This window comes from Hyla sarda, chromosome 4 (assembly GCF_029499605.1).
Source record: "Hyla sarda isolate aHylSar1 chromosome 4, aHylSar1.hap1, whole genome shotgun sequence".
Taxonomy (NCBI): domain Eukaryota; kingdom Metazoa; phylum Chordata; class Amphibia; order Anura; family Hylidae; genus Hyla; species Hyla sarda.
In genome coordinates, this window is record NC_079192.1 from 163,166,150 (window position 1) to 163,238,238 (window position 72,089).

General features: G+C 43.4%; 1 long non-coding RNA gene across 1 annotated transcript; it reads left to right on the forward strand.

Annotated features, from left to right (window-relative positions):
* Positions 1–16,214: 16,214 nt before the first annotated feature.
* On the forward strand, positions 16,215–46,401 carry LOC130366935 (uncharacterized). Its single transcript, XR_008892005.1, has 3 exons — positions 16,215–16,233; positions 40,493–40,674; positions 46,303–46,401. It is a non-coding gene; the product is annotated as an uncharacterized LOC130366935 (long non-coding RNA).
* The last annotated feature ends 25,688 nt before the right edge of the window (positions 46,402–72,089 follow it).

A 72,089-nucleotide genomic window follows, 5' to 3' on the forward strand; every position in this document is an offset into this window, starting at 1 on the left:
GTGTACTTTTGCCTGGGCTTTCACAGTATCTAGGCCCTTAAGACTTTAACAGTAGAGATGTCGCGAATTGTTCGCCGGCGAACAGTTCCCAGCGAATTTCGCATGTTCGCGTTCGCATCGCTGGGCGAACATATGTGAAGTTCGATCCGCCCCCTATACTTTAACATTACAGTAAACTTTGACCCTGTGAGTCAGAGTCAGCAGACACATTACAGCCAATCAGCAGCAGTCCCTCCCTTCCAGACCCTCCTACCTCTTGCACGGATGCCATTTTAGCCTCATTCAGCATGCTTCAGGCTTAGGAAGTGGAGGGTTAGAGAAGCTGCTCCTGCTGTATAGGGAAAGCGATAGCTAGGTTGCTCCTAGGTGGTGAATTCAGGGTCCAGTACAGCACCCAAAAAAGCCCTTTTTAGGGCTGAAAGATATCAGTCCTGGTTGGGAGGAAACCGCTGGTTAAAAGGGGTACTCCAGAATCAAACTTAAGTTCCTTCAAGCAACTAACTACTATAGTATTCAAAGGTCTGAAAGATATCAGTCTGTGTGTTTTGCAACAGCTGTAGGCACCCTGGTTGGGGACCACTGCTTTAAAGGGGAACTCCGCTGGCAAGCTTTTTTTCTTTAAAGCACCTAACTACTACAGTATTCAAAGAGCTGAAATATATCAGTCCATGTGTTTTGCAACAGCTTGAGGCACCCTGGTTGGGGACCACTGCATAAAAGGGGAACTCCGCTGGCAAGTTTTTTTGCTCATTGTCACACTAGTGCAAATCACATTAGGTGTGACAGTTTTACTTGATCCATCAGAGGAGTTATTTACACATCAGATTGAAGTGAGTGATGCACAACCATTATTGCCAGATGATGTAGTTAACAGGGACATGTCTCAGTCAGGCAGCATTACACACACGGACGTACGGTGTGATGATGATGTTGTACCCGCTGCTGCTTCCTTTCTTGATGTGTCCGATAGCGGGGAAGGTGTTGATGATGACGATTTGTCCGTGGATGCCACGTGGGTGCCTGCTAGAAGAGAAGAAGAGGGGGAAAGTTCAGATGGGGAGACAGAGAGGAGGAGGAGACGAGTTGGGAGCTAGTGGCACAGTCAGACAGCATGCATCGGCACCCGGGGTCAGCCAGAGTGTAGGGGCAATGGTCCATCTGACCACTGATACCTGATCTGCAAAGCATGGTCAGGGCAGGTATATCACCTACACTGCACATTGGGTAAACCTGGTGACGGTTGCCAAGCATGGAATGCGTGGCTCTGCACAGGAGTTGGTGACACCGCCACGACTTGCAGGCAGGCCTGCTGCCACCTCCTCTACTCCTCCTACTCCATTCTCTTCCATAACATCCTCGGCCGAGTCCTCTTCCACTGCTGCATCTTGCTCCACATCACTGGCACCCCCCCAGCTCCTCAGGTGCTATTCCACATCCCGGATATGGCAGTGTCACGCCATCTTGGGGTTGACTTGCCTCAAAGCGGAGTGTTACACCGCACCAGCGCTCCTGTCGGCCCTGAATGCACAGGTGGACAAGTGGCTGACTCCGCACCAACTGGAGATCGGCAAGGGGGTTTGTGACAACGGAACAAATTTGTTGGCGGCATTGAAGTTGGGCAAGTTGACACATGTGCCGTGCATGGCACATGTGTGTAATCTGATTGTACAACGCTTTGTGCTCAAGTACCCAGGCTTACAGGATGTCCTGAAGCAGTCCAGGAAGGTGTGTGGCCATTTCAGGCGTTCCTACACTGCCATGGCGCACTTGTCAGATATCCAACGGCGAAACAACATGCCAGTGAGGCGCTTGATTTGTGACAGCCCGACACATTGGAATTCAACACTCCTAATGTTCGACCACCTGCTCCAACAAGAAAAAGCCATCAACGAATATTAGTATGACCGGGGTGCTAGGACATCATCTGCAGAGCTGGGAATTATTTTTGCCACGTTACTGGAGGCTCATGCGCAATGCCTGTAGGCTCATGTGTCCTTTTGAGGAGGTGACAAACCTGGTCAGTCGCACCGAAGGCACCATCAGCGACATCATACTGTTTGTTTTCTTCCTGGAGCGTGCTCTGCGAAGAGTGTTGTATCAGGCAGTAGATGAGCGTGAAGAGGAAGAGTTGTGGACACCATCACCATCAGAAACAGCCTTATCAGTATCGCTTGCTGGACCTGCGGCAACGCTGGAAGAGGATTGTGAGGAAGAGGAGTTAGAGGAGGAATGTGGCTTTGAAGAGGAGGAGAAAGACCAACCACAGCAGGCATCCCAGGGTACTCCTTGTCACCTATCTGGTTCCCGTGGTGTTGTACGTGGCTGGGGGGAAGAAGATTATACCTTCCCTGACATCACTGAGGACGAGGAACGGGACATGAGTAGCTCGGCATCTGTCCTTGTGCAAATGGGGTCTTTCATGCTGTCGTGCCTGTTGAAGGACCCTCGTATAAAAAGGATGAAGGAGAACGACCTGTACTGGGTGTCCACGCTACTAGACCCCCTGTATAAATATAAAGTGCCTGACATGTTACCGCATTACAGCAAGGCGGAAAGGATTCGGCAGGTCCAAAATAAATTAAGAAGTATGCTGTACACAGCGTATAAGGGTCATGTCACAGCACAACAGGGATCTAACAGGGGAAGAGATGAAAGTAATCCTCCTCCCATGAACACACCGACAAGGACAGGAAGCTGTACAGACATGCTGTTGATGGAGAACATGTAGAGATTTTTAAGTCCTACGCATCGCCACAGCCCTTCGGGGTCCACCATCAGAGAACGACTTGACCGACAGGTAGCAGACTACCTGGCCTTAACCGCAGATATCGACACTCTGAGGAGCGATGAGCCCCTTGACTACTGGGTGTGCCGGCTTGACCTGTGGCCTGAGTTATCCCAATTTGCGCTCGAACTTCTGGCCTGTCCCGCTTCAAGTGTCCTGTCAGAAAGGACCTTCAGTGCAGCAGGAGGTATTGTCACTGAGAAGAAGAGTCGTCTTGGTCAAAAAAGTCTGGACTACCTCACCTTTCTTAAGATGAAGGAGGGATGGATCCCGAAGGGACTGACACTGGGCGACACATTTGACTGAACAAGGCCTGATCAGATGAGCTACCTTGGCCTAAAAATGGTCCACACGCTGCTGTATTTGAACTATGAATGCCGGATGACTTGGGTGACTTATCTGCCACCAACTAGGGTTCAAGCCGCAATGTTTTAGGGCACTTTCTGCCTGGCAAAACAAACAGAAATTATTCAGGCCGCTGCTACAGCAGCGGCTGTGACAATACCAAATTTTTCAGCCAGGTGTACATGCCTAATTTTTCTAGCCTCTGCTGCTGCACTTGTTATGGTGCTGCAATTTTTATGGCCGCTGCTACAGCTGCAGCTGCGACAATACCCAATTTTTCATCCATGTGTACATGCCTAATTTTTCTGGCCTCTGATGCTGAACTTGTTATGGTGCTGCAATTTTTATGGCTGCTGCTACATGCGACAATACCCAATTTTTCATCCATGTGTACATGCCTAATTTTTCTGGCCTCTGCTGCTGCACATGTTATGGTGCTGCAATTTTTATGGTCGCTGCTACAGCTGCGACTATACCAAATTTTCCAGCCAGGTGTACATGCCTAATTTTTCTGGCCTCTGCTACTGCTCTTTTTCTGGTGCTGCAATTTTTCTGGCTGCTGCTACAGATGCGGCTGCGACAATACCCAATTTTTTATCCATGTGTACATGCCTAATTTTTCTGGCCTCTGCTGCTGCAATTGTTATGGTGCTGCAATTTTTATGGCCATTGCTACAGAAACGGCTGCAACAATACCAAATTTTTCAGGCATGTGTACATGCCTAATTTTTCTGGTACTCTCTGCTGACATCTCTGTCCATTTTTGCAACCGTGGATATTAGATGTATTCTAAGGGTAGCATGGTGGCTCAGAGGTTACCGTATATACTCGAGTATAAGCCGACCCGAATATAAGCCGAGGCCTCTAATTTCACCCCAAAATCCCAGGAAAAGTTATTGACTCGAGTATAAGCCTAGGGTGGGAAATACATCATCCCCCTGTCATCATCCAGACCCCCGTCATTAACACCCTCATCATCATCACCCTGTCATCATCACCGCCTGTCATCATCCCCCTTTCATCATCCCTTTGTCATCATCCCACACACCCCCTTCATCATCCCCTTGTCATCATCCCACACCCCCCTTCATCATCCCCTTGTCATCATCCCACACCCCCCTTTCATCATCCCCTTGTCATCATCCCACACCCCCTCTTCATCATCCCCTTGTCATCATCCCACACCCCCCCTTCATTATCCCCTTCGACATCATCCAGCCCCCCCCCCTCACCCCCTTTAGTTCTGTACTCACCTCCGCTCGGCAGGACGTTAGGGTGCACTGATCCGGTGCTGCAGGACTGTCCGGTGGGGAGGTCGTCCAGTGGGATAGTAGTTCCGGGCTGCCATCTTCACCGGGGGGCCTCTTCTCCGCGCTTCGGGCCCGGCCCCGGAATAGTCGCGCTTTGGGCCCGGAATAGAGGCGTTGCCTTGACAATGATGCAGAGGGACGTTGGTAATGCCTCTGAGTCGTCGCCAAGGCAACGTGACTATTCCGGGGCCGGGCCCGAAGCGCGGAGAAGAGGCCCCCCGGTGAAGATGGCAGCCCGGAACCACTATCCCACCGGACGACCTCCCCACCGGACAGTTCTGCAGCACCGGACCAGCGCACCCTAATGTCCCGCCGAGCGGAGGTGAGTACTGAACTAAAGGGGTGAGAGGGGGGGGCTGGATGATATTGAAGGCCGCAGTGGTCTTCAACCTGCGGACCTCCACAGGTTTCAAAGCTACAACTCCCTGGGAGTTGTAGTTTTGAAACATCTGGAGGTCCGCAGGTTGAAGACCACTGAGGGCGGAGAGTTCACTCAAGTATAAGCCGAGGGGGGTGTTTTCAGCACGAAAAATCGTGCTGAAAAACTTGGCTTATACTCGAGTATATACGGAGCACTGCTGCCTTGAAGCGCTGGGGCCTTGTGTTCAAATCCCACTATGTGCTGCCTCAAGGGGTCTCTAACTATGTGCTGCCTAATATGGAGGAATCTTATGTGCTGCCTAAAGGGGAACTCTAACTATGTGATGCCTAAAGGGGGGATCTTACTATGTGCTGCCTAAAGGGAGGCTCTAACTATGTGCTGCCTAATATGGGGGAATCTATGTGCTGTCTAAAGGAGGGGATCTAACTATGTGATGCCTAAAGGGGGGCTCTATGTGCTGCCTAAAGGGGCTAAAGCACGTTATTCCAAACCATTTAGGAATAATAGGTGATTTATGCCCTTTATGGATTAAAACCAGACCCTGAATCAACTATGTAATTTTCCATGGGAGTTTTGCCATGGATCCCACTCCGGCACGCCACAGTCCAGGTGTTAGTCCCCTTGAAACCACTTTTAAATCACTATTGTGGCCAGAAAGAGTTCCTGTGGGTTTTAAAATTCGCCTGCCCATTGAAGTCAATGGCGGTTCGCCCAGTTCGCGAACTTTTGCGCCTTCTAAAATCCATAACTCTTTTATTTTTCCATCTACAGACCCATATAAGGGCTTGTTCTTTGTGTGACCAATTGTACTTTGTAATGAAACCTCTCATTTTACCATAAAATGTACGGCGAACCCCCCCCAAAAAAATTTAGGGAGAAAATTTAAATGAAAACCAAAATTTTGCACATTTTGGAGGGTTTTGTTTTCACACTGTACACTTTACGGTAAAAATGACATGTGTTCTTTATTTTATGGGTCAATACGATAAAAATTATACCCATGGCCAGATACTTTTATATTTTTGCACAGCTTTAAAAAAATCGAAAACTTTTTGTACAAAGTCAGTAATCTAAAATTGCCCTATTTTTACCACCTATAACTTTTTCATTTTTCCGTATATAGGGCGGTATGAGGGCTCATTTTTTGCACCGTCATCTGTACTTTTTTTCGATACCACATTTGCATATATAAAACTTTTAGATCATTTTTTATTCATTTTTTTTATTATAAAATGTGACAAAAAAGCTGCATTTTTGGACTTTTTTTTTATTTTTTACGTTTACGCCATTCAACGTACGGGATCATTAACATTATATTTTGACATTTCGGACATTTACGCACACGGCAATACCAAATATGTTTATTAAAAAAAATGTTTACGCTTTTTGGGGCTAAAATGGGAAAAACGGACAATTTTCATTTTATTGGGGGAGGGGATTTTTTACTTTTTTTTTTAATTTTTCAACTTTTTTTTTTACACTTTTTATGTCCCCATAGGGGACTATCTATAGCAATCCTTTGATTGCTAATACTGTGCAGTGCTATGCATAGGACACAGCACTGCTCAGTATTATCAGTGATCTTCTGCTCTGGTCTGCTCGATCGCAGACCAGAGCAGAAGACCCCGGGAGACAGCCGGAGCTAGGTGAGGGGACCTTCCGCTGTCATGCTCGGATCGGATCCCCCTGGCAGCCCTGCGGGCGATCCGATCATCCAATCAAAGTGCCGCAACGCCACAGATGCCGTCATCTGCCAGCATTGGAGGGGTTAATGGTGGACATCCGCGGGACCGTGGATGTCAGCCATTACGGGCGGGTCCCCGGCTGCTGATAGCAGCCGGAACCTGCCGTGCATGACGCGAGCACCCTTCCAATGCTCGCGGTCATTCACAGGACGTAAATGTACGTCCTGGTGCGGGAAGTCTCGCCAACCCAGGACGTACATTTACGTCCGTGGTCGTTAAGGGGTTAAGGGTCACCCCGCCTATCTGCCTTCCCAGGATTCCTTGCCCTATGTCCTTACATGTGGATATGCCATTTTAAATGCCCTGTAACCTGGACCACACTAAATGGAGTTTAATGAAGTGTTTTGCACGATCAAATAACCCAGAATAACCCTTTAAATTATTGTATTTCCAAAGCAAAGATGTATTTACATTCCTTTGTTATATGTGAATTTTTTTTTTAGAAAAATTCTGCATATTACAACTAATCCCTTTTATTTATAGGAAAGGAGTTTAATGGATCTAAAGCATAATCACATATTTCCAGAAAGTGTAGTCATGATTGAATGTCTATTAGAGAAAACCATTCATACTGCAGTATAGCGTATTGGGCGATGAATACAGAAGAACATTGCAGCTGTGATGCACGAAAACACTGTTCTCCTTCAAGTCATTGGTTAAAAAAAATGCCTTATTTCAGTGGCTAAATCTAACATCAGTAAATCACCGCAAGTGACCTTGAGAAGAGTCTTATTTAATGTTTACAGATGGATGAAAATATGTTCAGAAATGTAGACGTGCAGAAGACCTTTTTGTACAGTGATTTCACTGACAAGATGGATTTTTGTAATCCTCACTACTGCATTCATTTTCTCAGTCTAAGAGTCCCCATAGGTTTAAATCAATCCCATTAAGGTAATTCAATAAGGATTGAGTGCAAGTCTGGATTTGCATTTATTTCATCAGCTAAGCACTGCTAGAAATAAGACATAGAAATGTTAGATGACCAATGCAAGACAGTGAAACATTTCAATTTGTTTCCACTGCATTATGTAGTTTCATGAGCAAAGAAAACTTCACTCCACTCTTAGTAAATCAGGGCCATAGTGTTCTACTATTTCATACCAGTGCTAGATTCCCAGCTGCCCAGCTCATTACGGTATACCAGTGTTTTTAACCTTTTACACCTTGTTGATTTTATACCTATAGAGTACAGTGCTGTCATATCCACTGACTAACTGGTGATGTCTTCTCTGATCACTTTCATTTTCTCACCTGTAGGGTCCAAAACAGTAATAATTTATCCATTTGTTGTCACACCCAGTAAAGTGTTTAGGTAAGTGGGTTGGTGTGAAGGGGTAGGTCAGTTGGGGAGGAGTAAATAGGTTACCCCCCATTAGATACATAGGTTGCTCCAGTATGTAGTAGGATTTCCCTGTATGTTGGTGCCACCAGAATGTAGTTTCCCTAAGTTTGCAACCCCCAGTAGATAGTTTTCCCCAGTATGCTGCTGTCTCTTGTAGGTAGTTTCACCAGTATGTAATTTCCTCCACTAGGTTGTTTTCCCCCTGTAGGTAGTTGTTTGCCCCTTGTAGGTTGTTTTTCTCTTGTAGGTAGAAAAACCTATAAGAAGTTTGCCCCCTGTAGGTAGGACCCTTATAAGTATTTTTATCCATTGTAAATACCCTCTCTACCCTCCCTAGCTAAAGGTATTTCTCCCCCTGTATGTTGGACCCCTGAAGGTAGTTACAATGGGTCAAAAAAAGTATTTAGTCAGTTACCAATTGTGCAAGTTTTCCCACTTAAAAAAGATGAGAGAGGCTTACCTCAACTATGAGAGATATAGCGAGAAAAAAAGTCCATAAAATCACATTGTCTGATTTTTAACCCCTTAAGGACGCAGGACATAAATGTACGTCCTGGTGAGGTGGTACTTAACGCACCAGGACGTACATTTACGTCCTAAGCATAACCGCGGGCATCGGAGCGATGCCCGTGTCATGCGCGGCTGATCCCGGCTGCTGATCGCAGCCAGGGACCCGCCGGCAATGGCCGACGCCGGCGATCTCGCGGGCGTCCGCCATTAACCCCTCAGGTGCCGGGATCGATACAGATCCCGGCATTTGCGTGAGTTCGCGATTTAAATGAACGATCGGATCGCCCGCAGCGCTGCTGCGGGGATCCGATCATTCATAACGCCGCACGGAGGTCCCCTCTCCTTCCTCCATGCGGCTCCCGGCGTCTCCTGCTCTAGTCTGTGATCGAGCAGACCAGAGCAGGAGATGACCGATAATACTGATCTGTTCTATGTCCTATACATAGAACAGATCAGTATTAGCAATCATGGTATTGCTATGAATAGTCCCCTATGGGGACTATTCAAGTGTAAAAAAAAATGTAAAAAAATGTAAAAGTAAAAGTAAAAAAAAAGTGAAAAATCCCCTCCCCCAATAAAAAAGTAAAACGTCCGTTTTTTCCTATTTTACCCCCAAAAAGCGTAAAAAACATTTTTTATAGACAAATTTGGTATCGCCGCGTGCGTAAATGTCCTAACTATTAAAATAAAATGTTAATGATCCCGTACGGTGAACGGCGTGAACGAAAAAAAAGTCCAAAATTCCTACTTTTTTTAATACATTTTATTTAAAAAAAATTATAAAAAGTGTATTAAAAGTTTTTTATATGCAAATGTGGTATCAAAAAAAAGTACAGATCATGGCGCAAAAAATGAGCCCCCATACCGCCACTTATACGGAAAAATAAAAAAGTTAGAGGTCATCAAAATAAAGGGATTATAAACGTACTAATTTGGTTAAAAAGTTTGTGATTTTTTTTAAGCGCAACAATAATATAAAAGTATATAATAATGGGTATCATTTTAATCGTATTGACCCTCAGAATAAAGAACACACGTCATTTTTACCATAAATTGTACGGCGTGAAAACAAAACCTTCCAAAATTAGCAAAATTGCGTTTTTCGTTTTCATTTCCCCACAAAAATAGTGTTTTTTGGTTGCGCCATACATTTTATGATATAATGAGTGATGTCATTACAAAGGACAACTGGTCACGCAAAAAATAAGCCTTCATACTAGTCTGTGGATGAAAATATAAAAGAGTCATGATTTTTAGAAGGCGAGGAGGAAAAAATTAAAACGTAAAAATTAAATTGTCTGAGTCCTTAAGGCCAAAATGTCTGAGTCCTTAAGGGGTTAAAGAAATTATTTGAAAATGATGGTGGAAAATAAGTATTTGGTCAATAACAAAAGTTAATCTCAATACTTTGTTATATACCCTTTGTTGGCAATGAGGTCAAACTTTTTCTGTAAGTTTTCACAAGGTTTTCACACACTGTTGCTGGTATTTTGGCCCATTCCTCCATGCAGATCTCCTCTAGAGCAGTGAAGTTTTGGGGCTGTCGCTGGGCAACACAGACTTTCAACTCCCACCAAAGGTTTTCTATGGGGTTGAGATCTGGAGACTTGCTAGGCCACTCCAGGACCTTGAAATGCTTCTTTTGAAGCCACTCCTTTGTTGCACGGGCAGTGTGTTTGGGATCATTGTCATGCTGAAAGACCCAGCCACATTTCATCTTCAATGCCCTTGCTGATTTAAGGAGGTTTTCACTCGAAATCTCGCGATACATGGCCCCATTCATTCTTTCCTTTACATGTATCAGTCATCCTGGTCCCTTTGCTGAAAAAAGCATGATGTTTCCCCCCCCCCCCCCCCATGCTTCACAGTTGGTATGGTGTTCTCTGGATGCAACTCAGCATTCTTGCTCCTCCAAGCACGACGAGTTGAGTTTTTACCAAAAAGTTCTACTTTGGTTCCATCTGACCATATGACATTCTCCCAATCCTCTTCTTGATCATCTAAATGCTCTCTAGCTACCTTCAGACAGGCCGAACATGTACTGGCTTAAGCAGGGGGACACGTCTGGCACTGCATGAGTTTGGAGTGTTACTGTTTGAGGTTGTGGACAGGTGTCTTTCATGCTGATAACAAGTTCAAACAGGTACCATTAATACAGGTAACAAGTGGAGGACAGAGGAGACTCTTAAAGAAGATGTTACAGGTCTGTGAGAGACAAAAATCTTTGCTTGTTTGTACAGTATGTGACCAAATACTTATTTTTCCACCATAATTTGCAAATAAATTCTTTAAAAATCAGACAATGTGATTTTATGGATTTTTTTCCTCATTATGTCTCTCATAGTTTAGGTATTACAGGCCTCTCATCTTTTTAGGTGGGAGAACTTTCACAATTGGTAACTGACTAAATACCTTTTTGCCCCACTGTAGCTCCTGTGGGAAGGACCCCCTCAATATAGTTTACCCCCTGTAGGTAGGACTCCCTGATGATAGTTTGCTCCCTTTATGTAGGACCCCCCTGAAGGTAGTTCACCCACTGTAAGTAGGACCCCTTAAAAAAATCAAACAAATAAAAAAACATGCCTTTTTGGCTCCCAAACTGTTAGAGGATAAGATGTCTGATCATTGGGGGCCCATCCTTGGGCCTCCAGCGATCTCTGTGCAGCACCCATCATTCTGTGGCAGGCTGCTGCTCCAATCTCGGACATTTCTGAGTTTCGGGGAGACTCATTCATGTCTATGGGAGGGGGTATGATGGCCCTCACCCCTTTAAGAACCATGGCTGTATTATATAGTACTTTGGGCTGCAATCTTTATTCTTTTGTTCATTTTCAGTACTTCTGACATTCAGTTTGCAACGTGCTCTTAGTTTCAGTCTTTTCTCATTTGGTAATGGCCCTTCTAATAACACAAACATTTACACACTCACTTTCTCATGAATTTAGTTAAAGGCTAAAGATTAAATAAATGCAATTAGTAGCAAATATTGGTAGCAAAAAAAACCTAGGAGTCTGCAATTCCCATGACAACCACTGTGTTGACACATGTACACTAATAGCATATATACCTCTTGACAGAGTACTCCAAAAAACATATTTTTTTCTCTAAGCTAATTATTTTGCACCACATTTTATTATTTCTAGGATATGTTAGCAGTCTTTCAAACTAAATAACCACAAATGTTGATTATCTGTATTCTGTTGTCCATTCAAATTATATTATTACTCTGACTGATCACCTCTGAACCCCAACCATGCATCTTTAACAATAACTTACAGAAATCCTGTTTTTATGTTTGTTTTTAACATGTTTTGCTTTGTTACTTTTGTTTACTTTACATATATTGCAAACCTAAACAGAATAGATTGAAATGTCTTTCAAATACAAATACAATGAAGAAAATAAAATCAAATATTTAAAGACAGGAAATAGACTTTTCATGAAGAAATCAGACTAGTTCTGAGAAATGTGATTAACCATGATAAGCTATCAGTCAAATGAAATGTGCTCACCAAGCACCAGCATATGGGGACAGTACAGCAGGTATGCAGTCTTTATTAACTGGTTACAGAGACACTTCATTTTCCTTTCCCAAGATCCAGCTGCTTCCAATGTGCTTAAACCTATTCCTGTAGACAACTACGCAACAGGCACCTTTAATGAATTGCCTATTTTCCGTGAACTGTGTGATACAATTCTGCAGCTATTTTCAGCACCACCATGTACGTTCTACATCAGACTTCACATTGATATTTTTATTTAAGAATTCATAAAAAATTCTAATGTCATTACTTCTTAAAGCAGAAAGGCAAATATATAATAAAAAAAAAGATAAAAATGAATTCCAATCACAGAAAGCACTGACATGCCAATAGGATATGCAATCACTCTCCTACTGGTGGAGGACGGACAGCTGGAGACCAGAGCACAATTTCAATGCCATGTAATCCAGTCCGTGAAATACAGTATATTCTTAACAGGAGTCCTGGGCCACGGGGATTGGCTTTTTCAGTGTTTTTGCTGTGCCAACTAGACCCCTTGGCAGTCAACTACATTTTTTTTGTTCAGAAAAATAACAGATGAAATGGATGTCATCAATAAATCTCTCTCAAGTGGTGCATCTGGAAATTATTAGAGACAATTGAGTTTGAACATTTTATAGACATAACAGTGGCAAAGACAAGTCCTTTTTCTTCCTCATCTTCCATTAATTCAGAGACGTGAAACTTCAACTAAGTGACTCAAGGCAGAGCAGTACTCTCATCTCTATAACCCTCATAGTAAGGGTTGCAGGTACAAAAAATCTCATGTGAAATGCCACACATTGGAAGTTAGTATTCATTTGATATCATACACAATCCTCTTCTTCCAACCCCCTCCAGCTACTTGCTGACTTCCTGCCCAACACCGGTGTAAAAGGTACCACACAAAGTGCTTTCTTTGTACCTAGCAGCACTTACTATTCATGAACTGTAGGTTTCAGAGCTCAAATCCACCGGGACTCCTTTCTGGCTCATGTCTACATATAGTTTGCTCTAGTCATTTTGATTTGATCTATCAAAGAAAACTTTGGACGCCTTATACTTGTGAACGTTCGCCTGACAGTTATTAACAATGTATGGCCATCTTAATGCTTACAACCTTTTTCTAAAAGTTTTCTATTGTTTTTAATAATGGAACTGAATTGACATTAAAAAGCTTTTATTAAACTTTCTCAGGATATGCTCCTAATATGTGATTGGTAGGGGTCCTAGACCAAACAGCTTTACTATACAGCTGACTGAAGGGCTATGGCACATCAGCAAGCATTGCAGACCAGACATAGTGTAATACATTTGTTAGTGGCTGTGCTTGGTACTCCAGCTCCCTAGGGCTTTGTCCTATTCAAGTGACGATAATTGGGTCTGTCAGGTTTCATTACAATGTCTCACACTTTACTATACAAAATAGTGCTGAGTAACTGTTGTGCTATTGTGCACCGTGTTTATGATGATTTATGCAATTGGGTATTAGGGGATAGGGGAACAGCAGCCTTAATCTCACCAACTCCCCTGCTCTAGGCAACAGCTCCCAACCAGGCAATTGTCCCTTCCTGACTAATTGGGAAGAGAGGGATGGCCAGCAAGTGTAACACCAGCGGTTTGAGTTCACTGGCATGTGGCATGTGCTGCTGCTTAACAGTACCGTGCAGGGTGTGTAGCTCCCGAGCCTCACAGTAAGCTCTGGGCATCTTTCTTTCCTGCACTGTTGCATGCAACAGTTTCTGGTATGTCTTGTAAGGGCTGTGCACTTGCTTGAGCCACCTCCTTTAGAGCCAGAACATATTTCGTTTTTTAGTGAAGGTGTCTGTTATCTGTCCTGCTGATCCATGTTCCTGATCTGTGTCTGAAATCCCAACCCTGCCTATGCCTGATATCCCAGGGCCTTCACTACACTTGTGCTCTCAATAAGCAAGCACCACTTGGCTGCATCTGAGCTTCTCAGCGCTACTGTTCTACAGACTCAGCGCAGCTATTACACCTACTCAACTCTGCTATATTGCTGCACTACTACCACTTATTGCATAACCTCCCCCCACCAGCTTGTATCCCTGGTGCTCAGCGCTAGGGCAGTCTGACCAGCCAGCCTAGCTGTCATCTAACCAGGACTGCTCTTGTGGTAGTGACCTGGTATGTCCCCTGCAGCAGAAGTCTAGCTTCTGCTTCCTGTAGTTGCAAAAACTGTGAAAACCAGGGAAATAAGTCCAGATACGCAGAAGGAATTAGCAGAAGTAAGAATGTGAGGCTCACAAAACCCATTCACTGGTGACTGTGACTTTCAGTCACCTATTTAAATCTGCCATTGTCAGGAAGAGTAGGACCTCAGCACCAAGCATAATTGGCCTGACATGCTTGATCACTGCTCAGCTGACCAACTCCAATGTCAGCAGGGCTGGTAACCACCATAGCGGCAGAACAATCCTGTTGCCACTACAAAAATAAGGAGGCTGGCCTTTCTGCAAGTGGGCCAATGGGTAAGTACATAACACTATGGAATTGAAATTCCGATGTAGATGTGAACCTTGCTGGAAATGGAATGTTAGCGTTTCATTTGGCATAGCCAATCTTTGAAGGACATATTGGGCTAAGTCCAACATGTAAGACTCCATTTTGTCTCGGACAAGTCATCTCTATATTAAGTTTAAACTGCTCATTCAGAGATCACTTTAAAAATAAAAAAAATAAAATTGTGTAACCTGGAATATGCTTACGTCAATTCCAGAATATTCCCATTTCTACAATAACAAAAGGCCGATAATGAGAAAGTTCCAAAACTATCTAAAGGTTACGGCCAAATCTCACGGTAAATGAGACTAGGTGGCCGTTATCGTCTAACAAAGCCAAAATATATGACTGTTGTTGACATGCTGGTGGAGTTCACACGTCTCATTATATCTGTGTGGTCACTGGTAATTTTCCAGTAGATGGGTACTGCATCTCTCTCTGTCCTGGGGAGGCCATTTTTTCCCCATTGGTTAAGAAGTCTGTACCACGGGGTCTACTTGATTGATAGCAAGAGATCATAAAAGCACCTGGGGACAGGAAGTAGGGTGGTTAATGGGAACAGAGAACTCCAGAAGATGTCATGAGGTAGTAAGCCATCTCCACCCGCCCCAAGGGAGGGCACATGCCAAGATGAAGGCCCTGAGAGACCATCCCAGGTGCTGCTGTGTCATGGATAGATACTCGGTAACTATACCATAGTTTCATAGTATCTTCCTCTCTTCTTTGTTTCTAGATACAATAGCTACTTTGTTACATGCAAATGGTAACAACAAGTTAACTTCTGAGATGGTAAGAACCAGAGTTAAGATGTGGATATCATTATGGCAATTGAGATAGCGAATAGATATATTGAATCTCCATTTAGAGATTGTAGTATGCTTAGTATATAGATCATCCAACTTTCATCTGCATAGAAAGGGGGCATTGCCTATGCTTATCAATGCATTAACTTTAGTGGACATTTAGCATAGTTGCCGATCCTTCGCTACCTCATTTGTCATAAATAAAAATATATCCATGGAGTCCCTGATAGGAGCTCCTGTAAAATTTAGAACTGTTAGACATATATATATATATATATATATATATATATATATATATATATATATATATATTGATATATAGTGCTGTATCTAAATTGTTGTACGGTTGTGTGGGGTTAGGCAGATGGGCTAGTGATAACGATTACGTCACTGATATCCCCCAATAGTGTTAACGATTGTGTCACTTGTATTTCCAATATCTGAAGAATGGGGGGGGGGGGATGTCTGTTCTGTACTCATCTTTGTATAATATTCTCTCAGGGAGTGATGCCATAGATTAGATTTTGTGACCGTGCGGTAACTGATGTGTATGCAATTCTGTAGCCTCTATATAGCTACTATCTGCATAAGCTTAGATGCTTCTATATATGTGTAACAATCACGTTTCAGAAGACAGGAACTCCGGTGGATGTTGATCCGCTGGACCTGTGTGGCAGATGACTCGGACTGTACCAGGGAACAGAGTCTAAGGTGCCGCTGGTTTTTCACCAGAGCCCGCTGCAATGCGGGATGGACTTGCTGCATATATATATATATATATATATATATATATATATATATTGATATATAGTGCTGTATCTAAATTGTTGTACGGTTGTGTGGGGTTAGGCAGATGGGCTAGTGATAATAATTACGTCACTTATATCCCCCAATAGTGTTAACGGGGGACGGGGACAACCACGCCGGAGCAGAGAGGCAGGGGCAGGGGCAGGAGAAGCACCAGGTGAGTGACGGACTGGGGCTCGCATGCGGGCGCGTCCCGCGATGCGAGTCCCAGCCCCGCCGGCAGCAGCAGGTAATGGGACCATGCGCTCACGGCCAGCGTGTGCAGCCAGAGCTCATAACGTGACAATATGTTCTATGCATTTCTTATTTTAAGTGCTTCATATATATAGTCATTGTGCTTATATATTAAATAATGTTTAAATAATGTTCTATATGTGTCATATTGATTTAACCCCTTAAGGACCAAGGACGTACCGTTACGTCCTTGGTCCTGCTCCCGTGATATAACGCGGGGTTACACGGTAACCCCGCATCATATCACAGCGGGCCCGGCGTCATAGTGAAGCCGGGACCGGCCACTAATAGTGCGCCGCGCGCTATTAACCCTTTAGCCGCGCGCTCAGAGCTGAGCCACGCGGCTAAAAGTGAAAGTAAAAACTGACGGTTAGCTCGGAGCTGTTCGGGATAGCCGCGGCGAAATCGCGGCATCCCGAACAGCTTGCAGGACAGCCGGAGGGTCCCTGCCTGCCTCCTCGCTGTCTGATCCCCGAATGACCCCCGAAAGTGAATAAAGATAATTTAACCCCTCCCCTATTAAAAGTTTGAATCACCCCCTTTTCCCATAAAAAAACACAGTGTAAATAAAAATAAACATATATGGTATCACTGCGTGTGTAAATGTCCGAATTATAAAAATATATTGTTAATTAAACCGCTCGGTCAATGGCGTATGCGCAAAAAATTCCAAAGTCCAAAATAGTGCATTTTTGGTCACTTTTTATATCATTTAAAAATGAATAAAAAGCGATCAATAAGTCCTATTAATGCAAAAATGGTACTGTTAAAAACTTCAGATCACGGCGCAAAAAATGAGCTCTCATACCACCCCATACGCAGAAAAATAAAAAAGTTATAGGGGTCAGAAGATGACAATTTTAAATGTATTAATTTTCCTGCATATAGTTATAATTTTTTCCAGAAGTACGACAAAATCAAACCTATATAAGTAGGGTATCATTTTAATTGCATGGGCCTACAGAATAAAGATAAGGTGTCATTTTTACCGAAATATGTACTACGTAGAAACGGAAGCCCCCAAAGTTTACAAAACTGCGTTTTTTTTTTTCAATTTTGTCGCACAATGATTTTTTTTTCCGTTTCACCGTAGATTTTTGGCCAAAATGACTGATGTCATTACAAAGTAGAATTGGTGGCGCAAAAAATAAGCAATAATATGGATTTTTAGGTGCAAAATTGAAAGAGTTATGATTTTTTTAAAGGCAAGGAGCAAAAAACGAAAATGCAAAAACGGAAAAACCCCCGGTCCTTAAGGGGTTAAGATACATATATGTATAACCTTTGTCTTTATATACTCATTTTGTTTATTACTCATAACCAATAAATCTGCATAAGTTAATAATACCTGTGTTTTATTTCATGATATTGCAAAACATACCGCCATAGCGTAAACTTTTAAATATTCTGGTTAAATAGTCAGGCCCAGAGATATGAATTGCATTATAGATATTTAAGCAGTTCATAAGATCACATTTATTAAATTACTGGTGACTACAGGTCATGATCTCACAATGTCGTAATGACTGCCCGCCATAGGGGGATAGACACGACAGTCATATGGGGTCATCCTTTCGGGGGAACTAATCCTATATTAAGGGAGTTGCCCACAGGGGTGATTTACATATGAATAGTTGTCTCACTTTGCATAATCTCCTCCCACAAATTTAAGGAGGTCCACATGTGGGTCACCACTCTGTGTGATCAATCAGACTGACATATTTGGAAGGTCCTACCGAGATCAGATAATACTGACATAATTTGGTAGGTCCCACCATAGATCAAATCAATAATACTGCCATCTTCCACTAACAGCAAGAATAATGAACATTCTATCTATCCAGATAAATCCATGGAGAGCAGCACAATCCCAATAAAATGCACTGGAGCATTGAGCTCAATAGCACTGGTCACAGGTGTGCAGAGAGCAGCAATTAGGAAAGAGCAGCAGCACCCAAAAATATGTAAAAAATGTAGTGTCTTTGTTTCATCCAAACCATCCATAAATGCAATTTTTGGATGGTATATATATATATATATATATATATATATATATATATATATATATATATACACACATTTTTCACATATTTTTAAGTGCTGCTGCTGTTTTCTACTTGCGACCTATCTATCTAAAAGTAATGTAAAGAATTATACATATCATAGGTTACATATATTCAGTTACCAGTTTATATGTTACAATTATTGCAATGTCAAAAAAACTATTACTAATACGATTCTAAAGGAATATGAATTCTTGTCAGAACTAATTATATACGGATAGCATCCTTGTAAAAAATGCAGAAGACATAGAACTGGGCTAAAAAATTTATGCATAGTACACTCATTTATTATAATCATTTCCATTAAAGATGAATCCCTCAGGCCTTCACTTATCATTCCTCTTTGTTGTATTCCTCGAGGTCTTGTATTATTTGCCTGTAATACATTCACTATATTTATATGTGCTTCTCATTTTCTTTGTCCTTGAACAATACTAATTTCCTAGACCATTTGCCTCAATGAAAAGCAAAATTAAGTCGTAAAACGTATAAACGATGATAAACTAAGAACATAATAATGCTTCTTACCCCAGAAATACATGCAGAAAGCTACACTGAGGGCGACATATAATTTCTCCTGCTGGGCATTGTCATTGCACACTTGTAAACTGTGGGCACTCTGAATAGCAATGTTTACCTGTTATGCCTGACTCAAGGCTACATTGCAAGGTAGTTTTTTCTGTACAAACAGAAATGCTATTTGTGTGTGATAAAAATGTAATGCAAGCACTTTTGCATACTAGAAAGTGACATTTTAAGACATATAGGCTTAATGATAAGTAATAAGGCATTTCTGACCATCCCATCATCCAAGGTGGCAACTACATATTATGTATTAATGAAAGGCGGGGATAAGGAGATGATTGTGGTCTTCATACACGACATGATAAGTTTATTATTTCATGCAATAATAAAGGGCTTTTTACTGGCTCGCCAGACAGAGGAGAAGGTTCCTGCCAGGAGGAAACAGAGTCAATTGGTCAATAAAGGAGAAAGGCATTGTGCACAAACACGAGATAGAGAAAAGGATAGGAGGGCTGGAATCAGTACCTGGCAAATCCTGGTAAGGGCCATGTGCGAGGAGGCTACTTTACTAGTAAGGTAAATATTAATTATACAGGGGTCAGTGCAGGGGTGTAGCTTAAAACCACAAGGCCCCCTATGCAAAAAAATTCCTGGGGCCCCCCTACCCCCTGACGACCCCCAACCTCAAACGACCGCCTTCCCCAACCACATAAATATATTAGTGACTACAGCAATGATAGGACTCAGCCAGAAGAGTATACAATGATATAAGTGACTCACAGACAGGGCCAGACTGGGACCAATTTAAGCAGACCATTTTTTTTTTGGTGGGGGTCCGACTGCTGGGACCCCCAGTGATCCCCTTGGTTCAAGTGGCTCTCCAACTATTGGAAAGATACAACTCCCATCATAACTGGAGAGCCTCAGGCATTATGGGAGTTGTTTTGTAAAAGCTGTAGAGCCTCAGATTGGGGTAAAGTTTCACCCATCATCACTGCAGAATGTACAAGTGACTTCAGCAGTAATGGGACAGTCAGGAGAATACACAATAATATCCGTGACCTGAGTGACGTCTTCTCTGTTGCCTTTTCTTTTCTTTTTCATCTAGTCCAGACACCGGGACTTTTTCTGCTACATCTTCTCAGCAGAATCTGACACCTGAACATCATTGGTTCCCCACTTTGTCAGCAGATCCTCATCCTCTATATGAAGACAATAATCTTTACGACCTTGCACCTGAAAATAACCCTGCCACACACTGTACCCTCTGAATATAATACTGCCACACTGTACCCTCTGAATATAATATTGGCACACACTGTACCCTCTGAATAGAATACTAACACACACTATGCCTTCTGAATATAATACTGCCACACAATGTACCATCTAAATAGAATACTAACATGCACTGTATCCTCTGAAAATAGTAACATAGTAACATAGTTCATAAGGTTGACCAGAGTCCATCAAGTTCAACCTATAACCCTAATGAGTCTCTACTAAGTTGATCCAGAGGAAAGCAAAAAACCCTCATACTCGAGGTAAAAATTCCTTCCCGACTCCAAATATGGCATAAGAATAGATCCCTGGATCGACCTTCTGTCCATATAGATCTAAAATCCATAACCTGTAATGTTATTATTCTCCAAAAATGCATCCAGACCCCTTTTTAACCTGTTGGGGACGAAGGGCGTATGAATACGCCATTGCGTCCTGGTACTTAAAGACGAAGGGCGTATTCATACTCCCGTGGGAATTTCGGTCCCTGCCGTGCGCTGGGCGGGGACCGGACCGGGGTGACTGCTGATAGCAAATGTCCAGGGGAGTCATTAGACCCCCCCATGTCGGCGATCAGCGCAAATCGCAAGTGAATTCACACTTGCGATTTGCGCCAATTCCGGGTCATTACGGGTCTATGGTGACCCGGTGACCCGGAATATAAGGGAGATCGTGGTTGTCTAAGACACCTACAATCCCCCTGAAGGGATAGGAGTGAGGTGGCACGGGTGCCACCCTTCCTATCCCTGCTATTGGTGGTCTAGACGCAATCATCAATAGCAGATCGGGGGCCGGGGGGTTAGCTTTCATTTTCCCCATCCTGTCCACCCACAATAGGTGGGGCAGGACGGGGAAACCGGCGGGGATCGGCGCCGAAGATCCACTTACCCGTACGGAGGCTGCAGGCGACGGAGATCGGCTGGCGGCGATGACCTGCGGCAGAAGAGGACAGCTCCCTGGATCCTACGGAAGCTGGTAAGTTGCCTAGCAACATCTGGAGGGCTACAGTCTGAGACCATTATACGGTGGTCTCTAACCTGTAGCCCTCCAGATGTTGCAAAACTACAACTCCCAGCATGCCCAGACAGCTGTTTGGGCATGCTGCAATATGTAGTTTTGCAACAGCTGGAGGGCTACAGTTTGAGACCATTATACAGTGGTCTCTAAACTGTAACCCTCCAGATCTTTGCTGTCTGGGCATGCTGGGATTTGTAGTTTTGCAACATCTGGAGGGTCACAGTTTGGAGCAGTGGTCTATAAACTGTAGCCCTCCAGATGTTGCAAAACTGCAAATCCCAGCATGCCCAAACAGCAAATAGCTGTCTCGGCAGGCTGGGAGTTGTAGTTAAGTACCTCCAGCTGTTGCATAACTACATCTCCCAGCATGCCCTTCGGCGATCAGTACATGCTGGGAGTTGTAGTTTTGCAACAGCTGGAGGCACACTGGTTGGAAAATACTGAGTTAGGTAACAGAACCTAACTGAAGGTTTTCCAACCAGTGGGCCTCCAGCTGTTGCAAAAGTACAACTCCCAGCATGCACGGTCTGTCAGTACATGCTGGGAGTTGTAGTTTTGAAACAGCTGGAGGTTTCCCCCCCCCCCCCCATGTGAACGTACAGGGTACATTCACACGGGCGGGTTTACAGTAGGTTTCCTGCTTCAAGTTTGGGCTGCGGCAAATTTTTCGCAACAGCGCAAACTACTAGCGGGAAACTCACCGTAACACGCCAGTGCGAATGTACCCTAAAAATACTACACTACACAACACTAACACAAAATAAAGGGTAAAACACTATATATACAACCCCCTTACACTGTCCCCCCCAATAAAAATGAAAAACGTATTGTATGGCAGTGTTTCCAAAACGGAGCCTTCAGCTGTTGAAAAAACAACAACTCCCAGCATTTCTGGACAGCCACTGACTGTTCAGGCATGCTGGGAGTTTAGCAACAGCTGGAGGCACCCTGTTTGGGAATCACGGGTGTAGAATACCCCTATTTCCACCCCTATGCAATCCCTAATTTAGTCCTCAAATGCGCATGGCGCTCTCTCATTTTGGAGCCCTGTTGTATTTCAAGGAAACAGTTTAGGGCCATATATGGGGAAAAATTGCACTACAAATTTTTGGGCGCTTTTTCTCCTTTTACCCCTTATGAAAAGGAAAAGTTGGGGGTTACACCAGCCTGCTATTTAAAAAAAAATACAAAATTTTACACTAACATGCTGGTGTTGCCCCATACTTTTTATTTTCACAAGCAGTAAAAGAAAAAAAGACCCCCAAAATTTGTAACGCAATTTCTCCTGAGTACGGAAGTAAAATGCTCTGCGGACGCACAACATGGCTCAGGATTGAGAACGCACCATGTACATTTGATCGATCGCAAGCATCGCTTAAATGTGAAGAACGGATACCAACTGCACAGCATATCGAGGCATGCAGCCTCCCACCATAACTGCAGTTTTACCAGCTTTACAGTCACCCCGCTAGAAGAAATTCCTGCATCCACAAACAGAAGATATACCCAATTATGTAGGAGGGAAAACTTCTGGATATTCAAAATGAAAACTTTGACCGCCATGGAATTCAATGAATACATTGAACATACTGTATAACCTCCAGAATCTCGTAATATCCACCATCATCATAAGAACAGTAGGCGCAACAGTGATTGGTCTACTCACAATCACAGAATTCTGTTTTTGCAAGAATCAGTCGGCAGTCCTCTGATTGGTCTAAAAGACATCACAAACTCACAGCTTATTGGTCGCTATTTTTTCATGTCTCCCGCTATTTTCGACTAAGAATATCTTTGCGATTATCGGCCTCCAGCTGATTAGTTCATCCCGCATCACTAGGACAAGCCCGGTCTGGCACGTCCCACATACAGTAGCAGATGACGTATCCGCCCCCTGGCTTCCCATTGGTCGCCACCCCATTCAATACTGACAGCGGACTATTCTAACCAAATAAGTTCTCCCTGACAACCAATGATGCAATGAGGTACAATTTATTCCCATTAATCGCTCCTCACCATAGGCCTAACAGCGGCAATTACAAAATCCATTTTTGCCCGAAACACCAAACAGATAGTACAATACACCACAAACAAAGGTTATCAAACACCGACTATGTATTCCTGATATTTTTATGTTACACAAATGTTTTTTTTTTAAACGTGTGTCTATCTGGCTCCGCCAAGAGGTTTCTCTGACCTCTGCCCAGATGTTTTGTTTGGCGCCAAAAACACACATATATGTTTCTATCACTGTATGTTTCTGTAGCAATTGATAAAGAAGGAACTATCCTTCGAAACGTATCTTGCACACCATGTAAAAGGGTTTAATGTGTTGAATAAATACAATGTTTACATTTTTACACTGTCTCCTCCATGACTGCGATATCCACAAGGCAGCGCCACCAACAGAACTTTTTTTCTGAAACCTACCTTGCATGTACATTTGAGGCCTAAATTGGTGATCTGCACAGGGGTGGCTGATTTTACAGCGGTTCTGACATAAACGCAAAAAAATAAATACCCACATGTGACCCCATTTTAGAAACTACACCCCTCATGAAACGTGACAATGGGTATATTGAGCCTTAAAGGGGTACTCCGCCCCTAGACATCTTATCCCCTATCCAAAGGATAGGGGATATGATGTCAGATCGTCGCGGTGCCGCTGTTGGGTAGCCCAGGGATCCCCGCTGCGGCACTGCGCTATCATTACAGCACAGAGCGAGTTTGCTCCGTGCGTAATGACGGGCGATACAGGGGATGGAGCCGCATGACGTCGTGGCTCCGCCCCTAGTGACATCACGGCCTGTCCCCTTAATGCAAGTCTATGGCAGGGGGCGTGACGACCGTCGCGCCCCCTCCCATAGACTTGTATTGAAAGGGGCGGGCCGTGACATCACGAGGGGCGGAGCCATGACATAACGATGCTTCGCCCCTGTATTGCGCGTCATTACGTGCAGAGCGAACTCGCTCTGTGCTGTAATGATAGCGGGGTGCCGCAGCGGGGATCCCGGGGCTCCCCAGCAGCAGCACCGCGGTGATCTGACATCTTATCCCCTATCCTTTGGATAGGGGATAAGATGTATTTGGGCGGAGTACCCCTTTAACACCCCACAGGTGTTTGACGAATTTTCCTTAAAATTGGATGGGAAAATGAAAAAAAATATATTTTTTTTTCACTAAAATGCTGGTGTTACCCTAAATTTTTCATGTTCACAAGGGAAAATAGGAAAAAAAGCCCCCCAAAATATGTAACCCCATTTCTTCTGAGTAAGAAAATACCCCATATGTGGATGTAAAGTGCTCTGTGGGCGCACTACAATGCTCTGAAGAGAAGGAGCGCCATTGGGATTTTGAAGAGAAAATTTGTCCGGAATAGAAGGCCACCTGTGTTTACAAGGCCCCCATAGTGCCAGAACAGTGGACCCCCCCACATGTGATCCCATTGTGGGATTTCAATTCTTGTAGTCCGTAGGCAGCACAGTATGGGTTAAACTGGTCCTCCTGGACTTGTCATAAGAGATACACAGCATCTAATTAAACAATTAGCATAACTAATGAGCCCCTCCTACATACCATAAATACTCCCACAAACCCACACATAACAGAGTTAGTTCTTATAGCATGATTTATTAGGGCGGGAACTCTGTGCTGCCTACGGACTCCAGGAATTGAAATTTTCAGGTAAGCAAAATTTAAGACATTCCTGGTCGTCCTACGGCAGCACAGTATGGGATCTAAGTAGCAGAAAACAACAAAGGGAGGGCATTATTTCTTGAACGCTTCTTCTAACACTGTTTTGCCCAGGGCTGGACAATTGGAGAAATCCAACCGGTAGTGTTGCATGAACATAGTAGGAGTAGCCCATGTAGCTGCTCTGCATATTTCCTGCAGTGAAACATATGATACCTCTGCCCAAGAGGCTGCAGTTGCTCTCGTTGAATGTGCCTTTATATCCTTTGGAGGATCTAATCCTTCCATCTGGAAACATAAACTAATGGATTTCTTTATCCAATTCGTTATGGTAGATTTCGCTGCCTTAGCTCCTCTAGCTAAACAGATGTTCAGAGCATCTGAACGGTCGTGTTCTTGAGATGTATTCCAGAACCGATCTTCTTACATCAAGCTGTGAAACCTCCTCCTTTTCCGAGAGAGCCGTCAGAATGATTTCTTGCTGTAGGTTCGACATTGAATGCACATTGAATAAATCCCGGCAATGTATGTAGGACTAATGCATCTCCGAGATTCCTGAGATAAGGTTCGCGGCATGATAATGCTTGTATTTCACTTATGCGCTGTGTTGACGTGATGGCAACCAAAAAGCATGTCTTCCAAGTAAGAAACTTCAAATCGATAGACTCTACTGGCTCAAAGGGGCCTGCTGTCAAACACTTTAATACTCTGGATAGATCCCGGGATGGAATCGGTTTATCTATCTTTGGACATAGATTCTTGACCCCATTAAAAAATCTCTTGATCAAAGGATCGTCTGAGAATTTTCCTGATAGAAAATGATTTATAGCCGCAAACTGCACCTTCAATGTAGATTGCTTAATGCATTCCTTGTAGAAACTTCAATACTATTGGTACTGTAATTTCTTGTTCCGGGTATACTGATCTGAATATCTTCCAGATCCTGGAGTAGCATTTCTTCGTACCTGGCTTACTGGAACTCACCAATGTTGCAATAACGTCCTCCTTAAGACCCTTCTTTAGCTCCTCCAATTCACTTTCCAAGCCGTTAGGTTCAGGAACTCCAGGTCCTTATGATACAACCCTTTTTACTTGAGCAGATCCATCCTTTTTGGTAGATGCCAAAATTGATTCCTCGACATTTCTCTCATTATTGAAAACCATGACCTCCCCGGCCAATATGGAAGAATTAGTATGGCTTGAGGCTTGTCCTTCTTTACTTTCCACAATGTTCTCTGGATCAGCACTGGTGGTGGGAATGCATACACAAATCTCCTTTCCCAGGATATTGAGAGCCCATCTATATGCAGGGGTTTGTCCAGGGGTGACAGGGAACAAAACTTCCTCATTTTGGTGGAAAAACATCCAAGTCTGGCATTCCAAACCTCTCCGTGATCTTCCAGAACACTTGTTGATTCAGTTCCCATTCCCCAGGATGTAATGTTTTCCTGCTTAGCAGATCTGCTTTTACATTGAGAGTACCTTTCAGATGGATGGCTGATTTTCCATCTTGGCACACTGAGTCATGAGGTTTGGGCATCTTGTGCCTCCCTGCTTGTTTAAGTAGTAAAATGTAGGGAGGTTGTCTGATCTTACTAAAACCTCCTTGCCAGATAAGAAAGGGGAGAAGAGACGCAGGGCTAGATACACTGCCCTTAGCTCCTTCACGTTTGAAGACAAATCTCTTTCCGTCCGTGACCACCTTGCCTGTGTCCAATGCTGTCCAATGTACGCTCCCCATCCCAGAGCTGAGGCATCTGTTGTTAGTATCACCGTCTGGGGAGCTGTTAGGAGCGACTTCCCCTTTGAGAATCTGTTCCGGACTAACCACTAGTGTTGAGCGGCATAGGCCATATTCGATTTCGCGAATATTCGCGAATATATGGACGAATATTCGTCATATTCGCGAATATTCGCATATTCGTAATGTTCTCGTTTTATTTTCGCATATGCGTATATTCGCATGTGCGAAAATTAACATATGCGAAAATTTGCATATACAAAAATCAACATAAGCGAAAATTCGCATATGCGAAAATTAGCATATGCAAATTTTCACATATGCGAAAATTTGCACGCCAGTCTCACACAGTAGTATTAGTGCCTTCTTACACCACACAAGCTGGAAGCAGAGAGGGATGATCACTGTGATGTGTACTGTGAAAAAAAAAAGAATATTCGTAATTACGAATATATAGCGCTATATTCGCGAATATTCGCGAATTCGCGAATATGCGATATTCGCGAATAAAATTCGAATTGCGAATATTCGAGAGCAACACTACTAACCACCATTGTAGATCCTTGCCGAGATCCCTTGGTTTCCAAATAATCTTTTCCAAAGATGTCTGTGACCTGTTCCACTTGCTCATTATCCTCCTTTGTAGACTGCGTATATGGGCTTTTGACCATTGCACCGCATCTATAGTAGATGTCAAACTGCCCAGAATCCTCATGGCCTGGCGGATTGTCACTCTCCTGTTTCTTAAAAGACCTCCAATCTGCCGCCTCAATTTTCTTTCCCTCTCCTGAGAGATTGAAATCTTCATGGCAATGGAATCCACTATGAATCCCAGAAAGATGACTTTCTGGGATAGAAACAGGCGTGACTTTTTCTCATTTATAATGAATCCGTGTTCCTCCAGAAATTCCCTCGTCTTGGCTACATCCTTTGTAAGCTGCTCTTTTGACACTGCTTTCATCCACCAGTCGTTCAAGTATGGGACTAACGAAATTCCCTGAACGCGTAGGGATGCCGCTAGCACCACCACTACTTTTGTGAATACCCTTGGTGATGAACTCAGGCCGAAGGGTAGACTGCTGAACTGGAAGTGCCATCTTGAACCTGCTACTTCAAAAGCGAATCTGAGGTATTTTCTGAATAGTGGGTCTATCGGAATGTGGAGATATGCGTCCGCCAAGTCCATTGTGGTCATGAAATCCCCCTGGGTGAGGATGGAAATCACAGATCTTATAGTTTCCATTTTGAAATGTTTCTTCTCCAGAAATTTGTTCAGATAGGTTAGATCTATCACCAACCTCCATTTTCCATTGTTCTTTGGAACCGCAAATATTCTGGAGTAAATTCCTCTTTCCAGCTGTTGTTGTGGTATCCACTCTATGGCATCCTTTGCATAAAATTCCAGTACCAACGGTAAGATATTGGGGCATTGATTGGAGCTGAGAAAAAACTTCTCTGGTGGAATGTTGAGAAATTCTAACCTGTAGCCCTCTCTTATCACTGACAGAACCCACTTGTCCTTCATCGTATCTTTCCATATTGGTGAAAAAGTTCTTAATCTTCCTCTTTGGGGAGCTGTAAGGTGGCGTCATAACTCTTTTTTCTTTGACGGTGGTTTGGTCTTATTGGCCTGGTTGTAGCCGGTATTTTTCCTTTGTGTATTATACCTGGCTCTGTTATAACTCCCCTGCTGATAATTCCTTTTATAGGATCTTGGGGATCTTCTCCACTTAGGTTTTCCCTCAAACGGCTCATTCTTGGCTGTTCCAGCAAATACGTCATTTTCATCGTTCATGTCCTTTAAAATCCCCTTGAGATTAGGACCGAACATAGACTCGGGAGAAAAAGGCAAAGAAATTAGATAGTTTTTAGCTGCCACATCCCCTTTAGTCCACTGCTTAATCCACAAAGATCTCCTTATGGAATTTGTTTCCGCCAAATTTTGTGCTGTCAGTCTGAGTATCCAATGGGGCGTCGCACAGAAACTCTGCGGCTGATTTCATAACTGGCATTCTTTTTAAAATATCCTCACGAGGTACTCCCTCCTGAAGATCTTTTGTCATCTGACTTAGCCATATGCGTAGTGCTCTCGCCACTGGGAGAGATGTCATGGCTATTTTAGCAGAAGCAGCCAAAGTTGAATGAGCCTTTTTTGCCAATGAGTCAGCCCTTTTGTCCATTAGATTGGACAAAAGCGATGTATCCTCAGATGGGAAGTATGACTTCTTCACCAGCTTTGCCACTGGTAAGTCCACCTTAGGCAGATTATACCAAGAAGCTGTAGCCTGAGCATCTAGTCTATAGACAGACCTAAACCTAGATCCCACATCTACTCGCTTATCTGGCTACTGCCAATTGGTTTTAAACCACTTATTGACCTCAGGGTGAGTTGGAAAAGTCTTATCATTAGACACTGGAAAATAATACAAGCTTCTTCCAGTACATGTTTCACTGATTTTACTAGATTGTGCATATCATCCTTATGCAACATATAATAATCTTCTGGTGCGTCCTGAGACTCCACCGAAGAAACGGATCCAGCCTCATCTGAGTCAGATGGTGAGACAGCTCTGTGCATTTTGCGTTTCTTTGCTGGTGCGGATTCTTCCGGCAAAATAGATGCTATACGTTTTTTTAAACCAGTCAAAGAAAGAGCCAGCCTCAACTCCAAACCTCCGGTCCTCCTCAGCCGGCTGAGAGTTCTCGGAACATTCTTCACAGATCTCAAGATCTATATTATCTGGAAACGGTTGAGAGCATGATCTGCATTGTCTATGTTTTGATTTCCTGGTTCTTTTCTTTTTTGCAGCTGCGTCAGACATCTATAATACAAATAATATCTTTGATAGAACCAGGAAATCAATACAGAATATATATGCATCCTTAATAATTATAGACAATAAGGAGGCTTCCATAAATAATACTCCAACTATGCAGTATACAGGAACCAAGTGTTAAAGGGTTACTCCGCCCCTAGACATCTTATCCCCTATCCAAAGGATAGGGGATAAGATGTCAGATCGCCGGGGTCCCGCTGCTGGGGACCCCAGGGATCGCTGCTGCAGTACCCCGCTATCATTACTGCACAGAGCGAGATCGCTCTGCACGTAATGACGGGCAATACAGGGGCCGGAGCATCATTACTTCGGATGGACCAGAGAGGCACAGAAACCATACAGGACTCCGTTCCAGCTACCCAGCGTATAACACACAGCATCACTGGGAGCTGTAAGTGGACCTGAGGAAGGCATCAGTGGATGCCGAAACACGTTGTCCCCAATACTTCAATAAAGCATTTTATTGTCCTGTGCCACTCGAGTCCTCTTTTATCGACCGCACACTGAGCAGTGCCTCGCCAAACCATTTTCTTTCCTGTTCATACTCCCATTGTTCACATATCGGACACCTATTTGGTACATCCAATACCGGTAAGAGCACAGCAGCCAGCAAACTTTGCTCACCGCTACCCTCGCAGCCAAACCAAGCGCAAGCACGACCAAGGTTGGTATATCAACTGGGTGTGGTGTAGGGTACACACCAGTGGATACACCTCATCAGGGAGCGCCCCCTGTACTTTCTCATCCCTTCTCCTAAGTATAGGGTAAATGGTGGACATTAGTGTTGCTACTGAATATTCACAATTCGAATTTTATATATATTCAAAATTACTAATATTCGCTTTTTTTCACAGTACAGGTACAATGTCCATGACTGCCCTTTGAGGACTGGCTTTGTATATAATAGCTTGCTATTTATTTAATAATTTATTATATTCAATATATATTCTTTGCACATAGTACTAAGCCTTTTTGGGATTTAGGCTAACCAGTTAACCTTGGGTCAGTTTGTTGAGTGAGCTACACATTCTATTTTTTCTCTTGCATATGACTGAGTCATACCAGACACGGGCACCGTGGAATGGTCAGGGAAGCGGTCGTCTGGATGAAGTGCCGGCTACTCTGTCAGTATTGGATGGGCGGGCGGCTGCAATGCACTGCATACCACAATAAAGAAAGATGGCCCTGGAAGGGCCTGCCCCTCCTCTCCACTCACAAAGTGGCAAGGGTGGGACAGTCAGGGCAAGGGCGTGATGATGGCTTTGTGCTGTCCCCGCCCTTTCTGGGATATGTTAGAAGCCTGGGGCCCAGGCCCTCATCTTGACTCCGCTGCTGCCGAACGTCTGGCAGCAGTGGCCGCGCTGGCACTTGAAGAATTTCCCACTAGGATAATAACATAAATAATGATAGCGGCTGGCCATCATGTAAATGTGGAAAAGGGCTTGGTTGCCATAGCGACCGTTGCAACCTCTATAGCTACGCCACTGGGTCAGTGCACATTGTAGTGATGTACAGTAGTTTGTAAGACAGATGCCTCCTGTGCATGGCTGAAAAACCTACAGCCCCTAGCAGACGATGAGGCTGTAACCTCCGCCCTGAGCCCCATAATGACCAGGTAAAGAAGAAGGAATCTTGACTACACCTTTACTGCTTCTCAAACCTAACGGGAGGTAAAATGCAAGAAATACACCTTTGGTGCTATTGAAGGGAACAATGGATACTGTGGGACTTGTTAGTGTTGCCTTAAAGGAGATGTCTCATGTATAAAAAATGTTCCCTAATGCCCAGGCTGCCTGCAAATAAAATAATAAAGAAGACTCACCTGCCGCTACTCCCCCAGTGTCCTGGTATTTTGCTCTGCTCCTCTGCCACTGTCTTCTTCCTGGTACGGCTGTGGTTAGCATGTCACAATGCTGGTCAGAAAATCAATAGGCTGAGCTGCAGTGGGATGCATTGAGCCTAGGTGACCAGTGCCATGGCTCACTCCATCACACTGCCATACTATCTATCGCCGGGCCAAAGCGGGACATCACTGCAGCCAGCAATTGGCTGACCGGCATAGTGATGCGCTGACCATTGCCAGGAAGGAGACTGTGGCAGATGAGCAGAGCGAGATACCAGGACACAGGTGAGTCCTCTTTATTGTTTTATTTGCAGGCAGCCCAAGCATTAGGGAAAAAATGAAAATAGTCTTACCCACAGATTGCCATTGAAGTAGCAAAGTACAAGAGATGCCATGGTGGCAAGCTATGCTTTTTCCATATTTGAATGTTTCCTTAGTTAATGGAAATTATATTACCTGTATAAGTGTTGCACTATAATATCTCACTGTAAAAAAATTCCAAGACCATGTACAAAGGTATCCACAATGGGTTATCTGTGAACACAGCTGTCCATACTTAAGTGGTAGAGTAGCTACTGTGTAACACTGGGAGCAGGGCCAGCCCAAGACAGGTCCAAGAGTGAAATGCTGCATACCCACCCAACCCTCCCCCAGCCCCCCCCCCCCCCCCTAAAAAAAAGAAAGAAAAATGTACTATTCCATAAAATTGCACTGCATATTCAAGAGCTCCACAGCAATGCAACTCACATTAATCTGCAGCATTAGATAGGCAGCGGTTCATCACATTAGATAGGCCGCATACTTCCCCAACATTAGGTAGGCAGCAGATCCCCACATTAGATAGGCAGCATAGTTTCCCCACATTAGATAGGCAGCATAGTTTCCCCCCATTAGGTAGGTAGGTAGGCAGGCTGGGTTTAGTAGAAACCTATTACTCATTACTCTTAAATACACTTCTGGAAAGTGGAAACCTAGCCTAACACTGTTAGGTCCCCTAGTAGTCTATCTTTGCACTTTAGAGCTGTTTTTAAGGCAAAGTAAAATGTAAAGCTATGGGAAATGGATAGCACCCGGTGGCAACTAAAAGGTTGAATAAAAACACACTGCACTTGTCACGTCTGGGCAGGAAAGGAGTGCACACTATTCTCGCCCACTCCACTATCCCTGCCTACTTACATACCCACCCTAGGCGATGGGTCTGTAACCACGGTGACAGTACCTCCCTAGACAAGTGATGGGAGTCACTGTCAAAATAATAATACAAAAATACAGACACAGATAAAGGTACAGTAGGGAGCGGACAGACTAACAGAAGCAATACTAACACACCCACACAATAAGTCAAAGTCCACTATCCGTGTCAAAACCAGGAGTTGTCGCTAATACCAGAGAGCGGAGCCAAAGGATCAAAATGCCAGATATAACAGATACAGTAGAAAGCTAGCTAGGAGTACAAACTGAGCTCTTTAGCAGGCAGAGATTGGTAGTAGACTGCCAGCTTATGTTAGGCCCAGACCAGGTGCTCTTATCAAGGTCAGCTGACCAGTCCAGATAGCTGGGCGTAGCCAAATGCAAAACAAAACAGAGCTGTCCGAACCGTTTAACCCCATGGTTCCTGACAGTACCCTTCCTTTTAGGAGTGGCCACTGGACCCTTCACAGTCTGAGAGTAAAGAGGTACAGATGAATCATCAATTTCTTCATCATTATACTCATCCTCAATGTCACACCACTCATTGGTGTCCTCACAATCATCTTCACTCATTTCAGAATCCAAATCCAAACATTTTTTGCTTAAGATATTACAATGCACAGATTTAGTCAGAGGCTGCTGCAAAACTGATTCTGAGACAGTCTCAGGTATAACATCAGTTTGCATTGAAGATGAAACAATGCCCCCCAGAAGAACTTTGCCAGTAGCAGTTCTCTGAGGGACATGACATATGCTTGATAAGATGAAATGAGTGTCCTCTCCACAGCAAAAACGCAGGCCATAGAGTTGACAAAACCTCCTGCATTCTTCCGGGGTACGAATGGACCCTATCTGCAGAGGTTCATCCTCAGGCACAGATTTAGAGACAGAAGAGGACTCAAGCAGAACAGAAGACACAGAGGATGAAGAACACTCCCGTTTGAATTCACGCAAACGTCTATCCAAATGCACAGCTAAAGTCATGGCTTGGTCAAGGGTGTCAGAAGAGGGATAGGTTACAAGCATGTCCTTTAACCCCTTAAGGACCCAGCCCATGTATACCTTAAGGACCAGGCCATTTTTTTTACATCTGACAACTGTCACTTTAAGCATTAATAACTCTGGAATGCTTTTACTTTTCATTCTGATTGCGAGATTGTTTTTTCATGACATATTCTACTTTATGTTAGTGGTGACAAATTTTCAATACTTGCATCATTTCTTGGTGAAAAATTTCAGAATTTGATGAAAAAAATGAACATTTTGCATTTTTTTTTTTTTACTTTGAAGCTCTCTGCTTATAAGGAAAATGGATATTCCAAATAAATTATATATTGATTCACATAAACAATATGTCTACTTTATGTTTGCATCATAAAATTGACAAGTTTTTACTTTTGGAAGACATCAGAGGGATTCAAAGTTCAGCATCAATTTTCATATTTTTCACAAAATTTTCAAAATCGGAATTTTTCAGGGATTTTCTTACTCAGAAGAAATGGGGTTACAAATTTTGGGGGGCTTTTTTCCTATTTTCCCTTGTGAAAATGAAAAATTTCGGGTAACACCAGCATTTTAGTGAAAAAAATTTTTTTTTTTCATTTTCCCATCCAACTTTAATGAAAATTTGTCAAACACTTGTGGGGTGTTAAGGCTCACTATATCCCTTGTCATGTTTCGTGAGGAGTGTAGTTTCCAAAATGGGGTCACATGTGGGTATTTATTTTTTTGCGTTTATGTCAGAACCGCTGTAAGATCAGCCACCCCTGTGCAAATCACCAATTTAGGCCTCAAATGTACATGGTGCGCTCTCACTCCTGAGCCTTGTTGTGCACCCGCAGAGCATTTTACGCCCACATATGGGGTATTTCCATAGTCAGGAGAAATTGCGTTACAAATTTTGGGGGTCTTTTTTCCTTTTACCGCTTGTGAAAATAAAAAGTATTGGGCAACACCAGCATGTTAGTGTAAAAATGTTTATTTTTTTACAATAACAGGCTTGTGTAGCCCCCCAACTTTTCCATTTCATAAGGGGTAAAAGAAGAAAAAGGCCCCCAAAATTTGTAGTGCAATTTCTCCCGAGTACGGAAATACCCCATATGTGGCCCTAAACTGTTTCCTTGAAATACAACAGGGCTCCGAAGTGAGAGAGCGCCATGCACATTTGAGGACTAAATTGGGGATTGCATAGGGGTGGACATAGGGATATTCTATGCCAGTGATTCCCAAACAGGGGGCCTCCAGCTGTTGCTAAACTCCCAGCATGCCTGGACAGTCAGTGGCTGTCCAGAAATGCTGGGAGTTGTTGTTTTGCAACAGCTGAAGGCTCCATTTTGGAAAAACTGCCGTACAATACTTTTTTCATTTTTATTGGTGGGGGACAGTGTAAAGGGGTATTTATGTAGTGTTTTACCCTTTATTTTGTGTTAGTGTAGTGTAGTATTTTTACGGTACATTCGCACCGGCGTGTTAGGGTGAGTTTCCCGCTAGGAGTTTGCGATGCGGCGAAAAATTTGCCGCAGCCCAAACTTCAAGCAAGAAACTTACTGTAAACCTGCCTGTGCCTGTGCCCTGTACATTCACATGGAGGGGCAAACCTCCAGCTGTTTCAAAACTACAACTCCCAGCATGTACTTACAGACCGTGCATGCTGGGAGTTGTACCTTTGCAACAGCTGGAGGCACACTGGTTGGAAAACCTTCAGTTAGGTTCTGTTACCTAACTCAGTATTTTCCAACCAGTGTGCCTCCAGCTGTTGCAAAAATACAACTCCCAGCATGTACTGATCACCGAAGGGCATGCTGGGAGATGTAGTTATGCAACAGCTGGAGGTACGCAACTACAACTCCCAGCATGCTGGGCATTCTGGGATTTGCAGTTTTGCAACATCTGGAGGGCTACAGTTTAGACCGCTGCACAGTGATCTCCAAACTGTGGCACTCCAGATGTTGCAAAACTACATATCCCAGCATGTCCAGACAGCAAACAGCTGTCTGGGCATGCTGGGAGTTGTAGTTTTGCAACATCTGGAGGTCTACAGGTTAGAGACCACTGTATATTTGTATTATTTTAGTAAAAGCTTTTATACATATTGTGCAGCTATCAAAGATCTCAGGTGGACAGTAGCACTTTTATGGCACATGGTCCTTAAAAGGGTAATACACACATGCCTAGCAAATGCCAAGGTCACAGTAGTTACTTATCTGTTTTTGTAAGATGTCTATAAGATTCTTGGCCCACTAGAACTTATGAATAGGAATATTGATGTAGTACTATATTTAGAGATGAGCGAATTTTTTTAAAAAAATTCTGAAATAATTCAGAATTTTCTGAAAAAAATTGGTTCGGTCCAAATTTATTTGCAACGAATTGCTAATAAAAACAGCTATTTCTGGCCTTGAGAGGCTCAATAGGGGTGCAGAATACTTTGCTTTGTCCCAACACGCATTGGCAGTGTGCTATTTTAGTGAAATAATACTGTTATTCAGTATGACATGCAGATTACAGGCATCGCTATTAGAATCACTGCCGCAGAGCGTCTGGATGTGGCAGATTTTTTATGTAAATTTTATTTAATTTAATTTGAATTTATTTTAATTTTTTTGATTACCCATTCTAGTGAGCATAATGCTGGTGGTCCGCCGCGAGGCGTGCTACCATCTGTTCCAGCCCCTGCCTCTCAGTGCACCCCCATACTCTGAGCATCCACTTAAAAAAGGAGGGACTGCAGTACCAGCAACTTTTACAGGAGCACATTCAGCTTCTGTGCCATCGGATAGATAGGGGCATGAAGCTAGAAGTGGCTGCAGTGAAAAAGCTTATACTTGTATCTTTAAATCGAGCTGGCGGTCCTCCGCCAGGCGAGATACCACCTGTTTCAGCCCATGCCTCTCAGTGCCCCCCTGACTGTGAAAGTGTGAATGTTTCATTTAATCATTTATGGTTCATTGTTATCACTCCAAACTGTTTCATTGGATTCTTGTGATAATTCCACAGGTAATATGATGTCGGCGACCATAGGGCCTCAGTCTTGAAAAGATTACATCAATTTTTTTTTACTTTAAGATTTATACTATATTCCCAAGTTTAATGTCCCGGTGTTTACTTTGAACTAATACTGTATGACTACAAAACCCAAACTAACAAGGAGTCACATGGCGGCACAATGACAGAGCCTTGAGGTGGCAGCAGCCTGAGGAGACCATAATCTGGCAGAATGATAAAGCCTGGAATTGACGGCAGCAAGAGGAGACCATAAGGTGGCTGAATGACACAGCCTGGAGTTGGCGGCAGCATGAGGAGATTATAGGACCTCACAATCCCTAAGATTAAAAGATTAATTTATAATTTTAATTGAAGATTTATGGTAGCTAGTGCTACCATAAAAATTTGTAGCTAATGTCTCAGGCCCAGCAGCATCAGTAAACCATATAGTGGCTGAATAGCACAGCCTGGAGTTGGCAGCAGATGAGGAGACCATATAGTGGCTGAATGGCACAGCCTGGAGTTGGCGGCAGCATGTGTAGAACATATAGGGGGACATTTATAAAACCTTGCTTTAGTCCTCTTGTTTTTAGTTATTTTTTTCGACTGCCGTTTTGCTTACGTGCGACAAATTTATTATTATGTTGCACTGCCTTAATAAATTTGTCGCGCGTAAGCAAAATCTTGAAATCTGCCACAGGTAAGCAAAAGTAGGTGAGGTATTTTAGTAATGTTATATTTCCACAGAGATTTTTTTCCCACAAGCAAAAACGCCAGGAAAAACTGCCAGGAAAATTGCCACAAATTTTCCTTGCATTTTGGCAGTTTTTCTGGCGTTTTTCCTGGTGTGTGGAAATAGCCAGTTTTGTCCCCTGTGGCAGTTTTCTCACTGTCTTCAGGTACCACTCTGTGGGTCGGATGCTGAGCGCCTGGTCCGCAGAGTGTAAGGAGATGAGGAGTGATGTACAGCATCACTACTCACCTCCCCCGGCCGTATACTATACAGGGGTGCATAGTGTACCAGTGTATACTATACAGGAGCCGAGAATCCTGTCACCAGACTGACAGGACTACCTGCTCCTATAGCCCCTTTGGGCAGTATATACAGCTATCTATAGATATCTGTATATAGTGTATACAGAAAAGGAGATCCCGTTAGCACCCTCGTTCCTGAGCCCACCCGGTCAGTGTAGCACCGCCCCTAGTGATGACATCATTAGGGGGTGGAGCTACAACGGGATCCAGGCTGGTAAGTCTGAAGCACTGTTAACATTGTCCGTTTTGAATATTGTGAACAGACCCTTTTGCCAGTGTCTTCCCAGACAGGGAGACTCCAGTTGTTGCTAAACTACAACTCCCCGCATGCCCAGACAGCCAAAGGCTGTCTGGGCATGCTGGGAGTTGTAGTTTTGCACCAATTGGATGCTCCCTGTTTAGGTAGACATTGCATTATTGGCGCTTTCCCCTGCGGAGAGCGCAAAAAATGTCCTAACCCATTTTTTGTGTTTTGTTTCTTCTCGTTTCAGATCCGTGTATGCAGACGATTACTGTGGATTCGATGGATTACGACGGATGAGCTGAATTTTTTTAATTTTAATAAAATGGTTAACGAGGGCTGTGGGGGAGTGTTTTTGTAAATATAATAATTTTTCCAATGTGTTGTGTTTTTTTTTTTTATTGAATTTTCAGGCTCAGTAATGGAGGCTGTCTAATAGATGGAATCCATTAATATTCCAGGGCTTAGCGTTAGCCCCAAAAACAGCTAGCGCTAACCCCCAATTATTACCCCGGTACCCACCGCCACAGGGGTGCCAGGAAGAGCCAGTGCCAACAGGCCTGGAGCGTCAAAAATGGCGCCTAGGCCTAGGCCTAGGCGATAACAGGCTGGCCTTATTTAGGCTGGGGAGGGCCAGTAACAATGGTCCTCGCCCACCCTGGTAACGTCAGGCTGTTGCGGCTTGGTTGGTATCTGGCTGAGAATGAAAATACGGGGAACCCTATACGTTTTTTTATTTTATTTATTTATGAAGAAAAAAAAGGCATAGGGTTCCCTGTATATTCAGTATCAGCCAGATACCAACAAAGCAGCAACAGTCTGACGTTACCAGGGTGGGCGAGGACCATTGTTACTGGCCCTCCCCAGCCTAAATAACGCCAGCCTGTTACCGCCTAGGAGTGCCATTTTTTACGCTCCAGGCCTGTTGGTACCGGCTCTTCCCGGCACCCCTGTGGTGGTGAGTACCGGGGTAATAATTAGGGGTTAGTGCTGGCTGTTTTTGGGGCTAACGCTAAGCCCTGACTTAGTAATTAATTCCATCTATTAGACAGCCTACATAACTAAGCCTGAATATTCAATTAAAAAAATATACAACACATTGGAAAAATTATTTTATTTTAAAGAACACTCCCCCACAGCCCTCGTTAACCATTTTATTAAAATAAAAAAAATCTAGTTCATCCGTTGTAATCCATCAAATCCACAATAATCCTCTGTATACACGGACCCGAAATGAGAAGGAAAAAAAAACACCAAAAAAATGGGTTAGGACATTTTTTGCGCTCTCCGCAGGGGAGAGCGCCCATAATGCAATGTCTACCTAAACAGGGAGCATCCAATTGGTGCAAAACTACAACTCCCATCATGCCCAAACAGCCTTTGGCTGTCTGGGCATGCTGGGGTTTTTAGTTTAGCAACAACTGGAGTCTCCCTGTCTGGGAAGACACTGGCAGAAGGGTCTGTTCACATTATCCAAAACGGACAATGTTAACAGAGCTTCAGACTTACCAGCCTGGATCCCGTTGTAGCTCCGCCCTAATGATGTCATCACTAGGGGGCGGAGCCACACAGGGACTGGACGGAGGTAAGGGGACTTCTTCATTTTCTGTATACACTATATACAGCTATCTATAGATAGCTGTATATATTGTATACTGCCCAAAGGGTTAACCTACACTGTCCAGCAGTGTAAGTTAACTCTTTCCTTGCCGGGCTGGCTTAGCACACAGCTCAACAAGGGATTAAGTGAGCCAGCATTGTGTATACTGTATACACATTGAAGCTCACTGTAAGTTATTGCTGGGCAGTAGATATACGATGTATACCTACGGCTCAGCATCAGCTGTTCTCCCGGCTCTGTAGCCCTGAGAACAGCTGATCCCGACATTCACAACAGGAGGATCGCAGCGGGTGTCAGGAGGAGTGACATCCGCTGTGATCTGGCCCTTACTGCAGGTACTACTGCTCCCAACATGGAGCACACTCTGCTCCATGCTGGGAATTGTAGTACCTGCATTAATAGACAGATCACAGCGAGTGTCACTCTGTGATTCTCCTGTATAATGTATAGATGCGCGGCCGCCCGCATCTATACATTATACAGGAGGATCGCAACGGGCGATCTGTCTATTAGTACAGGAACTACTACTCCAATCATGGATCAGTGTGTTCCATGCTGGGACTAGTAGTACTACCTAAAAAAAAAAAATTAAGTGAAAAACACACACACACACACTACATTTTTATTATTGTCGGCTAGATTTTTAGTTCCTTAACCGCCCACATAAATTGATCCCCGTTTAAAAATGAATAAAAATGTTGTTATAAAAAAGATAAATTTCGTTAAATACAATTTTTTTCCATCACTACTGTATCTTTTGTATTATTATTTTTAAATGGTACACTAAAATTTTTTTATAAATAAGGTATCTCACTTTTTTGGATCGCTAAAGTCCAAAAAAGATTAAAAACCTAGGCCAGGATTTTCCTGGAGTAAATGTAAGCAAACTTTTACTTTATTGTGACTTTTCTGCGACATTTGCATTTTATTAATCTCTAACTAACGTAAGCTGATTTGTGAAAGTTGCTTACAAAAGCTGAAATTATTTTTGCTTTTCTCGCTCTGAAGAAGGATTGTCGCAAAGAAAAATGTGTAGTCACAACTGTGACTTTTAAGCGACAAATATAAGAAAAGAAAACGGGTAAACACTTTTATGAATGTCCCCCATAGTGGTTAAATGGCACAGCCTGGAGTTAGCGGCAGATGAGAAGACCGTATAGTGGCTGAATGGCAGAGCCTGGAGTTGGCGGCAGCATGAAGAGACCATATGGTGGCAGAATAAGACAGCCTGGAGGTGGAAGCAACAGCATCAGGAGTCCTGAAAGTGGCAATACCAGTACTCAGTGACGAAGGTGGGTGAAAAAAGGTCTGATGGGGAGGAATGTTTGTAACTGGGGAACAGCGTCTTAAATCTGTGTGGCACTATACATATTTGTGAAGTGTTGGCGTGGCATCATGGTCATCTACTCTGATGCATCAGGCATTGGTGGGGGAAAATCCTAGCTAATCTATGCTTGATTCATATTTACAAAGGTCAGTCTCTTGACCTTTTTCTTGGACAGACTAATTCTCCTTGGGCTGACTATGGCCCCGCCATACTAAACACCCACTCTGATGGCACACTACTGGCCAGGCAGGACGGCTTTTCCAGTGCAAACTCTGCTAGTTGTGGCCACAAATCAAGTTTGGCTGCCCAGAAGTCCAGCGGATCTTCAAGGTGTGTTGGCATGGGCATGTCGAGGTATGCCACCACCTGCTGGTTCAGGTCCTGCTCCAGGTCTAAAAAAGTATAGGTAAAGGTTCAGCTCACCATAAGCAGCATGCAGACCCAGATCACAATGAACTCAGCACACCTTCCAGCGGAAGCCACGGAATGAGCAAGGGCCGTGTTCCCAGGTACAAAGGATGAAGCAAAAATGAGGAAAATCCGGCTCCCAGGACTGGATAAAAATAGTAGCTTTAATGAATCATATTAAAATCCAAAGTAGAAAAAAAGAATGAGGTAAAAGCACAAACGAAACGCACCAACGCGTTTCGACTTGTTAACAAGTCTTAATCATGATCCTGATTAAGACTTGTTAACAAGTCGAAACGTGTTGGTGCATTTTGTTTGTGCTTTTACCTCATTCTTTTTTTCTACTTTGGATTTTAATATGATTCATTAAAGCTACTATTTTTATCCAGTCCTGAGAGCCGGATTTTCCTCATTTTTGCTTCATCCTGCTCCAGGTCTACCTGTTGCTGATGAGTTGCTTCACTATGCAGGTGAAGAAAGGTACTCATCAGCGACTGTAGACTCGGGCTGCTCCTACCACCCCATCGGCCAACTGACTATGTAGGATGTCTCTGTAGTAGGTCAGTTTGTCTTACCTCTCAGTGGGTGTAAAAAAAAAAAAAAAAAAACATTTTGTGGCGGTAGCGAAGGTCCAATAAGGTGGAGAGCCAGAAGTCAGCCCGCTGCTGAATGGTCACAATTTTCCGATCTCTTCCCAAGCAAGTGAGCATGCCTCGTGCCATTTGTGCAAGTGACTCGGAGGGAATCCCTGCCTCCATCTCCACTGCCACGGTGTGTTTGGGTCCTCTGTCTCACCTCCTTAATAACCCTCTAGCTCCTCTGGCTTTTCCTGCTCCTCCTCTCCTGTCAGATGACTATTAAAAAAAAACATTTTGCGAAACCTAAACTGTGATCCACTGTGCCCCTCCCCCTCCTCCTCCTCCTCCAGTTCAACCCCCACAGGGCTCATGTGGCCATGAGATGTAGGCAACTCATCTCCATTGCCCTGACCAGCCATCCTTTCCAACACGTGTTTTAGGAAATGAAGCAGTGGAATGATGTTGTTCATCCTGTAATCCTGGCGATTGACTAACAATGTGGCTTCCCCGGCAAGTGTCACGTATGAGCTGCCACTGGTTGACATTGAATTTACACTGGGGAGTCCCCCTATCCGCTTGGATCATCAAGAAATCGGTAATAGCTTTTCTCTGTTTGTATAGTCGATCCAACATATGGAGGGTGTAATTCCAATGAGTGGCAACGCTGCAAATCAGACTATGTTGGGGGATACCGTTCTGACGCTGCAACTCAAGGAGGGTGTGCTTTGCGGTGTACGAGTGACTGAAGTGCATACAAAGTTTCTTTCCCATTGTTAGGATGTCCTACAAATGGGGGGAAATACTTCAGGAACCGCTTGACAACCAGATTGAACATGCATGCCATGCAGGGGCATGGCTCAGCCTTCCATTTCCAGTTTTCGTGGAGTAAGCCATGCTCCGATTTCTTTATGAATGACTTTTAGCAGTTCCTCCCCTGTGTGACTCTGTTTGCCAAGGCAAACCATGTGAAGAACAGCTTGAGCACTGAGACTTGTCTGTGCAGTGGAGGCGGAGGACACAGTGGAGGATGAGGAGGCGAAGTCGCACACTGTCACAGGACCAACGGCCTGAGAACATGGAGAAGGAAGCGGCGGGACCTGTCCAAGTTGGTGTTGTGGCTGTGCAGGAGCCACATTCATCCAGTGAGCCGTAAAAGACATGTATTGTCCCTGACCATACTTACAGCTCCAGATGTCAGCTCTGCTGTGCATTTTGGTACACACCGATAGGCTCAAGGAATTGCCCACCTTCTCTTCCACAAAATTGTGCAGGGCTGGTACTGCCTTTTTCTCAAAGAAATAACGGCTTGGGACAATTCACCTCGGCTCGGCACAAGCCATCAGTTCTCTGAAAGGTGCAGAGTCCACCACTTGAAAAGGGAGGAACCGCAGCACCAGCAACTTGGACCGGAGCACAGTCAACTTTTGAACCGAGTGGGCGCATACTGTTGTCTCTTGGACATGGCTTCGCCGATGGATTGTTGGTGGAATGACTGACTAAAAGTAGGAGGAGCAGGAGCATCTGGAGCCACAGAAGGAAAGTATGACACAAAGCTCCCTTTGGCTGAGGTGGTGGAGCTTTGTCTGGCTGAAAGAGGGAGCGGCGTGCTACTGAGCGATGCAGCAGGCTGGACCACAACAACAGAGCCACAGTTCTCCCAGGCTGCTTTATGGTGGCGCAGCATATGTTGACGCTTCACCTTCTGCCAACACATCTTGCATGTGGATATGTTAACCTCCTCTGGATGCTTGAAGAAAAACTGCCACATCGCCAAGTAGCTGATTTTCCCACCAACAGTGCACACTAATTGACTGCTACTGCCACCGTCTCCAGAAACCCCTGTTCCACTACCTTCTGGGAAGGTAGGATTCCGTGAAGCAGGTAGTCTCCCCCAGGCACGTTTGACTCCAGAATTTCCACTTCTGCCACCATGCTGACTGCCAACTATGCTAACACCTTGCTGGCTCAGCTGCTGCCTCACGGGCAACCTGCAACCCTCTTCTTCTGATGATGATGAAGCCCCTTCTGCACCCGGCTCCCCATTGCGATCGACATCATCATCATCAAAAAGTGTCTGCACATCACTGATGTCCTCCTCAGGTTCCTTAACACTGTCTGCTTCAGGACCCTGAACGCTGGCAACACCGCCTCCCACATCACTCTCCTTATCACTACTTGCCCGCCTAGCGGAGGAAGCGGTGGATGTCTCCTCAACTTCTTGGCTGTGCAGTAGCTGCTGACTGTCCTCTATTAGATCGTCCTCACTGAATAGTGGAGCTGAACCTACAGCATAAGATACTTCTTTAGGGGAGGGAACAGCATAGGACAGAGGCAATGGGAGGACAGGGACTGCTCCCGGGCCATGCCAACTGAGGATTGTGTCTGAGGAACCCACCGACTGTTGACTGGGGATATCAGATGTCACTTGTGATGAAGTGAAAGACTGTGTTAACCAAGTGTTACGCCGAGCGCTCCAGGTCCCTGCTCCTCCCCGGAGTGCTCGCGGCGTTCTCCTCTCTGCAGCGCCCCGGTCAAACCCGCTGACCGGGAGCGCTGCACTGACATTCACGATGGGGATGCGATTCGCATAGCAGGACGCGCCCGCGAATCGCATCCCAAGCCACTTACCCGTCCCGGTCCCCGGCTGTCACGTTCTGGCGCGCGCGGCTCCGCTCTCTAGGGCGTGCGCGCGCCAGCTCTCTAAGATTTAAAGGGCCAGTGCACCAGTGATTGGTGCCTGGCCCAATCAGTCTATTAGCCTCCACCTGCTCCCTGTCTATTTAACCTCACTTCCCCTTCACTTCCTTGCCGGATCTTGTTGCCATCGTGCCAGTGAAAGCGTTTCCTTGTGTATCCCAAGCCAGTGTTCCAGACCTCTTGCCGTTGCCCCTGACTACGATCCTTGCTGCCTGCCCTGACCTTCTGCTACATCCGACCTTGCTCTTGCCTAATCCCTTGTGCCGCGCCTATCTCAGCAGTCAGTGAGGTTGAGCCTTTGCCGGTGGATACGACCTGATTGCTACCGCCGCTGCAATACCATCCCGCTTTGCGGCGGGCTCTGGTGAATACCAGTAGCAACTTAGAACCGGTCCGCCGGCTCGGTCCACGCCAATCCCTCTCTGACACAGAGGATCCACCTCCAGCCTGCCGAATCCTGACACCAATCAATGACGGCAGCTGGTCGAGACCTGACTGCTAGCTGATACCAGGAGATCAGGCCTCTACGACTCCTGCTGCCACTTGCCCCTAGTCTGCTGCGACCACTGCCTGCTCCTGATGAATTTAGGCCACTCCTCTGTACATGTCCTGGCACTTCTCTGCCTGACATACTTAGTGCATATATGAGGGGAGTACAATACGCTTAAAACAGTATTTGTCTAGAACAGCAGCAGGTGTGTACTTTTGGCTGTCCTTTCACAGTATCTAGTCCCTTGACAGATTAACAGGTACAAAATGGTACACTATTTAGATGTAAGTATGTGGTATGCACTTATGAGGGCAGCAAAATGCGCTACAGTATGCTTAAATAAGTATTTGTGCACAACACCAGCAGTACACAACAGTGCTGCAGCACGCAGTCGCTGTGTACTAAACCCAAAATTGCACTCTCACACAGACTATTAGGAATGGACTGCTGGGTATGTATTATACAGTCTACAGACTAGTATAACCAGCAGACCATTTGTTGGTGAACAAAGAGTGCAGAAAAATGTACTACAGTACGCTTAAAAAAACAGCTGTTGATTACTTTTGCCTGACCTTTCACAGTATCTAGGCCCTTGACAGATTAACAGGTACAAAATAGTACACTATTTAGATTTACATATGTAGTATGCGCTTATGAGGGCAGAAAAATGCGCTACAGTACACTTAAAAAACATATTTTTACACACCAGCATTACACAACAGTGCTGCAGCACACAGTTGCTGTGTACTAAACCTAAAATCACACTCTCTCAAAGACTATTAGGAATGGACTGCTGGGTATTATACTATCTACAGACTAGTATAACCAGCAGACCATTTGTTGTGGAACAAAGACACAGAGTTGTGTAACACATAAAGCGCTGACAGTCCTATCTCTCTACAGTGAAAGGATGAAGTGACTAGCCGGAATATGGCTGCTGATTATATAGGACTGTGACATCACAGGGGTGGCTGGCTGCTGATAGGTTGCATCCTACATGTGATTTAGGGTCATCCTGCCTACCCTTGTTCCCGCCTTCCTAGAGTTCCTTGCCCCATGTCCGCCATTTTAGATGGCCTGGAGCCTGGACCGTACTAAATGGAGTTTAATGAAATGATCCACGCGATAGAATCGTGGCAATATTCGCATTCATTGTGAATTGAATTTTTCATGAAATTCATAACAAATTCGAATTCTTCATATTCCATTCGCTCATCTCTAATTATATTATTTCTTGCTATTATTTATTCCCCATTCAATCCATGTGAACAAAAATATGGTAGTAACACATTATACAAATACTTTTACTACATTGATGAACATTGGAAGGCATTTACTATTGTAACTTTTCCTTGAACAATATTTTTTTTCTCTTGTTTCCATTGACCTTGACACTGATTTCTCTATTGTTTTTGTGCAGTGAAAGCCCTGTTGATAAAGCATAATTTAGTAAAAGCTCTTTTGCAATAATTAAAGGTTGTCGCTGGAGTAGTAGAGACTTTTCTGCGGAGAATAAAATACACAAGACACATTGGCAAGGTGAGAAGAATTAGAATTTTCTTGATTGATCGCTTCTATTTCAGAATTAATGGTGTGTGCACTCTTAGGTCAGCCTAGAAGAAGAGACATCTATCTCTTTTTGATTCGCTGTAACTACAGTTTTGCAAGATCTTCCCCAAGAAAGAGGGTTATAAATATCCCTTTTATGAATACAAATTAGAAGCTTAATGACGTTTTTAATGTTTGCAAGATATCATAAAATTGCCTGCTTGGCGTTGTTCTTAAGGATTAAATGCTTTTGTTTGTTACTTACCGGTACAGTGAACACTATCTTTGTTAAGTTGTGTTTATTTAGATTAACTGTTGAGTGGTAGATATTATTGAGGGTTTTTACAGATGTTGCTCTAGGGCAATCTAAAATGTGTTCACTTCATTCAATAAAGGTTGTTCTTAAAATGTCCTGACATTTTCTTAAAAAATATCTGAAACCACACCTATCTCTACTAATATAATTGCACACTATTAGTGTCCATAGCCTTGACCACAACCATGTGTCTTAGATTCAAGGTTGAATGTTCCATACTTGGAGTTTTCTGTATCTAAAATAGCACAAACTAAAAACTAAAAACATTATTTTTACTACTTGGACCAAGAGACACTGTATTACTGCCATTGGAGACCATATTAGGACCATGAGACTATAATGTATATCAGCAGGCATGTCCACTGGATAATCTGAGATGTCTTATGCACCACTGGTCCACCAAATATGGGTTTCAGCCAATGTTTTTGGACAATGATTAAAGTAGGAAGGGGCATCTCAATGCAAATCATTTAAAATACAGCCAGTATGAAATAATAGGTTAATAAATTATTAAAGACACAAAAAGCAGAGGTGGTACTAAATAAGTAGCCACTTTATCAAAAGGATAGCATCAGCCATAAGTGTGTTGCTGAGTTGGTGTAGGTAGAAGCTGTGGCAGAGCATAAAGCACTAGTAGAACTGGTGGTAGTAGCTATGGTGGTGGTAATATTGTAAGCCATCATGGTGGATATGGTGAAGGTGAGCATGGGGCTTAATTCATGTTAAGAGGAGTGCTGGGGATGATGAGGAGGAGTTTAATGGTGATGGTATCAGCAATGAAAAGCGGAGCCAGGAAAGGATGAGAACATCTGTCAAATGTATCAGACTTATGCCTGCTGGAATGATTAGCTCAAAAGCAGGTGACAGCTATGCTGCTGCATTGGCAGGCTTGAAAAAAAAAAGTCTTCCAGAAGAGGGGCAGTGGTGTATCTCTTTGCAGAATTCTGCCATGTGGAATTGTTTTGTTATTTTTATTGCCTCTGCAAAAAGAGAGTAAGGCATAGCCAGGGTCTAAGTTCAGGGTTTGTGGCTCTACATCAGCACATGGGGCAACATTTCAAGTCCTGGCTAAAAGTATCACTAGTCCATCACTGCCTGCTGTCCGCTGGCTACAACAAGCACTAATGCACCAACCCTGCTGTCTGCTGGCTACTACAACTACCACTTGTCTACCACTGCCTGCTGTCTGCTGGATAATGTAACTACCAGCATTTCACAACTCTTCCTGCTTTAACTATCAGCCAGCACTACACATACACAACCATGATCCCCCCAAAAAAGGGATATTTTTTAATTTTGGCTTTTCATACAAATTCTATTTCTTCTTCACCATTTGGTACACCAATCCTGTTGCAACTCCTGTAAAGGGAGAATTTTTGGAACACTTGGAAAAAGCCATTGCATCTACCGATACCTCCTTGTGCATTTTAACACCAGCAGGCATCTGCCAAAAAAAAAGAGATACGGTACATCATGCACCTTTATTTTAATTTTAAAATGCATACTAAATCCACAAGTGCAGTGTATTTTTAAACAAGTTGTTAGTTAACATGGGTTACCGCATTTCACTGTAACTTTGGCATTAAAGGGGTACTCCACTGGAAAGAAAAATTAAAATTAATCAACTGGTGCCAGAAAGCTAAACAGATTTGTAAATGACTTCTATAAAAAAAATTCTTAATCCTTCCAGTACTTATCAAATGCTGTTTTAACCACAGGAAGTTCTTTTCTTTTTTAAATTTCCTTTCTGTCTGACCACAGTGCCCTCTGCTGACACCTATGTCCATTTTAGGAACTGTCCAGAGTAGGTGCAAATCCCCAAAGAAAGCGTATCCTGCTCTGGACAGTTCCTAAAATGGACAGAGGTGTCAGCAGAGAGCACTGTGGTCAGACAGAAGGGAAATTCAAAAAGAAAAGAACTTTCTGTGCATCATAACAACAGCTGATAAGTACTGGAAGGATTAAGATTTTTAATAGAAGTAGTTTACAAATCTGTTTGACTTTCTGGCACCAGTTGATTAAAAAAAAAAGTTTTCCAGTGGAGTACCTCTTTAACCACTTTAAAACTACTTAAATGCATTCCCAGGTGACCCTAACACTATACAAGGCTTTAAAGCTCTCATGCAGTGTTATACATGTCTTTTGTGGCTTATTGTATTGCAGATTAAACCTAACTTTTTCGAAAAGTGCTGCGAGCCCGCCAAGCTTTAAAAGGTTTGCTCAACTGCTATAATGCTACAATGTATGCAAAGGTAAAGAAAGAAAATCAAATCTTCCACAACTGTAAATGTACATTATTGGCCTCATTTACTAAGAATGTCAGGTTTTTACTAGTGGAAAATGTTGTTTCAGACTTGCAGGATTCCACCTTTTTTATTATGGGGATCACAGATTTACAAGTCGGGAAAATTTTCTGACCAGCTTTTTCTAGGTGGAAATGTCCAGCCATTTAGCCACAGGATTTTCTGTGAATTCAATAGTAAATAGGTTGGGTTGTGAAACCACACCCATTTTTGGCCGACCACGTCCCCTGTGCGACTGACCACGCTCCTTTTTCGACTTTTCACAGTGCAATGTCGGGTTTGTCAGATTTTCCTGCTGCACACTGTCGCACACTGGCGCAGACTTGCGCAGACATGTCGCAGACACTCTGCGCCAAAATAACCTGACAAAACTGGTCGGTTTCAGCTTAGTAAATGAGGCCCTATATCATAGATTTGTATACATTGCAGTTTCAGTATAAATGTATTGATCCTAATAACACCAGGAACTTCTGTAATATTGCATATTATGCCAGCTTTGGTTCAGTCTAGTGTTATATTATAAACTAGCTGAGTACCCGGTGTTGCACCGTTTTCCCCTCCTAATCCTTGTTGGGGAGGAAAATAAACAAAGGAGGAAGCTTTTGGCTTCATATCCCGTTCTCCTATATTGTTGTCATAACCCAACCCCATATCCCGACCTCCTATCCCATCATCATATCCCGACCTCCCATCCCGACCTCCTATCCAGTCCATCTAACCCAACCTCCTATCCCGTCCACCTATCACGACCTCCTATCCCGTCCTCCTATCTCGTCCTCCAATCCCGACCTCCTATCCTGACCTCCTATCCCGACCCGTAATATGTGTACCAGGTATTGAAATATCTCCAGCTGTCCGGAAGTTATGTGGGAACATACATTTCCCATTGATTTGCATGTGACTTAAAACAAAAAACCCGACCCTCACAAATGGGGGTAGTTAAGGGTTAAATTAACTATCCTAAATTTTAAGTGGACATATAAGTAACATGTGACCAGGTAGTATCGAAATATCTCCAGCCGTTTGGAAGTTATGCAGTAACATATATTTCCCATTGACTTGTATGGGACTTTAAACATAAACCCCACCCCTGGCAAATGGGGATGAGTAAGGGTTAAATCACCTATCCTATGTTTGTTGTTGACATAAGTAACATGTGTGCCAAGTTCCATGTTAATATCTTTAGCCGTTTGGACATGATGCTGGAACATACACACACACGTTGAGTTTTATATATATAGACTAGCTGAGTACCCGGCGTTGCCCGGTTTTTCCTTCCTAATCCTTGTTGGGGAGGAAAATAAACAAAGGAGGAAGCTTTTGACTTCATATCCCGACCTCCTATCCCGTCATCATATCCTGACCTCCTATCCCGACCTCCTATCCCGACCTCCTATCCCGTCCTCCTATTCCGTCCTCCTATCCTGTCCTCCTATCCCGTCCTCCTATCCCGACCTCATATCTCGACCTCCTATCCCGACCTCCTATCCCGTCCTCCAATCCCGACCTCCTATCCCGTCCTCCTATCCCGTCCTCCTATCCCGTCCTCCTATCCCGTCCTCCTTTCCCGTCCTCCTTTCCCGTCCTCCTATCCTGTCCTTCTTTCCCGTCCTCCTATCTCGACCTCCTATCCCGACCTCCTATCCCGACCTCCCATCCCGTACTCCTATCCCGACCTCCTATCTCGTCCTCCGATCCCGACCTCCTATCCTGACCTCCTATCCCGACCCGTAATATGTGTACCAGGTATTGAAATATCTCCAGCCGTACGGAAGTTATGTGGGAACATACATTTCCCATTGATTTGCATGGGAACAATAACCCTGACCCTCACAAATGGGGGTAGTTAAGGGTTAAATTATCTATCCTATATTTTAAGTGGATATATAAGTAACATGTGACCAAGTATTATCGAAATATCTCAAGCCGTTTGGAAGTTATAGAGTAACATATTTCCCATTGACTTGTATGGGACTTTAAACATAAACCCGCCCCTGGCAAATGGGGGTGAGTAAGGGTTAAATCATCTATCCTATGTTTGTTGTTGACATATAAGTAACATGTGTGCCAAGTTTCATGTTAATATCTTTAGCCGTTTGGACATGATGCTGGAACATACACACATACATACATACATACACACACACACACGTTGAGTTTTATATATATATAGATATATTAAATATGATGAGGTATTTGATTTGCTCCTTCCTAAGTGGCTGCATTATCTATTCTCATTATTGCCTACATGCCCCTTGCAATTTCCTTTGAAGTCAAAGAATTCTGAGCTTCACATACAGAAGGCAACTGTAGTGGTAATAGTTATTGACTTGTTATTCTAGAAGAATGAGATCATCACCAATTGAATATTGACTGTAAGGTAAACTAATACCAATGTATACCTGTGTGGGGTTAGTGCATGTTTATTCAGGATTGTGTGGTGACCCAGTACAGAGTCATGTATTCCTCTGTACTTCTGCCCATCCTGTCTGGCAGGTCCAGCTCAATGTCCATCATGGGTCCCCTCTCCCTAGAACTCTCTTTATTATATTAAGGATTGTATTACTAATGTATTGTTATACCATAGTTAATATAATGTATTTTATATGCACTGTTGCCTTGAATCTGTGTTGCTAAGGAGCCTTTGTTTTCAAGGGGAGTATGCAAGGTGAACAGGTGGCTTGTTGGTGACCAATGGGATGTCTCTAAACAGCCCCCCTTATATAGTGAGGTCAGGGTTCAGCTAGTGAGTTCTAGTCCAGTGCATGCTGAGGTACAGTGAAGTGAAAAGCTGAAGAGTTTGTCTGTGTGATCCAGAAGGAGGCCTGAGGCCTAGTCCTGCAACCACACTTCTACTGCAAGTTAACCCCTTCACCTGTAGTGTAAGTCAAAGCTGCAAGGTAGAAAATAAACCAGGGAAAACTAGTCCAAGTCCAGTCAAGATAGTGAATAGTAACAAGTCTAAATACTGGGAAATCCCAGCAAAAGTAATCACAGGCTTGTGTTTTATGAAAATACGTTTTCCAAGTGTACTGTAGTGCATTTTTTTGCCCTCATACGTGCAAACCACATACCTACATCTAAGTAATGCACATTTTTGTACCTGTTAATCTGTAACAAGCCGACATACAGTGAAAGGCCAAGGGAAAATAATCACTGGCTGTTGTTTCATGTAAATACATTTTTCAAGTGTACTGTAGTGCATTTTTCTGCGTGCATACCGCATACGTACATCTAAGTAGTTTACCATTTTGTACCTGTTAATCTATCAAGGGCCTACATACTGTGAAAGTCCAAGCACTAGTACTCATCGGCTGGTGTTTTACAAAAATACAGAGTTTTAATGTGTATTATAGCACATTTTTCTGCCCTCGTCAGTGCATACCGCATATGTACATCTAAGTAGTGTACCATTTTGTACCTGTTAATCTGTCAAGGGCCTACATACTGTAAAAGGACAGCCAGAAGTAATCACCTGCTGTTGTTCTAGTCAAATACTGTTTTAAGAGTAGTGAAGCATATTGTACTACCCTCATATATGCACTAAGTATGTCAGGCAGAGAAGTGCCAGGACGTGCACAGAGGAGAGACCTAAATCCTTCAGGCAGAGGTCGCAGCAGACTAGGGGCGAGTGGCAGCAGGAGTTGCAGCGAAAGGCCTGAGCTCCCATTATCAGTTAGCGTCCGTGTCTCGACCAGCAACCCATCTGCCGTCGTCGATTGGTTAACACGGTCATCCACTTCATTGCAAGTGACATCTGACACCCCCAGTCAACAATCATTGGGTTCCTCAGACACAACCCTCAGTTTGCATGGCCCGGGAGCAGTCCCTGTCCTCCCATTGCCTCTGTCCTATGCTGTTCCCTCTCCTACAGAAGTATCTTATGCTTTGGGTTCAGCTCCACTATTCACTGAGGACGATCTAATAGAGGACAGTCAGCAGCTACTGCCTAGCCAAGAAGGGGGGGAGACATGCGCCACTTCCTCCACTAGGCGGGCAAGTAGTGATGAGTAGATTGATGTGGGAGGCGGTCTTGCCAGGGTTCAGGGTCCTGAAGCAAACACTTTTGAGGAACCTGAGGAGGACATCAGTGACGTGCAGACACAACTCGATGATGATGATGAAGCCAATCGCAATTGGGAGCTGGGTGCCGAAGGGGCTTCATCTATCATGAGGAGAAGAGAGTTGCAGGTGGCCCATGAGGGAGCAGTTGAGCCAGCAAGGCGGTAGCATGGTTGGCAGTCAGCATGGTGGCAGAAGTGGAAATTCTGGAGCCATACGTGCCCGGGGGAGACTACCTGCTTCGCGGCAGCCTACCTTTCTGGGAGGTAGTGGAACAGGGGTTCCTGGAGACAGCGGCAGTAGCAGTCAATTAGTGCGGACTGTTGGTGGGAAAATCAGCTACTGCGGTGTGGCAGTTTTTCATCAAGCATCCGGAGGAGGTTCACGTAGCCACATGCAAGATATGTCGGCAGAAGGTGAAGCATGGCCAGGGTCCCAATGTTAGCACCACGGCCCTGCATTAACACATGCTACACCACCATAAAGCAGCCTGGGAGAACCGTGGCTTCGATGTAGTGGTCCAGCCTGCTGCATCACCCAGTGGTCACCCGCTCCCTCCTTCAGCCAGCCAAGGCTCCACCATCTCAGCCGAAGGGAGCTGTGTGTCATACCCTCCTGTCGCTCCAGATGCTCCTGCTACTCCCACTTTTAGTCAGCCATTCTGCCAACAATTAATCCGCAAAGCCATGTCCAAGATACAACAGTATGCTTCCACTCATCAAACGGCGCAGAAGCTGAATGCGCTCCTGTCTAAGTTGCTGGTGCTGCAGTCATAGTCACCCCAAGGAGAACTTGTCTGTCCACAAAAAATGTAGAGAGACTGACCTTTGTGGAGATTAATCAGGCATGGATCAGCCAGGATTTCGACCCACCAATGCCAGATGCATCAGAGAAGATTGAACATGGTGCTACACCAACACTGCACAAATATGGATAGTGCCAAACAGATTTAAGCCACTGCTCCCCAGTTACAAACATTCCAGTGACTTTCATCACCAGGTACTGGTATTGCCATCCACCGCACCACTCTGTCACCGGGTCACTTTCAGGACTCCTGATGCTTCAGCTGCCACCTCCAATCTGTTTCGTTCAGCCACTATTTTGTCTCCTTATGCTTCTGCAAACTCCAGGCTGTGTCATTCAGGAAATATATACTCTCCCAGAATTATTGCCATGTTGATACCAGACCAGTAATAAAATGAATATTGCCAAGGACTAGCAGAAGCAGGGAACTGTGGATACTGACCACTGGCTGTTGGAATTTACTTACTATCCCAGGTGGTAGATTTAACATTTTGAAGTTTCTCAGTTCCAGTAGGCTTTAAGTTGTTCATTCTTTGATGTGGTTCTTCAGTTGCAGATTTAAGTTGTATCATGTTTTCCTGTTCCTTGATGAGGTAATGTCACTGGAACACACAATACTTATATTGTCATCTAATGAAGGATCCTCTTCTTCAGAGAACGTATCTATCATTTTATTATTTTGAATGTCAGGTGGTATTCTGACAATTTTTGTTAAGCCCTGGGGTCTCCTCATGCTTCAGCCAACTCCAGGCTGCGCCATTCAGACACTATATGGTCTCCTCCTACTGATGCCACCTCCAGGCTGTGTCATTGTGCTGATATGTGACATGGGACTCCTTGCTAGATTCGGTCATTTGTACCCACACGCCAGGGCCGGGGCCCGGGCCACTAAAACTTGGGAGTTAAAAGTTCCATTTCAAATTCCTCAATTTCAATAGAAAAATCTTAGATTTCTATTTAAAATTCTTGTATTTCAATGGTCTCTTCATGCTTCAGTCACTTTCAGGCTGTACCATTCAGACACTACATGGGCTCCTTATGCTTTCCCCACCTCCAGGCTGTGTCATTCAGCCAATGTATCGCTTTCTGATAGTAGGATATTAACTCCAAATATGCTCTGGTAGCACTAGCTAACATAAATGCTTAATTGAGATTTCAAGATTGATCTTTCAATGTAAGGTGTTATGAAACCCTCTGGTGTACTGCTGATGCCTGCTCCTGACTGTGTGTTTCAGGACTATTTGGCTTACTGATGCCTCTGAGCTTGAGCCTTAAATTTTAGGATGTTTAGCACGAGCTAAATACATGCTTAATAGAAATTTCAACATTGCTCTTTCGATGTAAGGGGTTATGAAACCCTATTGGGTACTGCTGATGCCTGCTCCTGACTGTGTGTTTCAGGAACTACTTGGCTTACTGATGCTTCTGGGCTTGGCCCTTACATTTTTTGATGTTTAGCACTAGCTAAATACATGCTTAATAGAAATTTCAACATTGATCTTTCAATGTAATGGCTTATGAAACCCTCTTGGGTACTGCTAATGCCTGCTCCTGACTGCTCCTATGTTTTTCAGGAACTACTTGGCTTACTGATGCTTCAGGGCTTGGGCTTTACATTTTTGGATGTTTTGCACTAGCTTACATACATGCTTAATTGAGATTTCAACATTGATCTTTCAATCTTAGGGGTTATGACATCCTCTTGTGTACTGCTGATGCCTTTTCCTGACTGTGTCTTTCAGCAACTACTTGGCTTACTGATGCTTCTGGGCTTGAGCCTTACATTTTTGGATATTTAGCACTACCTAACATGCATCTCCAATAGAGATTTCAACATTCACCTTTTAATTTTAGGGGTTGTGAACCCCTCTTGTGTACTCATGCTGTTTCCTGCTCCACTCTGTCAGCCCGTTGGTCCTGGTACAGTGTGCGACTCTGCCTCCTCTTCCTCCACCGCGTCCTCAATTTCAATCATTAATTTCTTAAATTTAAATAAAAAAATCATACATTTCAATGGTCTCCTCATGCTTCAGCCAACTCCAGGCTGTGTCATTCAGGCAATATATGGTTTACTGATACTGCTGCTGGGCCTGCTAATAAAAAATTTGTTATGGTAGGTAGCACTAGCTATCCAAAATCTACATTTTAAATTAAAAAAATTCTTGTCTTTTTTGGGGGGGATTGTGAAGCCCTGGTGTGTTCTCATGCTTTAGCCAACTCCAGGCTGTGTAATTCAGGCAATATATGGTTTACTGATACTGCTGCTGGGCCTGGGTATAAAAATGTTATGGTAGGTAGCACTAGCTATCCAAAATCTTTGGTATAAATTTCTGAATTCATCTTTTAACCCCTTAATGACAAATGTACGTCATGGTGAAGTGGTACTTAATGCACCATGACATACATTTACAAGCCGACATGATCGCAAGCACCGGAGCGGTGCTCGCAACATGCGCGGCAGGTCCCGGCTGCTATCAGCAGCCAGGGACCCACCGGTAATGGCGGACATTCGCGATTGCGCTGATGTACGCCATTAACCCCTCAGATGCCGTGATCAATACAGATCACGGCATCTGTGGCAGTGCAGTACTTTGAATGGATGATTGGATCGATCCGATCATCCAGCATGGCAGCCGGAGGTCTCCTCACCTGGCTCCGGCTGTCTCCCGGGGTCTTCTGCTCTGGTCTGAGATCGAGCAGACCAGAGCAGAAGATCACCGATAATACTGATCAGTGTTATATCCTATACATAGCACTGAACAGTATTAGCAATCAAATGATTGCTATGAATAGTCCCCTATGGGGACATAAAAAGTGTTTAAAAAAAAGTAAAATAGTGTAAAATAAAAAAGTAAAAAAAAGGGAAAAATCCCCTCCCAATAAAGTAAAAACTTAATTTTTTCCCATTTTACCCCAAAAAAGCGTAAAAGAAATAATAAATTCACCTATTTGGTATCACGTAAAATTCTGAACTATTAAAATATATTGTTACTTATCCAATACATTTTATTCCCAAATTTTTTTTTTATAAAAAATGTATAAAAAGTAAAACCTAAGCAAAAGTGGCAGTGCTAAAAACTACAGATCATGGTACAAAAAATGAGCCCTTATATTGCCCCATATAGGGAAAAATTAGAAAGTTATAGGTGGTCAAAATAGGGCAATTTCAAACATACAAATTTATTTAAAATGGTTTGAGATTTTTTTTTTTAAGCGGTACAATTATAGAAAAGCATATAACAGGGGTATTATTTTAATCATATTTACCCACAGAATAAAGAAAACATGTCATTTTTACCAGAAAGTGTACTGCGTGAAAACAAAACCTTCCAAAATTTTCTAAATTGCGGTTTTCTTTTAAATTTTCCCACATAAATAATATTTGTTTGGTTGTGCCGTACACTTTATGGTAAAACAAGCGATGTAATTACAAAGTACAATTGGTGACGCAAAAAACAAGCCCTCATAGGGGTCTGTGGGTGGAAATATAAGAGAGTTCTGATTTTTAGAAGGCGAGGAGGAAAAAACGAAAATGCAATAATAAAATTGGTCTGGTCCTTAAGGACAAAATGGGCCTGGTCCTTAAGGGGTTAATCTTAGGGATTGTGAAGGCCTTGTGTCTACTCATGCTGCTGCCAACTCCTGGTTGTGCCATTCATCCACTATATGGTCTCCTCATGCTGCCAACTCCTCCACGCTGTGTCATTCAGCCACTATATGGTGTCCTCATGCTTCAGCCTCATTCAAGCTGTGTCATTCAGCCACTTTATGGTCTCCCCATGCTGCCAACACCTCCACGCTGTGTCATTCAGCCACTATATGGCCTCCTCATGCTGCCAACACCTCCACGCTGTGTCATTCAGCCACTATATGGTCTCCTCATGCTTCAGCCTCATCCGAGCTGTGTTATTCAGCCACTATATGGTGTCCTCATGCTGCCAACAACTCCACGCTGTGTCATTCACCCACTATATGGTCTCCTCATGCTACCAAAACCTCCACGCTGTGTCATTAAGCCACTATATGGTCTCCTCATGCTTCAGCCTCATCCAAGCTGTACCATTCAGCCACTATATGGTCTCCTCATGCTTCAGCCTCATCCAAGCTGTGTCATTCAGCCACTATATGGTCTCCTCATGCTGCCAACACCTCCATGCTGTCATTCAGCCACTATATGGTCTCCTCATGCTGCCAACACCTCCACGCAGTGTCATTCAGCCACTATATGGTCTCCTCATGCTTCAGCCTCATCCAAGCTGTGTCATTCAGCCACTATATAGTCTCCTCATGCTGCCAACACCTCCACGCCGTGTCATTCAGCCACTATATGGTCTCCTCATACTGATGCCACCTCCAGGCTCGGTCATTGTGCCGCTCTGCGGCAGTGATTCTAAAAAAGATGCCAGTAATCTGCATGTTATTCTGAATAACAGTATAATTTCACTACCCCAGCACACTCCATATGCGTGTTAGAACACAGCAAAGTGTTCTATACCCCTATTGAGGCTCTCTGTAGGCTAGAAATAGCCGTTTTTAATGTAGATTTAACGCAAATAAATTTGGATCGAAACTAATTTTTGGGAAAAATTCTGTGAATAGTCCGAATCGAATTTTTGAAAAGTTCGCTCATCTCTAGTCATAATGCAACAACGAGGATACTCACAAGCAGCAGACTTGGGTTTTAAGATGTGCTGTTCAAACTCTTTTGAAGAAGTAAAAAAACAATAGGCAACGTTGACTGTAGATGCAGTGCTACTGAGACTCAGTGTAGCATATGACCTACACATATTGCACATAGAACTAATAGCACATTACACACTATCTAAAAACAGACCACTACAATAAAATACTATACTTGGAAATGAATAAAAACATAAAGCAATAGCATTGAGTATTTTCAAAAGTCTCATTGAGACCATAAGGAAACAAGGCAGATAAAATATAAATTCAAAAGGAATTACAGTTCTTAAACCTATTCCGACAATTTACCTGTATGGTTACCAGGATAGTTAGTTTCAACAGATCAGGAATCTTTTTCATGTGTTGAAGCAAAGTACCTCATCACTAGCAGAGAGCCTTTTCTAATATTTAAACCAATATTATTTTCATGCAGATGACAATCACAGTATAATAAGTAAACGGCAAAACTGCTATCACAACTATTTAACTCATTGTCTGAAAGGTCTCATTGGTCTGGAGACAAAAGACAAACTATCTGAACCAATCATCTTTATTTACTTTTTTTTTTTTTTTTTTGCAATGTCATAGCCCCCATAGGGGACTATAGCATGCATTACATTGATCTTTCATACTGTTCAATGCTATGCCATAACATAGCATTGATAAGTGTTTCTGCGGCTTGACTGCTCCTGCCTGAACGTCCATTTGCGGCAAGAGGTTAAAGAAATGTTTAAGTCGCTCAGCACGTTCATATAGACATGATGATACAGTGATAAAAAGTCTAAGTATATCCCAACCCTACTTTATATCTAACTTCTTTTCAGAATATATTCCACACAATTTATGCATTTCAAATCAATGAAGAGGTGTACCGTAACTGATTAGAGTTCAGACGCTATCAAACAACCTTCATGCACTGATGCATCTTAAGATCCAAGGCTAGCTGTCCTGCACTGAATTTAAGGAAAAATTGTTTCAGAATCAGTGTTTTCAATGGTCCATTGTATTGTAAGCAGCGTCTGATCTATAGATACATACACTGCTCAAAATATAAGAAATCCTACATCTGAATAAATGAATGAACTAATCGTATGAAATACTTTCGTCTTAACACTGTTGAATGGGCTGACAACAAAAATCACACAAAAATGATCAATGGAAATCAAATTTATCAACCCATGGAGGTCTGGATATGGAGTCACGCTCAAAATCAAAGTGGAAAATCACACTACAGGCTAAACCAACTTTGATATAATGTCATTAAAACAAGTCAAAATGAGGCTCAGTAGTGTGTGTGTGTGGCCTCCACATGCCCATATGACCTCCCTACAATGCCTGGGCATGCTCCTGATGAGGTGGCAGATGGTCTCCTGAAGGATGTCCTCCCAGACCTGGACTAAAGCATCAGCCAACTCCTGGACAGTCTGTGGTGCAACATGGCATTGGCGGATGGAGCGAGACATGATGTCCCAGATGTGCTCAATCGGATTCAGGTCTGGGGAACGGGTGGGCCAAGTCCATAGCATCAATGCCTTCCTCTTCCTCATCGCGGTACCTAATGGCAGTGAGGCTACCTCTGGCAAGCACATGGAGGGCTGTGCGGCTCCCCAAAGAAATGCCACTCCACACCATTACTGACCCACCACCAAACCGGTCATGCTGGAGGATGTTGCTGGCAGCAGAACGTTCTCCACAGCATCTCCACACTCTGTCACGTCTGTCACACGTGCTCAGTGTGAACCTGCTTTCATCTGTGAAGAGTACAGGGGCCAGTTGTGAATTTGCCAATCTTGGTGTTCTCTGGCAAATGCCAAACCTCCTGCATGGTGTTGAGCTGTAAGCACAACCCCCCCCCCCCCCTGTGGACGGCAGGCCCTCAAACCACCCTCATGGAGTCTGTTTCTGACCGTTTGAATGGACACATGCACATTTGTGGCCTGCTGTTGGTCATTTTGCAGGGCTCAGGCAGTGCTCATACATGCACAAAGGTGGAGGTAGCTGTCCTGCTGCTGGGTTGTTGCCCTCCTATGGCCTCCTTCACATCTCCTGATGTACTGGCCTGTCTCCTATAGTGCCTCCATGCTCTGGACACTATGCTGACAGAGACAGACAGCCTTCTTGCCACAGCTCGCATTGATGTGCCATCCTGGATGAGCTGAACTACCTGAGCCACTTGTGTGGGTTGTAGACTCCGTCTCATGCTACCGCTAGAGTGAAAGCACCGGCAGCATTCAAGAGTGACCAAAACATCAGCCAGGAAGCAAAAGAACTGCAAAGTGGTCTGTGGTCACCACCTGCAGAACCACTCTTTTATTGGGGGTGTCTTGCAAATTGCCTATGATTTCCACCTGTTGTCTGTTCCATTTGCACAACAGCATGTGAAATTGATTGTCAATCAATGTTGCTTCCTGAGTAGACAGTGTGATTTCACAGAAGTGTGATTAACTTGGAGTTACATTGTGTTGTTTAACCCCTACAGGACCCATGACGTACATGTACATCATGAGTCCGCTCCCGTTCTATAACGCGGGGCCTCTAACAACGGCCAGAACTCGTGGCTAATAGCAATTAACCCTATAGACGCGGCCTCCAAAGTTGATCGCTGCGTCTAAAGTGAAACTAAAACGTTGCAGGTTAGCTCAGGGAGCTGTTCGGGATCGCCGCGCCGAAATCACGGCATCCCAAACAGCTTACAGGACAGCCAGAGGGTCTCTACCTGCCTCCTTGCTGTCCAATAACCGAATGACTGCTCAGTGCCTGAGATCCAGGCATGAGCATTCAAGCAGCAGAATCATCGATCAATGGTTTCCTATGAGAAACCATTGAAAGATGTAAAAGATCAGTGTGAGCAGTGTTACAGCCCCCTATGGGAGCTATAACACTGCAAAAAAAAAATTGGTAAAAAAAAAAGTTAATAAAGATCATTCAACCCCTTCCCTAATAAAAGTTTGAATCACCGCACGGTCAATGGCGTATGCGCCAAAAAAATCCAAAGTCCAAAATAGTGTATTTTTGGTCACTTTTTCTCTCATGAAAAAATAAATAAAAAGCGATTAAAAAGTCTGATTAATACAAAAACTTCAGATCACGGCCCAAAAAATGAGCCATCATACCGCCCCATATGCGGAAAAATTTAAAAGTTATATGGGTCTGAAAATGACAATTTTAAACATATAAATTTTCCTGCATGTAGTTATGATTTTTTCCAGAAGTACGACAAAATCAAACATACATAAGTAGGGTATCATTTTAATCATATGGACCTACAGAATAAATTGAAGGTGTCATTTTTACCGAAAAATGTACTGTGTAGAAACGGAAGCCCCCAAAAGTAAAAAAAAATGTTGTTTATTTTTCAATTTTGTCTTATATTGATATTTTTTTTCCGTTTTGCTGTAGATTTTTGGGTAAAATGACTGGCGTCAATACAAAGTAGAATTGTTGGCGCAAAAAATAAGCAATCATATGGATTTTTAGGTGCAAAATTGAAAGAGTTATGATTTTTTAAAGGTAAGAAGGAAAAAACAAAAAGGCAAAAACAGAAAAAGCCCGGGTCCTTAAGGGGTTAAAGGAAAACTGCCAGCTTGCTCCCCCTGCACTAACCAGTGGTACTGACTGGTAGTGCGGGGGGTCGCTGATCAATTTGATGCCTACCGTGCCCGGATCCGCCCCGCTGTTCGGCTGAAATCTTCGATTTTCTGTATATGCCAATTAGGTGCTAACTGGCACAGGCCAGGGTTACTGGCACTCTGACTTCAGCGCCGCTTGTCCGCAGCACCACCCAGCTTATCAATATTCCTCCCCTCCCTCCACCTCTCCCTCTTCTTCCCGCTCTGTAATGAAGAGGGAGAGGCGGATGGAGGGGAGGAATATTGATGAGCTGGGCAGAACCGGGCACGGTAGGCATCAAACTGATCAGCGTCCCCCACACTACCAGCCAGTACCGCTGGTTAGTGCGGGGGGAGCAAGCTGACAGTTTTCCTTTAAGTGTTCCCTTTATTTTTTTTGAGGAGTGTAGAATTAATTCATGTTAGGGCTGTAGCTAGTCAAATATCTCAATCTGTACAGGTGAAAACATAATTTTTTTAAAGAGAGGCACTCAGCAATTCCTGATGGGCAGCAGCGATCCCTGTCTGTCGTTAACTCTTAATCAAAGCCAATCAATCCTTGCCTAACATCAAAGCCAATAACTCTTCAAGGGTGTTCTGTGGTGAAAAATAACTTATCCCCTATCCAAAGGATAGGGGATAAGTTATAGATCAGGGGAGGTCCGAGCGCTGTGATCCCCCGCGGTCTGCTGAACGGGCCCTGGCAGTCTGCTGCATGGGGGAGTGCCGACCCCGCACGAAGTACCGGCCGACACGCCCCCTCCATGCATACCATAGAGATACATGGAAGGGGTGTGTCAGCTGCAGCTTCCTGCGGGGTTCAGAACGTCTGCTTCCGGCAGACTGCCAGGGGCCCCATTCAGAAGATCACGGGAGTCCAAATGCTCAGACCCCCCACGATCTATAACTTATCCCCTATCCTTTGGATAGAGGATGAGTTATTTTTCACTGCACTACTCCTTTAATCAAAGCCAATCAATCCCTGTCTGTCATTAACCCATTAATCAAAGCCAATAAATTCTTGCCTGTCTTTAACATTTTAATCAAGGTCAATAACCCATTAATCAAAGCCAATGGGTTATTCTGATCAATGCTATGCAATAAATAATTATATTCCTAAATGATTGTACAGTGGTAGACACAAGAATGAACCCTACCTAATAGGGTAAAGATCATCCAACAGAAGATCTGAAAAGAAAAATCTGACAAAACTCTCTCTTTTTTTTTTTTTACGTCTACCAAGACTTGCATTTATGAGAGATTCCAGATCATCTTGCATGTCTGAGTATAATTGAATTGCAGTTTATACTACTGGAATATTATGTAGGGTAATAATCCCTACATAATTATGCAATAGTTAATTGAAACCACCAATCTACATTTAATCTACAGCAAGCAAATGAGATGAGGCACAGTATTAGGGAAAGCAGATCTTACAGCCATGGCATAGTGAATGGATACATAGTGAAGGAAAGCTAGAGATCCTTTATGTCTCATTGCTGTCTCACTGTAGGACTCCAGAAGGCTATCCCCTTTCATAGCCTTCCACACCTATACACCACTCAGAAGGTAATGCTAGTCACTTAATGTGGATAGCAGTATCTGCAGGTTTTTATGGCAGCTACATCACTACCTTTTCTAGATGTGCAACTTTCCACGGCTGTAAATGCTAAGTAGGCAGGTCACACAATACTCTGTGCATACAGCAGATGGCTAAAAAAGGTCCAGTCCAAGTATTTGTCATAAAGGATTCTCTATGTCGTATAACAATAACCAATGTCAATATTAAAGAGGCTTCACAAAACACAATGACTGAATATTGCAGAATGAACTTTTTTCTATACTTCCACTCTAATGCAGGAAGTATATTCTCATAACTAAACTCTGTCTTGTTAGGCAGTAGGAGGAATAAGATTGTAGTAAATGCACTGTGCCTCTTACCCTGTCCATACAATTTATCAGGCTTAGGTGGATTAGCCCTATACCAGTCTTTAGGACAGCCAGTCACTCGTCGACTTGCTGAATTCAGGCATGCCACTACTCTGGTTGTGTTTTCAGCATTGGGCTGGCAAGTGCTAATACCCGAAATCTTCTCCTCCTGCAACATAGCAGTCATGTTTTCTGACACCCTACAACACTGGATGTACAGTATCACGCCACCCACTTGTTACACCAACATTACAGTATTCAGTATAACATGGTAATAACAAAAAGGTATGATAACATGGGAATGCAAGATACTTCAATTCCCTCTATTTAACCACTAAAGACACAGACAACAGATAACTTCGCACACCCCTTCAAAGAGTCTCAAGTCAACTCCAGGTCTGACCTGGCTTACAAAAGTGCCTGCAGTAAGCACTTTTAAAAAGTCACTAAAAAGTCTCACAAAACTCTTGTGTTTTGCTTACGTGCTCCAAATTTATCAACCCCCCTGTGTTAGCATAATAATTATGTAGCACAGAAGCAAAACTAAAGCTAAAAGAATGACTACAGAACTTGCTTACCAAAGACAGCAATGATGAATGTTCTGCACAGTCTTCACTAAGGATTACCCAAAGTAAAAATAAAAAATACATAAAAAATACATAAATTAATAGATAAATAAATAAATAAAAATTGAAAAAACCAATCCAGTATAAACCAACATTGTTCAATGGGTTATCCAGAAATAGAAAAACAAAACTAATTTCTTTCAAAAACAGCTCCACATCTGTCCTCAGGTTATGAGTGGTAATAAAACTTGGCTCTATCCACTTCAATGGAACTGAGCTGCATAACCACATCCAACCTGGAGACAGACGGGGAGCGGTTTTTGAAAGAAATTAGCTATGTTGGATAATCCTTTAAGTGTAGTCATGTTTCCACCCAGCAGTACCTAGGCAACAGCCCACTAACAAAGAGTGTGACAAAAAAACTGGCATGAATAAGGGCGGGAGGGCGGGGACAATCTTCTTCAGCTTCCTTTCTCCGACTGACAGCCCAGAGCAGACTCTCTTCTTAAAGGGGTACTCCGCCGCTTAGACATCTTATCCCCTATCCAAAGGATAGGGGATAAGATGCCTGATCACGGGGGTCCCGCCACTGGGGACCCCCGTGATCTTGCATGCCGCACCCTGTTAAAATCAGGCCCCGGAGCGTGTTCGCTCCGGGTCTGATTACTGTCGATCCCAGGGCCGGAGTGCCCCCCTCAATGCAAGCTCCGTGGACTGATTTTAACGGGGTGCGGCGTGCAAGATCACGCGGGGTCCCCAGCAGCGGAAGATGTCTAAGCGCCAGAGTACCCCTTTAAATACAGAACTCTGTTCAGCCTCCTGGCCAATCAGGTGTGCCCACTCGTCTGCCCAGCAACATCTGGAACCCACAGAGAAACACCTGGAATAAGGCAACCTTAACCCCTTAAGGACCAAGGGCGTACAGGTACGCCCTTGGACCTGCTCTCCTGATATAACGCGGGGTTACACAGTAACCCCGCGTCATATCACGGCGGGCCCGGCGTCATAGTGAAGCCGGGACCCGCCTCTAATAGTGCGCAGTGCCGATCGCGGCACCGCGCGCTATTAACCCTTTAGCCGCGCGCTCAGAGCTGAGCCACGCGGCTAAAAGTGAAACCGAAAGTGGCCGGCTAGCTCAGTCGGGCTGTTCGGGATAGCCGAGGCTAATCGCGGCATCCCGAACAGCTGACAGGACAGCGGGAGGGCCCCTACCTGCCTCCTCGCTGTCTGATCGCCGAATGACTTCTCAGTGCCTGAGATCCAGGCATGAGCAGTCATGCGGCAGAATCGTTGATCACTGGTTTCTTATGAGAAACCAGTGATCAATAATGAAGATCAGTGTGTGCAGTGTTATAGGTCCCTATGGGACCTATAACACTGCAAAAAAAAAGTGAAAAAAAAAAGTGAATAAAGATCATTTAACTCCTCCCCTATTAAAAGTTTGAATCACCCCCCTTTTCCAATAAAAAAAAAAACACAGTGTAAATAAAAAGAAAAATGAACATATATGGTATCACCGCGTGCGGAAATGTCCGAATTATAAAAATATATCATTAATTAAACCGCTCGGTCAATGGCGTGCGCGCAAAAAAATTCCAAAGTCCAAAATAGTGCATTTTTGGTCACTTTTTATATCATTTAAAAATGAATAAAAAGCGATCAATAAGTCCTATCAATGCAAAAATTGTACCGTTAAAAACTTCAGATCACGGCACAAAAAATGAGCCCTCATACTGCCCCATACACGGAAAAATAAAAAAGTTATAGGGGTCAGAAGATGACAATTTTAAACGTATTAATTTTCCTGCATGTAGTTATGATTTTTTCCAGAAGTCCGAAAAAATCAAATCTATATAAGTAGGGTATCATTTTAATTGTATGGACCTACAGAATAAAGATAATGTGTCATTTTTACCGAAAAATTTACTACGTAGAAACGGAAGCCCCCAAAAGTTACAAAACTGCGTTTTTTTTTTCAATTTTGTCGCACAATGATTTTTTTTTCCGTTTCACCGTAGATTTTTGGGCAAAATGACTGACGTCATTACAAATTAGAATTGGTGGCGCAAAAAATAAGCCATCATATGGATTTTTAGGTGCAAAATTGAAAGAGTTATGATTTTTTAAAGGCAAGGAGCAAAAAACGAAAATGCAAAAACGGAATAAACCCCGGTCCTTAAGGGGTTAAGTACTCAACCATATGACTTCCATAAACAGGTACTAAAAAAAAATGTACATAGGGGAAAAAACTGTGGTGAAGAAAACCAAAAATATTAATTCAGCATCAGAAAGGGATGTCACAGCAAAAGTACAATGCACGTGACAGTACTTGGATAATGCACATTTTGGTGTTACAGCAAAGAAACAATAAATTATGTCACTATACAAAGATAATGTATATGGTGATATCACAGATAACATAGATAAAGTCTGTTCCTTGGTCATCTGCATTTCATTTTTTGTTACTTTTGTTACCCTTGCTTATGAGGCTCCTCAGAAACTATTAGGCTTGTCACCTTGGTAGTGATTCCTACTGTATGCTTTAAAAAAATTACTGCGATTTAAAAAAAACATTTGATGAGAACTAAAGTTCTATTATTTAATAAAAAAAATGCAACCCCCAACAAACTTCGTTGGTAATAAAAATAAACTGTAATAATTGAAAAACATTTCCTGATAATTCTGATAATGTCATTGCTATTTTTGTAGCCTTCTTTGCTGTCATGCTAGAAAAATTATTTCCAGGATTCTATGGCAACAAACTCCTGATTTTGGTTATAGTTATGCCGTATTGTAATTATTTCAAGCATTATACAGCCAATGCATCTCAGCTCTGTATTCGGCTCAAGTACAGAAACGCATTTCATAGACTGATTACAGTTCCCCAAAACACAGATATAAGATCATAAACTGTGATATTAACACTATAACTAGTATTATCACATGTCTAATACGATGCTTGATTATCATACCATGTCTAATTGCTTAAATATAATTTCATTATTAAATTTGACATTTTTTTGCATTAAACATTAACACAGCTCTACCCTGAAAACAGTATGAAGACTAAACTTATATCCATGAGCTGTGTTCATTTTTATTGTCTCTTTTCTGCCATTGTATCACATTGTATCAGCAATGACGACTACCATGAATATTAGATGGATTCACTGAATATTAGATGGACACTTTACAGCAATTTTATTAAATTAGTTTTTGTTTGAAACTGTTGTTTGTTCGCAATTTGTTGGAAATATATGGGCCCTGCATAGTTATATCAGCTAAACAACATAGTGCCATGTGGTCCTGCATTCAGAATAGGCCCCCAAGGCAACCATCCTGGTGCTAGAAATTAAGACAGACAGAGAGAGGGGAAAAAATGAGGCTCCATATTAAAGAGGTGACTTGCTGTCCTGCCCATGTGTGGTCTGAGTGGACTGCAATCTATTAACCTCTCCCTGCTGTAAAAAGATAATGAATCTGTATCAATCTCTACTCAGTTTTCCATGAGCTAATCTCACAGAACTAGAGATGAGCGAATCGAAGCTGACGAACCTGAATTCGTTAAGAATTTCAGGAAATATTCGATTTGCAACGAATGTGAATATCACCGCGATTCCATTGCTTCATTAAACTCCATTTACTGCGGTGTAGGCTCCAGGGCATCTAAAATGGCGAATCCATATGTCAGTACATGGGGCAAGGGATGCTGGAAAGGCAAGGCGGAAAGGGAAGTAGGTGGGATGACCCTGAATCACATGCAGGATGCAGCCTATCAGCAGCCAGCCACCCCTGTGATGTCAAAGCCCTATATAATCGGCAGCCATAATTCCAGCTCCTTACTTCATTACAATACACTGCAGAAGGATCATAGGACGCAGAGCCTGTGTGTGTGTGTGTGTTACAGCAGAGAAAAGCGCATTCCAGCAGAGTTTAACATCCTCCTAGTCACATCAGCGTTCTCGTGGACGGACAGCATAGTTTTTTTTCACTGAAAAGGATTTTTACTGCAGCTGCAGGCATTAACCTCCCAGTTACTTTCTTCGGCATAGTATTACAGAGAGGGGCAGATAGCTGTATGTTGCCTCATACATTTCCACAAGCTGCCTCAAGTTCATAAACCTTAGCAGAGGAGGCAGGAATAATTTTTCTGCACAATTCCTTGTTTTTTTTGTTCCACAAAAAATAATCTGCTGGTTATACTATATATAGACAGTTATGTCTATAGACAGTATAATACCCAGCAGTCCATTCCTAATAGTCTTTGACAGAGGGCAATTTTGTGCTTAGTACACAGCTCTTTTTGGCTGCAGCACTGTTGTGTACTGCTGGTGTTTTACAAAAATAAGATTTTTTAGGGGTACTGTAGCGCATATTTCTGCTCTCATAAGTGCATACCGCATACGTACATCTATGTAGTGTACTATTTTGTACCTTTTAATCTGCCAAGGGCCTACATACTGTGAAAGGACAGACAAAAGTAATCACTGGCTGGTGTTTTACAAAAATACTGAGCTTTTAGGCGTACTGTAGCTAATTTTTCTGCCCTCATAAGTGCATACCACATACCTATGTCTAAGTAGTGTACTATTTTAAACCTGTTATTCTGTCCAGGGCCTAGATACTGTGAAAGTCCAGGCAAAAGTACTCACTGGCTGGTGGTGTACTCAGATACTTTTTTAAGTGTACTGTAGCGCATTTTTCTGCTCTCATAAGTGCACACCACATACCTACATCTAAGTAGTGTACTATTTTGTACTTGTTAATCTGTCAAGGGCCTAGATACTGTGAAAGGACAGCCAATAGTACACACTTGTTGCTTTTCTAGACAAATACTGTTTTAAGTGTAGTGAAGCATATTGTATTCCTCTCATATACGCAATAAGTATGTAGAGTAGTGCCAGAACGTGTACAGAGGAGTGGCAGAGGCCTAAATTAATCAGGCGCAGGCAGAGGTCGCAGCAGAGTAGGGGTGTGTGGCAGCCGAAGTCGCAGCGAGAGGTCTGAGCTCCTGGTGTCAGTAAACAGTCATGTCGCGACCAGCAACCCAGCAGCCGTGATTGATCGGTTCACTCGGTCATCCACTTAAACCCAAGTGACATCCAACACTCCCAGTCAACAGTCGGAGGGTTCCTCAGAGTTGGAATGGCCCTCATACTGCTTCTGCCACCTCCTGGCTCTTTCATTGTGCTGCTCTATGGTCTCCTCATGCTAATGCTACCACCTCCAGGCTCTGTCACTGTGCTGCCATATGGTCTCCTCATGCTGATGCTGCCACCTCCAGGCCATTATTGCCATGTTGATACCAGACCAGTAATAAATGGAATATTGCCAAGGACTAGCAGAAACAGGGAAATGTGGATACTTACCACCGGCTGTTGGAATCCCAGGTGGTAGATTTACCATTTTGAAGTTCCTCAGTTCCAGTAGGCTTTAAGTCGTTCATTCTTTGTTGTGGTTCTTCAGTTGCAGAATTAAGTTGTATCATGTTTTCCTGTTCTTCCGATAAGCTAATGTCACTAGAACACACAATACTCATATTGTCATCTAATCAAGGATCCTTTTCTTCAGAGAACATATGCCTCAGTTTATTATTTTGAATGGCAGGTGTTATTCTGACAATTTATTTTTATAAAGGAATTTTGGAATCTGGGACACAGTTTTAAATAAGTATTTTAGCACATGTTTCTGCCCTCATAAGTGCATACCACATACCTACATCTAAGTAGTGTACTATTTTGTAACTGTTAATCTGTCAAGGGTCTATATACTGTGAAAGGACAGCCAATAGTACACACCTACTGCTGTTCTAGACAAATACTGTTTTAAGCAAAGTGAAGCGTATTGTACTCCCCTCAAATACGCAATAAGTATGTCAGGCAGAGTAGTGAAATTGAATTTCAAAATCCTTAATTTCAAAATCTTAAATTTAGATTTAAAAATCATAAATTTCAATGGTCTCCTCATGCTGCTGCCAACTCTAAGCTGGGCCATTCAGACACTATATGGTCTCCTCATGCTTCAGCCAACTCTAGGCTGTGTCATTCAGGCAATATATGGTTTACTGATGCTGCTGGGCCTGGGTGTGGGAATAAAAATGTTGCCATAGTAGCACTAGCTACCCAAAATCTTCAGTTTAAATTTCAGAATTCATCTTTTAATCTTAGGGATTGTGAAGCCCTAGTGTCTACCCATGCTGCTGCCAACTCCTGGCTGTGCCATTCAGACACCATATGGTCTCCTCATGCTTCAGCCAACTCCAGGCTGTGTCATTCAGGAAATAAAGGGTTTACTGATGCTGCTGGGCCTGGGTCTGAGAATAAAAATTTTGTTATTGTAGCACTAGCTACCCAAAATCTTCAGTTTAAATTTCAGAACTCATCTTTTAATATTAGCGATTGTAAAGCCCTAGAGTCTACTCATTCTGCTGTCAACTCCAGGCTGTGCCATTCAGACACTATATGGTCTCCTCATGCTTCAGCCAACTCCAGGCTGTGTCGTTCAGCCAATATATGGTTTACTGATGCTGCTGGGCCTGGGTCTGGGCCTGCACATTTTTTATAGTAGCACTAGCTACCCTAAATCTTCAATTTAAATTTCAGAATTTGTCTTTTTTTCTTAGGGATTGTGAAGCCCTGGTGTCTACTCATGCTGCTGCCAACTCCAGGCTGTGTCATTCAGCCACTATATGGTCTCCTCATGCTGCCTACACCTCCACATTGTCAGTCAGCCACTATATGATCTCCTCATGCTGCCAACACCTCCACGCTGTGTCATTCAGCCACTATATGTCTCCTCATGCTTCAGACTCATCCAAGCTGTGCCATTCAGCCACTATATGGTCTCCTCATGCTGACAAAACCTCCACGCTATGTCATTCAGCCACTATATGGTCTCCTGATGCTGCCAACACCTCCACGCTGTGTCATTCAGCCACTATATGGGCTCCTCATACTGATGCCACCTCCAGGCTCTGTCATTGTGCCGCTCTGCGGCAGTGATTCTAAAAGCAATCCTGTAATCTGCATGTCATACTGAATAACAGTATTATTTCACTAGCCCAGCACACTCCATATGCGTGTTAGAACACAGCAAAATGTTTACACCCCTATTGAGGCTCTCTGTAGGGCAGAAATAGCCATTTTTCATATAGATTTGCCGCAAATAAATTCGGATCGAACCAAATTTTTTCGACAAATTTGGCGAATTGGCCAAATCAAATTTTTGAAAAGTTTGCTTATCTCTACACAGAACCTTTTATCTTCTCCCCTCCTCTCCATGGACTTCTATTAGCAGAATGTAAGCTGTTCTCTTGAGCTGAGCAATTGAAACTAGATGATGAATCGAAGAGGCACAATTGGAGGAGAAGTGTATCATAGGAGAAGAAATAG